This window comes from Ursus maritimus, unplaced genomic scaffold, assembly GCF_017311325.1.
Source record: "Ursus maritimus isolate PB19 unplaced genomic scaffold, ASM1731132v1 scaffold_15, whole genome shotgun sequence".
Taxonomy (NCBI): domain Eukaryota; kingdom Metazoa; phylum Chordata; class Mammalia; order Carnivora; family Ursidae; genus Ursus; species Ursus maritimus.
In genome coordinates, this window is record NW_024423897.1 from 47,090,279 (window position 1) to 47,162,367 (window position 72,089).

A 72,089-nucleotide genomic window follows, 5' to 3' on the forward strand; every position below is an offset into this window, starting at 1 on the left:
ATCCCAGGAATTTATTTTTAAATGTAACTGTGATACTTGAAATATGCAATATAATGTGCTAGTACTCCTTTTGTCCCCCTTTTTAAAGATTTTATTTATTTGAGAGACAGAAAAGAGAGAGAGAGAAAGCACAATCAGGGGCAGGGGCAGACTCCCTGCTGAGGAGGGAGCCCAATGTGGGGCTGAATCCCAGGACTTTGGGATCATGACCTGAGCCGAAGGCAGATGCTTAACTATCTGAGCCGCCAGGTTCCCCTCTCTTGTCCCTTTCCTACACTTGGCATTCAAGTCCATTTAAAACCTTTGAAATGGCTAATATTTGTGGTATCCTGAAAAAATAGCAGATGCCTAGAACTCCTCACTTGCAAATATCAATGAATCCTCCTTTTTTTTCAAAATAGAAACCACCTTTAAGTGTAACAATAAAATATTTATTATGTATAATACATGGTGGAGTTATTATGCATCAAATCAGCAGTCTTTATGTGGATAGTTAAGAAAATACTTTTGCCACAATATTAAGTAAAAGCGTTGGCATACAGTTACAGATTGGGTGTGTGTATTGATCTTGATTATAACAAAAACACTGAAAAAATTCTATCATAAGAGGTTCTTAACTCTAGGAAACAAACTGTGGGTTGCTAGAGGGGAGGTGGGTGGGGGTAAGGGGTAAGGGGTAATGGCATTAAGGAGGGCACATGATATAATGAGCACTGGGTGTTATATGCAACTGATAGATCTCTGAACTCTCTGAAACTAATAATACACTATATGTTAATTGAATTTAAATAAAATAAAATTGAAAAAAGTCTAGGGGAAATAAGCTGTTGGCATTGTATGTTTTCTTTCTTTAGTTCTTTCATGTTATTCCATGCTTTTCAAATATTTCTTACATGATCATGTTACTTTCATTCTAAAAGTTAAAATAAGCAAAAGCCAAGCCTTATTTTGACTCAATGTTATACTGATAAAAAATATTACATAGATATTACATTATTTAAAACTCAGAATTTGCAGTGATATAAAACTTTTTTTTCCCAGTGATATAAACCATATTCTCTTGATTCAATGTCCAACCCCTATAGCCTTGATCAAGCTATTTAAGACTTTTAACCACTTCTTAATTCTGAAATTGTAATATTTACTATATCAAGCCGTTGCATTGGTTAAGAAGTATGCACCTAACTTATCACTTGGAACAAAATAGTGATGTTATAGATAATAGCTAACAGCTACTTTACATTCTCTTGTGTATAGTTTCTTAATCAAATTATCATTATCTATGAGCTTAGCTTTCCTATAATGTTTTGTGTATCATTGGTACTAAACACATATTAATAAATAAAATCTCTTAAAAGCACAACTGACCCAGTAAAGTTCAATTTATTTATTCTAATTTCTAAATGGCTATCAGAGCAACTCAAATTTCATCTGGCATTAGACATTATCATATCAGTTGCATCTCTAAAGTTACTTTGACATTGATTATAAACATTTAAGTAAGTACTCCTTTACAAATCAAATATTTATTTGAGTTATTATTGAATTTTAGATCTAATGAACATTATGGGAGAACAGTGCTACCAAAAGTAAATTTCTGCCTTTGAGAATCTAGAAATCCCTCTTTCATAAGGAGACCATCAGGAGAGCTGGGCTGATGAATTTTAGAGATCCATGAATCATACATTATGTAAGAATGTAGAAATAATACTTTTCTTCTTAGTTGCCCATACTCACATTCCATATCCAGTAATTTGTTAACATGTAGGACAAAGTTAAACCAAGTACTTATGATAGATACATAGAAATAAAATCAATTCTTGCTCATTAGTATCTAATGATATCCTTAGAGTACTTATTTATGGGGTTTTTATATTTATAATATATATTCATAATATATATGAAAAACTATGAAACAAATGATAGATGATAATACCTGGAATTATCAATTCTACTTAAATTTAGAAGCTCTTGAAGTTCAGAGCACAAATGTGGCAACTGCTATTTCAAAGAGGCGTGATTTCATGGGGTAGGATTACAATATAGTAGCAGCACAGGGCGTTATTGTAAATTTCTAGAGCAATTTTGTATCTTGTGTTCCTGCATGTTACATGAATAATGCAGCCTAGTCCCTCTAAGAGTAATTTTGACTCTTACTGGATCCTTATTGAAGTCTATTTTTATCCTATTTCAAATGAAATCTTATTTCATGTGTTTGGGAGTACAAGGAATGAATACAGCCCCTGAAATGATGAGTGCACCAGGATTGTTGTCATTGGAGAGGGTTGGGGCAGTGGTAGAGTTTTAGGAAGTATGAATGACTTGGGAGAATTTCTGATATTCTTGAATAAATAAATTTCATGAGCATTTGAAAACTCACACATTAAAAAGTCAGTTTCTATTGCTTATTCTTCAGTAGAACTTGGGAAAACCTGCCCATCAGTCCTAGACTCTGTATAGTACATTATAACTAGTGAAACTGGATTTTTTTTTTTCTTTACACTTGCAAAATCTAACATGTGATCATCTCTTGGACCATCACTCCTTAGATTTTTAAACTAGTAACAGTAGTGGTCACGAAGACTATTTATAATATACATATTCTATGTACCTGGCATATTACTGCTTTCTCTGAGCTTCCCTGAAAATAAGCATATGAAGTACATACTACTATTACTCATCTTTTGTTTTGCAGCATCTTCTGCATCTTAGCAGCTTACCAAACAGTGATTTTTATGTTTTGTTCATACTACATACTGTCTGTGGCTCTATTTATCATGGGTAGGTGAAGGCAAAAGTTCGTGATCTTCATAGAGTTTCTGCTATGGAGTGCTACATGCCATTCCATTCACATTTTATTGGCCAAAGACAATTGACCTGATTAATCCTGATGTCCATGGGGTAGAGGTCTGTATTCGTTCCATGTAGAGGGGCATTGCAAGCACTGTGACCCTCGGAGGTTCTGGAGAGTCTCTTGTGGAAAAGAGAAAATAATTTGAAAGAATAATACAATTGACCACTGGAACTTTTTCTGTTTTACTGAAAGAAGGTAAATAATTTGATCAATGTCATACAGCTAGTCAGGGGCATAGCTGGAGCTCACCTCAAGCAATGTAGTTCGAAAGTCTGCTTTATTATCTCCTACTCTATTTTGTGCTGTGACAATTCTTTATTCAAATATACATAATCTTATATCCCAGAGACAAGACCCTAATTACTCACTACATTTGCATTTAACTAATGAGCAAGCAGAAAGGATCTTGCTTTCTGCTGGTTCAGATTTCCTAAGTGATTCATACTGAATGTTCAATTATGATAAGCAGAGAGTATGGCCAGGCAGATCTGTAAGAAAGTATCTGCATTTCAAAATACATACAAGTATTTTCTATTTCTGGATGTATCATTCCAAAAATCAATTACAACAGCTTCACTCCCTAGGAGCAAGTAATGGAGACTCATTTCATCCTTCCAAGAAACGTGTAGTCTAATGAGCTGAAATACAGGGACAGGCAATTCCTACAGCATAGTATATCTATAATTGCTACATTTTTGTATTAGTTTATTGCTTCAAGTCAGCAGGTTGTCTTGCAGCAACCTACTACTTAACAGAAAATATTAAATATATGCACTGATGTTCTAACTGTGGCTTTTACCAAGGGCAATGAAGTGCCATGTGTTTTAAAATATAAATAGAATGTTTCATTCTATAAGTTAATAATCTAGGTCTTAAGTGATAATCACATGATAAACCATTTACTGAATGCCTGAAAATAGAATGTAAATAAGTCTAATAGCCCAGTGAGAAAGCACCGTTATTCTAAAGAAAGCCTACATGTTTTGTACCAATAAGAATACCAGACAATAATATCATATGGGTTCTAATATGCCTTAAATGATATTTGGGAATAATGAAAAATTGATTATTGATTCTTTAATTATTTTAATGATTAAGATAAGATCATGCTTTAATAGGAAGGGGGAACTTCTGAAATCTGTGAGGTAATAATAGCAAAATTTTTATGAAATCAAATAAAATTCAACTTCTTTTTAGAAAGCTACGGTTGTAAATATGTGTAGTAGGCTGAATAATGTCCCTCAAAGATATCATGTCCTAATGCCCAGAACCTGTAAATGTCTATTTAGGAAAAAATAATGGTCTTTTTTACACATGTGGTTAAGGATCTCAAGTGATAGATTCTAAACACAATCATATTTATCTTTATAAGATGGAGGCAGAAGGAGATTTGAAATCTACACAGAGGAGAAGGCAGTGTAAAGATAAGAGTCAGAGACTGGCACAAGCCAAGGAATTCTGGTGGCCAGTAGAACCTCGAAAAGGCAAGCAACAAATTTTCCCCTAGAGCCTTTAGAGGATGTAAAGCCCTGCCAACGCCTTGATTTGGGCTTAGTGTCACTGATTTTGGACTCTGGCCTCCAGAACTATGAGACAATAAATTTGTATTCTTCTAAGCCACCAAGGGAGTAGTGGTTTGATGTACAAACCGTAGGAAATTAATATAGATTTTGATTCAGGGATATGGGATATTATGTAATAAATGCATGAAACTGGAAGGGCTTTGGAATTGAATAATGTGCAAAGGAAGGAAGAATTTTGAGGCACGTGATAGAAAATACCTAGATTTGCAGGGCACATGGGTAGCTCAGTCGGGTAACTGTCTAACTCTTGGTTTCTGCTCAGGTCATGATCTTAGGGTCATGAGATAGAGCCCCGCATTGAGGTCCACGCTGGGTGTGGAGCCTGCATGAGATTCTCTCTCTCCCTCTCCCTCAGCCCCTCTTCCACTCGCACTTATTCTAAATAAATAAACAGTATAGAATAGAATATCTAGATTTGCAGAAATACATTGTGGATAGAAATGTAAAGTAAAGGCACTTTGGCTCAGAAGGAAATAAGGAACATATCACTGGAAACTGAAAGGAAAAAAAAAAAAGACATCCAGAGGGCTAACAGACACATGAAAAGAAGCTCCACATCACTCATCATCAGGGAAATACAAATCAGAACCACAGGAAGATACTACCTCACACCTGTCAGAATGGCTAAAATGAACAACACAGGAAACAACAGATGGGCTGAGGATGATGAGAAAGGGGAACCCTCCTACACTGTTGGTGGGAATGCAAATTGGTGCAGCCACTCTGGAAAACAGTATGGAGGTTCCTTGAAAAGTTAAAAACAGAACTACCCTTTAGCCCAGCAATTGCACTATTAGGTATTTACCCAAAGGATACAAAAACAATGATTTGAAAGGGCACATGTACCTGGATGTTAATAGTAGCATTATCAACAATAGTCAAATTATGGGAAGAACCCAAATGTCCATTGACTGATGAATGGGTAAGAAGTGGTATGTGTGTGTGTGTATACACACACACACACACACACACACACACACAATGGAATATTGCTCAGCTATAAACAAAAAAGAATGAAATTTTACCTTTTGCAGTGATGAGGATGGAGGTAGAGTATATTATGCTAAATGTCAGTCAGAGAAAGACAAATACAATACGTGGAATTTAAGAAGCAAAACAGATGAACATAAGGGATGGAAAACAAAAGAGAAAGAGGAAAACCATAAGAGACTCTTAACTATAGATAACAAACTGAGGGTTGCTGGAGGGGAGGTTGGGGTGGGGGATGTACTAAATGAATGATGGGTATAAAGGAGGGCACTTGTTTTTGGGGGGTTTTGTTTGTTTGTTTGTTTTAAAGATTTTATTTACTTGACAGAGACACAGCAAGAAAGGGAACACAAGCAGGGGGAGTGGGAGAGGGAGAAGCAGGCTTCCCGCTGATCAGGGAGCCGATGCAGGGCTCAATCCCAGGACCCTGAGATCATGACCTGAGCCGAAGGCAGATGCTTAATGACTGAGCCTCCTTGGCGTCCCAAAGGAGGACATTTGTGATGAGCAGTAGTGATGAATCCCTAAATTCTACTCCGAAACCAATATACTATATGTTAACTAACTAGAATTTAAATAAAAACTAAAAAACAAACACAAAAACTGAAGGAAAGGCAATTCTTGTTATACAGCAGCAGAAAACTTGGCTAAATTGTGCCATGTAGGTGTTCGGAGAAGCAGAACTTGCAAGCAAGGGACTTGATAGTTAACTGAGTTTTCCAAATAAAGCATTGAAGGTGTAGCCTGCTTGCAGCAAAATGCAACCAGACAGAGATAAACTAAGGAAGAATCTGTGAAGTGAAAATGATCCAGGACTTGATAATTTGAGAAATTCAGCCTATTCAGATGATGACAAAAATATACTACAATTAGAGTAAATGTTAGGAAAGCATGCTTTGGAGAGAAGGCCAACCGTGTGGCTGGGCAGTCTTTTAACAGTGCTGAAGAGATTTACTCCACTATCTCAGGATAAGCCTGGAATAGAGATGGGATTATCCAGAAAAGATCTGTGGGATATGCTTTACTCAGAGGTATGAAAACCTGTGATATTCCTGGGCAACGCACAAGGTTTGCGGAATGCTATGCTCCGTAAATACCACCAGCTTGGACAGGAATGGTTAGACCCAGGATAAAATGAAGAAAGGCTGTTAACTCTAGCCTTTGAACTATAAAAACTCTACAGGCAGGAAATAGTAGGATAAAACTACTAAACAGCACACATATGTTACCCTTCAAGTTAAAGGCCAGGTGATTCTGAAGGCAGGAACTTGGGCCCAGAGACCATAGCAAACGAGCTCAGAAGGAGTATAAGCCACAAGCACAGCGATAGAAGTTGGGGCTGTGTTGCAGATGGTAGAAACTTGAATCACAGAGGATTATTTCCAAGCCTTAAAACCTAATGGAATATGCTCTGATTGATCCTGAAATTTCTTGGAATTTATGAATCCTTTTTTTTCCTTTAGTTTCTCCCTATTGGAATGGGAATGTCTACAAACACGCTATGCCTGCCCCACAATTGTATTTTGGCAACAGATACCTTTTCAAGTTTCAAAGGTATATGGGTGGGAAAAATTTTTGCCTCAGAATGGATCATACTCAGGGTCTTATACACACTTGATTTAAACGTCTGAGATGATATTTGGGATTTTTGAACCGATCATATTTAGATGACTTTTTAGACTTGTGTAGGAGACTGAACGTGTGGAGACTTTCGGGGTTGTTGGGATGGAGTAAATAAATTTTGTGTGTGTTGTGGACATGAATCTTTGAAGGCCAGGAAAAGCACTAGAGTAGGCTGAACAATGTCCCAAAGAAAAAGGGACCTAATCCCTTGCGCATATACCCATGATGTGTATGTTACCTTATTTGAGAAATAAAAGGCCTTTGTAAGGTCTTTGCAGAACTGACTAAAATAAACATGTATTGACAAGGTAATTATCCAGGATTATCTGGGTGATTCCCAAATGCGGTCACATACACCCCTATTAGAAGGAGCAGAGAAAGATTAGACACAGATGCAAAGAAGGCAGTGTGACTGTGAAGAAGTTGTGTGGCACAGACCAAGCAATGCTAGCAACATCAGAAGCTGGAAGAGGCAAGGGGCAGGTTCTACTTTGAGCCTTTCAGGGGCACCGTGACGCTGCCAACATACTTCGATTTTAGCCCCGTGATACTGATGTCAAGTTTCGGTCCCCTGAACTGAGAGAATAAATGTTTATTGTTCAAGCCACCAAGTTGGTGGTAACTTGTTATAGCGATCATGGGAAGCTCATGTAATATGAAAGTGCTATCTGAATTATATTAAGTTTTTAAAATGAATTTAAGATATTATATAAATTGCCCACATTTAATCTAATGGTGTGAATATCTGTTTTATAATTACTTATGCCTATTTCATTAGTAAAATCAAATGCCTGTCTGAACAAAAGTTTGCACAGTAGAATATGGACTTCATTATCAAATTATAAAGGAGTAAAGAAGGACAAAATAGAGTAGGTAAAGGATCTGAATGAATGTAGTTTTATAATTTGGTGCATAATGCATCTTTTTACCTGAAATCCAGTTCCTTACCAAGTCTGCTTTCCCCTGTCTACCTCAGGAGAGTTGTGAGGACCAAATGCACAGTGCAGTATTCATAGCTTATATACATTCAAGTTGGTTCAGTTCTAAAGGGACGTATAAATATGGAAGGCTGATTATTTTTCTCCATTCTATTGTCAGTTCACTAGAGTCTAGTAGACTGTCACCTGCAGACCTGCAGCTCTCACCAAATGTTCCTTACTTTTCCAGTCCTCTAGATTTCACTGAGAATTGTCCAGAATTCTGTTTTCACCCATTTTTCAAATTGAACACAACTGAAAATACTTACAGTCTGAAAGTTATGTTCTTTCTTATGGGGTAAAGTAAGTGTCTTAAAGTAAGACACTCTCAGAATTTCATCTCTGATAGTTATATTTGAGGATGATTACATGGATGATGATGATTGTGATACATGTATACATGTGTGCGAGAGTATGGAAAATGTGTAGGGTATGTAGTCTAGCTTATAGCCCTGGGATGGGATGACTATAGCATGACTATATATATTCAACTTACCCGTTGGGCTGATATAATGCAAATAATACAATATATTTTTTTTGTTTATATGGCCCCATAGTTACTTATCTAAAGACCAGCCCATATCTACTGATTTCACTCTTACCTTACTCTTAACTATAAATAAATCAAGATTTTCCATGTTAAATCTCCTTAGTGGGATATTCAAAGCTCCCAACTCCAGTGTCTCTGTGGCTTCATTTCCCACTCAAGTCACATAGAATATGCCATTTCCTGAAGTAATTGGTCTTTTACAGTTCCATGCTTTAGAAGGTTTGCTCTCTATTTCTGAAATAAATTTACTCTTATCTTTGTATAAACCTTCAATACTTCAAGTTGAAAAATTAACATTCTAAATATAATTTCCCATCCCACCAGGAAAATTTAGCTGGGCAGCATGCTGTTTGTCCACTCCCCTTTATGTATCATCATTATAGAATTTACTATGTAATAGTGTCGTATATTTCAGTGCCGCTTCAGTAGACAAAAACTGCTCGTGTAACTTTGATAAAATCCTTATGTTGCTAAAGTGTTCTAATCAAATATCTTTGGAAAATACAACTTATATACTTCTATGTACACACTTCAGAAAAGATGATATAAGGTGAAAGATAATGTATTTTGCAGAGAAAAAATTATTTTAGTCAAAAAGATAAAAACATAGACTAATGGGTCCATTAATCAAAATTTGATTTTTAAAATTATTTAGATGTTTATTTTTTCCTTCAAACAAATCCAACAAGATCGATCTATTTTTGTCCGTAGATATAATTTTAACTTGAATAACTCCAAATGAGGTTTTCTAATTCAACTCCAACACAAATTTTCATAAAATTAAAATATTCTCTAGTTAAGACACATATTTTTTTGACTTGAAGTGAAATAATATGTAATACAACCTAGTAGTATTTATATTTAGAAGACAAGGGAATAGCCAAAAGTTCTTATAATAATTAACTTGACAATACTAAGTACTTTTTACTAGTAGACAGTTTATATTATAGCAATTAACCATGCTAGAATAACAACTATACATTTATAGTATCATTAACTTGCATTGTTTTATTCTTAATTTTTAATTTTTGTTTTTATTTATTTTCTTTTATTATTGTTTTAAGATTTTATTTATTTATTTATTTATTTATTTATTTATTTATTTATTTATTTATTATTTGACAGAGAGCACAAGCAGGGAGGAGCAGCAGGCAAAAAAAGAGGGAGAAGCAAGCTCCCTGCTGAGCAGAGACTCTGATGCGGGCCTTCATCCCAGGACCCTGGGATCATGACCTGAGCCAAAGGCAGATGCTTAACTGACTGAGCCATCCAGGTGCCCCTTAGTTTTTATTTAAAAATTTTTTTAAAGTCTTTATTTAGTTCCAGTTAGTTAACATACAGTGTAATATTAGTTTCAGGAAGACACATATTTTCTTAGCATTTTCAAAAGAATATTAGTAAATGATCAAATCTCTTAATTTATAGAGCAGAAAACTGAGACATAGTAGAATGGTCAATGTATGTGCAACAGATTAATGAAGATAAGATAATAGAGGTGTACCCTGTATAGTCTCTCCTGTGATTTACTCCTTAGTGTAATTTATGTTGTCATCAAATTTCCTTCTAATCAATTTGACATGCTTTACATTTTCTTGATATTATTTAGCACATCTCTAATAGATTTTGTCTGAGAAGTGTCATTATTATATTGTAGAAAATTGGCATGGGATAGTCTTTTATTTTAACTTTGAAACTTTGACAACGGTGCCCTAAAGATTATCAGTAACAGTTGTGAGAAAGATTTTAAATAACAATGCGGATATGAATTCGGTATTTGGGATTATTTGTGAAGTATAAACCATCATCCATGTTTTCTCGATAGATGGTGAGATTTACAATATAATTTTCAGCATGGAATTTAACATATTTTTTAAACCCACATACAAAGGCAGAAATGTCAAGGTTTCTGAAGTCAGTGAGAAGAGAATGATGGTATTTGCTTCTGGTAATACATAGCACGCTGGAACAAATTAGGAGTCCTGCATGTTTCTTATTCTGCAAAGCAACTCTGGGCCTAGAGGTTCTGGTCAATTTTTTTTTTTTTTAACTACCTCTCAAGGGAAATATCAGAAAGGTCACAGTGGAAAGAAATGTTTCTCAATATCCACATTACATCCAACAGCCCAATTGATCCAGAAATTGGAGAATATATAGAGATAAAGATCACAGAACACATACAATACTGCATTTTGATGTTATCCAGGAAGGCGAAACTATCAGGAAACTGAGTGGTTGAAAAGTGTTGGAACCTTGAAATAGGATATGCTCACCTGATACCATTTCCCAACAAAGCACTGAGTCACATTTTAAACAAAAGTCAGTAGAAAGATTACACATCTTATGGAAGTCTGATTTGCAAGCAAACATGTCATAATGTACTATAGGAATGAATTATCCTCTTTTTCTCTAATTCATAATAAGATGTATACTAAAGTCACAGAAATAATGCTAAAATTCAGAATTTTTGAAAGCATGGTGAGGTGGCCCATGTTTCAAATCAAATTGAAATATTAATATATATTTGATTTTTCTACCAGGTGAGGAATAATAATTCTTACCTAACTTAATTTTATTTGGATCAAATACTAATACATAATGGGTAACTGAGAAACATTCTCTACATCTCCATTATTTAGGTCAGAGAGAATTATCCTAAGCCTCACTTCCGTTCTAGCTGTGACTACCTTACATTTAACAATTATCTACACACCCAGCAAAATTTTGTGTATCAGCTCAATTTGACATATATAAAATTAAGTTTATTTCTTATATGTCCTTACAGTAAGTCAGCAATGAATTGAAAACAAAGTTTGCTATAAACAAAATACCAAAGACAGAGAAGCTATAAACCCAATAATATGATGACATTTTATAAACTCATAAAAAAGTACAATCATATATACATCCTTCATGACACGAAGGACGCTTCATAATTTATTGATAATTCAGAATAAGCAGACTGAAATTTCATTGCATAATGTCTTCCAATTCATTTTAGAATACACAGATACTTTTTCTATATTCTATGCTGTTTCAGTGCATAGACAAAATATTAAATAAGTTATTATAGATATCTTCTTAATAGCTGGCATACATATTCTCATTACTTTCCACCTCGATAGTCCCCAGGATAAAACTGCAAGTTTTTGCTCTTGCCCCATCTTTCTCTTTTTAATCTTGGGAAATTTTGAGGGTTTTATATTGCTCTTCTGACACAGAGCCCCTGTCGTGGGATCGCTTGGGCCTGACTTGGGGTTTCTATTGTAGCTGCACTCTTCTGAACCTGGATGCTATTGTTCCATTAGAATTACTTCCTATACATTTCTCCATTTTCTGCTCTGCCGTTCTCATGATAAGGGTGCGCAGCTCTGGGCTTTCAGCAACCTCACCCCGCAGATGGTTCTGCTGCCCTTCTTTCTGACCAGTTTACAGGAAAATAAAACATTTAACTACAGAAAAAGATAATATTGCTCCACAATGAGAAACACCAATGACTAAGGTAAAGGACAGAGAAAAGGTATTTAGGCTCTTCCCCCTATATGGTAGCAACTCTGGATTCTGGATTAGTTTTTATTATATGTTTATAATTTTCCTGAACTTATTCTATGAGAAATCTCCCCTACTCTGTGAGCTACTAATATCTCTGCTCCATTTTTTAAATATTTTTTTAAAGATTTTATTTATTTATTTGAAAGAGAGAGAGAGTACAAGCAGGGGGAGGGGCAGCAAGGAGAGGGAGAAGCAGGCTCTTGCTGTGCAAGGAGCCTGATGTGGGGTTCCATCTCAGGACCCTGGGATCATGACCTAAGCCAAAGGCAGACACTTAACCGACTGAGATACTCAGGTGCCCCTCTGCTCCATTTTTCAATTAATTTTTTATTATTTCTTTGTAGCTTTTCCTCCTAGGAATTGCTCATGTATCTGCTTAGATTAGCGGTCACCCAATGATTGGGCAAAGGTTGTGTGTGAACTCGGCAAGTGTGTCAGTCTTTGGCCACTGCCAATGGATCTGAGTGTAGGTTTTATAGAATATTCAAGGGCCAGGAGGATCTAAATTGTGTTTCAAATTTAGCTTTCTGTTCACTCATTTCTTCCCTGTGCATGCCTATGATTCTCCAGTTGGTCGGAGATGTGTAGAGAGCCTTTTTAAAACTTCCATATCTCTCTTCATTTCCAGGATTTTCCATTAAATTTCTGGCTGGCCTGCTCTTCCAACCAGAACCCTAAACTGAGGCTTTTAAGGTTTTGATTTTTCTCCCTTAAATTCCAGCTAAGTTTGTTACTTTTATTGGTAGTACCACTGGACATGGGTGAGATTTTGTCCTTTTTTCTTTCTTTTTTCTTTTTTTAAAAGATTTTATTTATTTATTTCAGAGAGAGGAAATGAGAGAGAGAGAGTGGGGGGGGGGGAAGGTGCAGAGGGAGAAGGATAGGAGCCCCACTCTGCATTGTTCGATCCCATGACCCTGAGGTCATGACCCAAGCTGAAACCAAGAGTTGGATGCTCAACACACTGATCCAGTCTTTAAGAGAGAAGCGTCCAACCATCCTTTCTTAAAGAGGTCTGCCCTCTATGGAAGCAGAGCTGCTGCATTGCACTGCCAACCCTGACCTAGTAAATCAATTGCCCATGGTCAAAAAAGTAACCATGAGGCATTTTGCAAAACTTTGAAGTACATGCTAATAAAACCATACCATATCAAAATTAATGTCATGCAGCCAAGTTATGCTAAGAGAAAGGGTATAGTTCTAAATGCTTCTATTTGAAAAGGAGAATCCTTAAAATGTATAATATATATTTCCATTTTAGAAAACTAGACATGAACAAATTAGAAACAAGTAAGCACAAAGAAGGAAAGACATATTCAAGCAAAACAACAATGTAGAATTAGATATTAAGTGAAAAATACTGAAAAAAAAAGTTAAGAGCCAAAGTTACATTGTTGAATAAATTAATAAATGTGATAGTCCTCTAAAGTGATTGGAGATTTCATAATATCATTAAATCATGCAAAATTTAAGATAAGGCAATATTGAAGTAACTGAGCTTTTTCATGGCTGACTGTGGATTAGAAGTTGAGGATTAAGTGTAGAACCAAAGCTGAATTTCTGGAATAATCTATTTCTATTTTCTAGGATAATGGGAAAAAATTAACCAATGCAATTAAAATTTGGATAATAGATTATACAATGACTACTTGATTAGTGCTCCCATCAAATGGTTTTAATATAAATGTTTCATCTTATTTGCTGTGAATCTTATGATGAGTTTAGTTCATTAGACTCAAAAAAGAAGGAGGCCAAGAAATGAGTGAAAGCTAACTAGTTTAGCATAAGGGGAAATAATTGGAATTCAATGAAGCCAAATATCCTTGCATATAAAGTTAGGCCTTAAACATAAATTAAACTAATTAGCTAGAAAGAGTTAATGCAGCTTCCAAAGACACTGTTCTTAATAGCAAAGAACAGTTTATGAACTGAGTGAATCTGGGTCATAAAGCCTAAAAGCCTTAATATAGTCTAACCCACACTTCTTTTTTTACAGTTTTGAATCTTGAGGCATAGAAAATTTGTAAGACTTTCCAAAGTTTATACCAGTAGTTAGTAGCATAATTCACCCAATGCAGAATCCATTCTACTATAGCATAATATTTTAAAGCCAGTTTAATAACATGCATTTAATTTATTCAAATGTAAACATGTTTAATATATAGTTTAATATGTAATTTTCCAAAGGGTGTCTGGGTGGCTCAGTCAGTTAAGCATCTAGCTCTTGGTTTTGGCTCAAGTCATGATCTCATGGGTTGTGATATCAAGCCCCACATTGGGCTCTGAGCTAAGTGGGGTGTCTGCTTGAAGATTCTCTCCCTTTGCCCCCCTAGTCTCGTGTGCTCTCTCTCTCTCAAATAAATAAATAAATTTTTTAGATGTAATTTTCCAATATTAAAAACAGATTGGCTTTTGCAGTTACTTGTGCTCCATTTATTTATACCATGTTGCTTTCTCATCTTTGATATCTGGGAGAAAACCCATGTTTATATTGATGTTTATAATATTTACCTTTATATGAAGAAATAAGGGTAGAACAGAAATCTATTTTTCCTGAACTCTAAATGGAATTTATTAAATAATATAATATATTTTATAATATTTGGTATAATTGATTGACTTGTTTTAAAACAGGTGTTTTTAAAAAGTGAAATAGAATTTTAATATTTTCTCATCTTGGAAGCATGGCTAAATCTAAAATTTAAGTATAAATATGATGACTGCCATAATATAGACACCCTCTAATTATTGTCACCATGTATTCTTCGAAATTATTTTCTGAATGTGAGTCTCTATAAATAAAATTACAATTGCACAAAGCCTGCTGCTCTACCTATGTTCTAACTTTCCATTAATGCATAAATTAAGGTCAATCTTTTACCTATAGTTTTAGTACTATTTTAATTTTATCATGCAATTATGATATACCTAAATTTGTTTGATATTATGCTAGGTCCTGAAGATATAATGAAGGCAAATATAGCTTCATCCCTCAAGGATATATAGTCTAGTGGGAATTATTTTATTTTCTGAATTCCTATATAAGCCATGTATTTGACATCTCTTACCTATTTATTTTGTTGCTCTTGTCGTAAATCTACCAATAGTTTATATGCATTCTCAGCAGAGTAATAATGTGTATGGCCTTTATTTTGTTGAGGTGCATTTCATCTATACACACTTTGTTGAGAGTTTTTATTGTAAGTAGATACTGAGTTTCTCAAATGCTTTTTCTCCATCAGTTGAGACAATCGATTGGTTTTTATCCTTCATTTCGCTAATATGATATATCTCACTGATTGATTTGCAGATATTGAACTATCCTTTCATCCTTGGAATAAATCCCACTTGATCATGGTGAGTGATCCTTTTTGTAGAATTCGGTTTGCTAATATTTTGTTGAGGATTTTTGTATCTATGTTTGTCAGGGATATTAGCCTGTAATTTTCTTTCTTGGTGGTATCTTAATCTGGTTTTGGTATCAGGGTAATTCTGGTCCCATAAAATGGATTTGGAAGCATTCCAAACTCTTTTTCAATTTTTTTGGAAGAATTTGAGGAGGATAAGTATTAAATCTTTGAATGTTGGGTAGAATTCACCTGTGAAGGTGTCTGGTCCTGGATTTTTGTTAATTGGGGATTTTTGATTACTAATTTAATCTCCTTACTAGAAATCTGTCTATTCAATAGATTTTTTTATTTCTTCATGATTCAGTCTTGGAAGATTGTGTATTTCCAGGAATTTATCCATTTCTTCTAATAGGTTGTTCAATTTGTTGGCTTATACCTGATCGTAGTAGTCTTTTATGATCCTTTGTGTTTCTTTGATGTCAGCTATAACTACTCCTCTTTCATTTCTGATTTTATTTATTTAAGCCTTTTCTTTATATTTTTTCTTAGTCTAACTAAGGGTTTGTCAATTCTGTTTACCCTTTCAAAGAATCAGTTCTAAGTTTCTTTGATCTTTTCTGTTGTCATTTTAGTTTCTGTTTTATTTATTTTTGCTCTGATCTTTATTATTTCCTTCCTTTTACTGACTTTGGGCTTCATTTGTTCCTCTTTGTCTTGTTACTGTAAGTGTAAAGTTAGATTGTTTATTTGAGATATTTCTTGTTTCTTGAGGTAGGCTTGCATTGCTATAAATGTCCCTCTTAGAATTGCTTTTGTTGCATACCCTTGATTTGGGTCTGTTGTATTTTTACTTTCATTTGTCTCAAGGTATATTTTGATTTCTCCTTTGATTCCTTCCTTGACCCATTGTTTGTTCAGTAGCATGTTGTTTCCAGTTTTCTTCTTGTAATTGATTTCTAGTCTCATACTATTTGGTCATAAAAGATCTTTAAAATTTTTTCAATCTTTTAAAATTTATTGAGATTTGTTTTGTGACCTAACATACACACTATCCTAGAGAATGCTCTGTGTGTACTTGAGAAGAATGCATACTCTGCTGCTTTTGGATAGAATGTTTTGTATATATCTATTAAGTCCATCTAGCCTAACATGCCATTTATGACCAATGTTTCCTTATTGATTTTCAATCTGAATGATTTAGCCCTTCAAGTAAGTGCGGTTTTCCTTACTGTTATTGTATTGCTATCAATTTTTTCCTTTATGTCTGTTAATATTTGCTTTATATAGTTTAGTGCTCCTATGTTGGGTACATAAATATTATCAATGTTTTATCTTCTTATTGAATTGGCCCCATTATCATTATGTAATACTCATCTTTGTCTTTCATGATAGTCTTTGTTTTAAAGTCTATTTTGTCTGATATAATTTTAGCTACTCCAGCTCTCTTTTGGTCTTCATTTGCATAAAACATCTTTTTCTATCTCTTTATTCCAGTCTTTATGTGTTCTTAGATCTGAAGTGGGTCTCTTATAGGCAGCCAATAGATAGGTTATTATTATTTTTATATTCATTCACTTATTCTATATTTTTTGATTGGATAATTTAGTACATTTATATATAAAGCAATTATTGATACATATGTACTTATTGCCATCTGGTTGCTTTGAAATTTCACTCATTTATGGAACATAAGGAATAGGAAGATTAGTAGAGAAGGAAGGGAAGAATGAAGGGGGGGTAAATAAAAGGGGGAATGAACCATGAAAGACTGTGGACTCTGGGAAACAAACTGAGGGCTTCAGAGGAGAGGAGGGTGGGGGACTGGGATAGGCCGGTGATGGGTATTAAGGAGGACACGTATTGCATGGTGCACTGGGTGTTATATGCAAATAATGAATCATGGAACATTGCATCAAAAACTGGGGATGCACTGTATGGTGACTAATATAACAAAATAAAAATTATTAAATAAATAAATAAATAAATAAATAAATAAATAAATAAATAAATAATCTCACTGTTAATGTGGAAAAAAGAAAGAAAGAAATTTCCCCATGTTCCTTTTACCTCTCTCTGGCTTTTTTCTCTTGTGATTTGATGATTTTCTATAGTGTTACATTTAGATTTCTTTCTATCTTTAGTGTTTCTACTGTAGTTTTTGGTTTGTTTCGTTGTTTTTTTGTTTTTGTTTTTTGCTTTGTGATTACTATGAGACTCATAATGCCCTGTATGTAGAGTAGTCCATTTTAATTGATAGCAAATTAAGTTAAAGTATTCTAAATCTCTAGATTTTACTCTCCTAGTCAATGTTTTATGTTTTTGATGTCACTTTTACATCTTTTTATGTATCTTGCCTCTCAGTCAAAGCTCCGGGACAAGTAAATGTTTTTCCATAGGAGGACTGGTGTTGTGTTTTGGTTTGCTCTCTGTGTAGTGCCCTGGAGGTGATAGCTTGTTGAAAACTGTATCTCTGATTGTTTTAGACCATTGGGGTGCAGAAATACAATACCTCTTGGACACCAAAGTGTGATGCTCAATGGTTGTCCCTTAGGCCGGGTATGTGTACAGCTTTGGCAGGGCATAAAGAATGGCTTGGGGATGGGGTGCATCTCCCTTCCCCATCTCTAGCAGTTTAGAAGGAGAATGCAAAAATGGTGGTGGTCACTAGCACTGGTGCTAGCATGGTAGAGGGAGAATCCAAAAATGGTGACAATGCCTCAGCTCCTGAAGAAAGTTCATATGGGCTCCTGCCCCTCCAGCAGGTAATTTATGATTAGCAAATTAATCTCTTTTTCACATGATTTAGGCACTTTTCAAATTGTTGCTTTTGCTGTGGGTCCCAAGGTGAGCGTATCTGCACATGAGCCCTTTAAAAGTGAAATTTCTGTTCCCTATGGCCCCATGGTTATCCTTGACATAGCCCTATTGGTTAGAAAGCCAGATATTTGGGGAGCTTGTCTCTCTGATGCAGGGTCCAAAATTTGGTGTAACTGATGTGGGGCATGAACCCTTCATTCCTCATAGTAAAACTGTATTTCTGAGATCTCTCCAGATGTGGGTCACTGTATCCAGTGTTGGGGTTTTGGTGAGACTGTGTCTCTGGCTCCCCTAACTGTCTCAATGCAGCTCTTTCATCCTTCATTGTGAAAAAGGTATTCAGCTAGTTTTCAGGTTTTATTCATAGAGAATTGTTGTATGTGTAACTGTAGTTTTGTTTTGTTCATGGGTGCAGCTAAGTTCAGGATCTCCCTATGTTGCCATCTTGAAGCACCTGCAATAATTATTTTTCCTTTAAGAATGTTGTTGAATTTTAGTAAAGCTACACCAGCTTTTCCAGGTTCTATGATTGCAGTGCAATACATATAGAATTTAATATCAACGATAAAAATAGTAAATTTGTCAACTCTAAGAACAAAGTAAAAATATTTACCTAACATGCTTTGGGAAAAAAGTGGAAACTAAGGCCAAATTTGCAGAATGGTATATGAATAATTATACTATAATCCAGGTATTTATGTCTATAAAATATATAAATTAAAACTATTGTTATGTACATATGATAGTCTTAAAACAATGATCCTTAGTCCTAAACAAAAAGCAAAATAAACTATTGGAAAACTAGAAGGTCAGTCAACATCAATGTAAAATTAATAAAATATCAATAAGATATCCCCAAAAATTAAGCATGTAAATCTAATCAGTAAAATGATTGTAAATCAACATTTAAAACTTAAAAATAGAGATACAAAGGATATTAAAAGAATATTGAATGTATATGTAAAGCTCTATGTAAATTACTTGATTATACATTCCCAGGGTAGAACACATTTCTTTATTAGTATATTTTTTATGCTGTAAAAAAAAATACAAATCATGTGTTTTGTGGTTCATTACACTATATTCAGAAAATATAGTGGGGATTATTGGTACTTGTTTTAAGGGGTTTAAGGGTTTAGAACAGTTAATAATTAATTTTCAATATATGAGCACTTAAAAAGATATGTTCTCTTTTAATCATGGAATAATTTAAAATGTATGTTTTTGCTTAGCGACATTACATATATTATCCAGTTCTTTTTTTCTCCTTCCACTATTTTATTTTAGTGTTCTAGTATAGATCACTTACTGAGTCTTATATGTATTATGCCCTTTTCCTTTTATTTGAACATTTAAATTTTTTGTATGTATTTTGCTCTTATTAAAATTGTTTAGTATACAAATGTCATGTCAGTTATATCCACAGAGAATCAATTATATAACATTTGACAATTTGAATGTTTTATATTAAAATGTTTTCTCCTTAAAGCAACATAATATGAAATTAATAATCGCCATTCTCATACTTGAGTTTTCCTGGTTTACTTTTACTCATCCCATTACTTTCTTCTACATGTAGTTATGGAGTATCTAAATACCAAATTGCCTTTTCATTCTACTAAATGGATGTATCGCACTAAAAATTATTTAAGATGTATATTTAATAATATTGCTATTGTGTTATTCTTTTTTTCTTGGATTATTACTTTGGATATATCCTTTATATTCTATCTTTGGTAGAATATTTTGTATTCTCTCTTCAAGCATGCTGTTCTTCCTGTCTTTCTTATCTCACATTCCACTCATTATGGTTCACTGTGTCTCTTCCCACCAGTCCCTCATTTTTCAGGGAGTTACTGGTGTCTGTTTTTCTACTTTTCTGTGTTCTGATGGCTTTGGAAAGTAGGCTCAGCTGGGCTGATGGTAGTATAAATTGTTGGATTTGCTCTCTACATTTTTTCAGTTATTGAATTGAAAGTACTGTGCAAGGATTTATTCTATTCGATAAAAGAGTGCTGGATAATCCCTCAATTCAGGATGGACTCCTGAGTCTTTGCCAATGCTAGAGGCAATTTGATATTTATATCCTCCGGTTGCCAACATGTAACCAGAAACTGCTCTTCTCTTCTCACTCACTAAAGCAGACACAGATAGGGGGAAAAATACTATTTTTGGTTTCAGTGACAATGGAAGACAATTATCTGGATCTTTTGGGGGCAATTTTGTTTTAATGCTATATTCTCATTAGGATTGATTGCTATTTTTGTTTAGGATTGTTTTATTTTTTGTGTTTTCAATACATCTGTATAATTTTATTAGAGAAGATAGAACAGGCAATATTATAACAGACATGCTTCCAAACATCAGTGGATTAGCACAGCAAAGTATTATTTCCTATTCCTATTAAAGTCTGATGCAGGCCAGCCCTTTCATCTTTGGTGACTTGGGAACCAGGACATTCCATTCTGTAGCTGTAGATCTGGAACACCCAGACTCCAAGGTCCCTGATGAAGGGCAAAAAGAGACAGGGAAATATTGTGCAATGGGCCAATACTTATGGGCCAAACCTGGAAGTGTTTTATTTCACATATGTCTACATTCTACTAGTCAGAATTCAATCAGATGGTCTTCAATCTAACTGCAAGAAAGATTTGGAAGGTCAGATTTCTTTGTGCCCAAAAAGAGAGTGGTCTGAATACATCTTATCTTTGACAGAACATTTGGGTTACCAAAGCATTTTATTCTACTTTTGCACATAGAACATTCTCACCCCTCCCTGGGAGAGACCATATAAAGTCCCATCTGGTCACTGATTATTGTTTAGAGTGTATGTCTCTAGGTGCAATCAGATGCAGATGTGACTCCTTTTAGTCTATAGACCTACAAATTTAAAAGGCAAATTATCTTACCCCCTCCAGCACTAACACCCAATATGCAGTGATGGAACAAGGCAGAATACACACACAGTAATTGCTCCCATCTGGTGGAAAGGCAAAGAATAGGAAACATACAATATCAACTGGAAAACAACAATTTAAATCTCACTGGGAAGAGATTTTAATAAAGTTTCCTGTTGTACACACTGGGGGTGAAGGAATCACCTTGATAAAACTCTGATTCTGCTCACTGGAAGGAACGAAACTCTTGTCCACTCTTTTTTTTTTTTTTTTTTTTTTTTTTGTGTGTGAACTCTGTCTCTGACCTCTGAGAACTTCTTGTTCATTACTCTCCTTGGTCATATCTGATCTGGGGAATGGAGACCCAGGTACTCCTTGAGGGGTATGGAATGAGTCTTTCCTCACCTAAAAGAAAGTTGGGACCCAATGCTTTAAAAAGTCTTGAAGATCTAGAGTATTGGATGAACTAGTGGTTGTTTGTTTGTTTGTTTGTTTGTTTTGTTTTGTTTTTGGTAAGCCTGCAAAACCTTAATAAACTTCTGATCTTTTCTTGTCATCTAAAATTCCTTCCTGGGTGCAGACATCAAGTATATTTACTTTCCTGTTTTCTGGCCCCTTGACCCTTTCATTCTCTTGCTAGCTTCTGGAAAAACCCTAGCAGCTATTTGGGGGGAAAAATAAGGGGAGGGGCATCTTTAATTTGATTTTTTTTTCTGGGCCACATTTCTAAATCAAAATTATGCTACTGGCTTCTTTCCATAAAACTTTTATAAAATTCTATTTCAGAAATCTTCTCCCCCCACTCTTGGAAAGCCTTGAATTTCTAGAGTATCTCTTCTCAGATCTTTAAAAAATTTGCCAATGGCTACAAGCACATCTATCTTCATTAATCCTCTAAGTCTTGTATGCATAAAGTCTGCCTCCAAATTTATAGCGCGTGGCTTTTAGATTTTCAGTCTCTTACATGTGTTATATTATAGTTGTTAACTTGCTACCTGATCATGAGAAATAATGCTTTGAGATGTATTTTAAGTTTTTTTAGTAGTACAGCACCCTACCTATATGTAAATTTATATATATCAAAATTTTTACTGATTAGAATGGACTAGACTTTCCTATGGTCATAAACTGCCAAGACTCAGGGTCTTAATTCATTAAAGTTTTATTTATTGACAACCTCATTTTTTCCACAGCTTCTCTCTCTTAAATGATTATTTTGTGACTTCTCCCTTCTTGTAGCTGTGCCACCTAACCCAGTGCTTCAAGGAGCCATGGAAGGGGAAAAGGGAGCAGAAGCAGCACACACAATGTTTTTTAAAGGCCCACTGGGAAGTGGCTGTTTTCATACTTTTTATATTCCATTTCCCAAAACTTAGTTCCATGACCTCCAAACTGACTTCAAAAGAGGCTTGGGAATGTGATTTTTCTGTGTTCCTAAGAGAATGCTATGATGAATTCTCTGACGTACCTACGTATTGTTATAGTCAATTATCATTGGATGATCATAACAATTTTTGTGACCTTTTTTTGCTTTAACCTAAGTCAATGAAAACAAAATCCTGCACATTTTTAAAAATAAGACTCTATGGAGGTCACTATTCATCCATATATGAGAAGATACATTTCCTGTTATTGAAGCAAATTCCTATATTCCTGGATCGATTACCCATATGTCTTAACTCCATATTGTCTTAAAAATGCGTTTTTATAATTTCCTTCCTTCCTCTCTTTCCTTTGGTTATTTGTTCACATCCCTGTTTTGTTGTTGTTGTTGTATACCTCACATTGCCTTTGGAAGAATAGGCAGAAGCAGTACATAGATTTCATATTAGGGAGGATGCATAAGTCTATAACTTTGCAAATCCTAAATAATCATTGACCTGTGTTAGAGAATATATATGAAATATACAGTAAAACAAAACATTAAAACAAGAATCATATCACTTATGTCTCTAATCAAATCTCATCCATTTTTTTTTTCTCCTTGTGACAATTTTCAAGTATAACTGGATTATTCTGCTATTCATCCCTGAAAAAAAACCCACAGGGTTTATTCAATTTTACTTTTATCAGTTACTTTCTTTAACTATCCTCAAAAACATTGTTATGGGTGATAGGGACCAAATTCAATTATATTCTTTCTTTAAAATTTGACCCAACTGGTTTTAAACTATGCTTTCCCTAACTAATTAAGCCTGGCCAGTTCAGAAGTGTGGTCACTTAATTGGGTATCTGAGATAATGACCTCTTCTTATTGTTCGTTGTGAGATATTCCGCTGCTTGCCTGACTTGCTAGCTAATTTTAAAAACTTTCTATATCTGCAAGAATTGTCACTTTTCTTCTTGTCTTTGAGATTCTGAAGGTATTCATACAATAAAGGACAGTAAGTAAGATTCTTTGAAGGTCAATGCATATTTTCCCTAAATCTTTATTCTACCAAAAACCAAACAAACCAAACAAACAAACAAAAAACAATCTTATCATTTCTCCAACAATCTTATCACATAAGGTAACAAACACATTAAACTTTAAAACAAGATTGGTTATTGTCATATACTTAATGACAATATCTTTAGGTAAACTTTTACTATCTGTTGGGAATTAAGGTAAGAAAAAGATCACCTTTCTTTTTGAATCTAGAATATAAGTCTCTTACTTAGATAACTATATGTATTTTCAGTCAGAACATGAGAAAATTGCTTATCTTTTGGATAAAATGTAAAAGCAATAGCAAGATACCCTGGCAATGAAGCCTTAGTATACAAACAATACTCTGTATTTGTCTCTCTAATAAAGAAGATAAGAGCCACAGCTATTAATTTGATTTGAGGATCATAACAGATGTTAAATACAGGTTGCTTATTCATCTTATTTCTAATTGTTGACATATATGGAAGATTTATCTGAATAGTCAAATAATCCAGATTCAACTTGTAACTTACAAATATTCTCCCAATGCAAGTGACACATTGGAATCTCATTTGGGGAGGGGATTAATAAAATATAATTTAATTGGGCATTTTTTTGCCATTTTCAGGCATGGAAAAATTTAAAAGTAATATGTTTGTGTTTTCTAGGTAACCCTAGGGAGGGTCTATGCTTAGCTATTTTATACTTTCATAATAAAATACTGCTTTTTAGTTTGCTGAAACTGACTTCTCTCAATTAGAAGTATATGATTTTGAATCTGTACAATTTCTTTCCAGTTTTAAAATGTGACTACATGGCAATTCAGGCCCAGTATTGTAATTTGTAAGGCCCTCTGTAAAATAAAAATTTGAAGCTCCTTCAAAAAGTAGGAAAACACCAAGAAAAAAATGTCATTAAAGGTACAAAAATATATTTATTTCTTGCATTGTCTCAGCTTGTAATGGTGACTTTTACTTGCCAGTTAATGTTGTAAGTAAAGAAAAAATTGTTTAAATTCTAGCAAGAATTTTGCCATTCATCTTTTATAGTACAATATCATTTTTAAATAGAATGAGTGAACTCCATGATCAGTAGAAACACTGCACGTAACTATCTCAGCTCTTTTTAAAATTTTACTTCCTGGGAGATGAACATTCTACTAGAACTTTCTCTGTTTGAGTTACTGATGAGTTAGGAAAGAATGAAGGGAAGAGGAACCAAGCACAGAACCACTTCTATCCTGCTGCACAGTTTGCATGTCTCTGAATGGAGAAATTAAAACATCAATTGTGACAAATTATTTACATGGTATTACGAACAAGTTTGCCCTTTTATTTCTAATACAAAGACTTTCATAAGTGAGTAAGTGGTGATAGTAATAGTAGTGAGAGTAGCACTGAATTCCTCCAAGAGTTTAGAAAACAAAAGGAGGGAAGGAAAAGGTTCATAAAGATTTCCTAAGGCAAATTTTGCAAACACTTCATGCCTGAAGAATATTTCTAAAGCAGAAAGTTGACTCTTTAATGGTTTTATGAATATGTGCCTTTTACTTTGGTAATTTTTAACTAATAGTGTAGGGGGCATGAATCTCATCCACTATATTTGGTCTGTAGAAATGGATTGTGTATCTGAACTTAAATTCAATTTCAAAGACCATTTTCCACATTCTGAACCATTTAATATTAATTAATTTAGTGTCTCATAATCTTCTTTGGTTTTCTGTAGGAGTTCTGGAGAACAAATGGTTCACAGATAGAGGAACAATCTAATCTGTCTCAGACATCCTTCTTCTGGACTCATGGTTATTCACTTGTCCGTGCCCAGCACTGCTGATTTTCTGTCTTCTCTCTTTAGGCCTGTGGTCTCTCTGCCCTGTCTTTGCCACCTCTAATTGCATTGAAAGTATCCTTAGGTGTCTTTCTCTTTGGGGCTACTGGAAAATGTGTGATCATATCTCAGGCATCCCTGGACGAAGCATGTAAACATTCGTTCTGTCATGGGGCCACAAGGAACTAGTATATTCCCCAGATTTACTCTGGGGTTCAGGGAACACACACTCTGCACTTCAGATGTCTACTTACCTAGTTCTGTCACAGGATACTCTCCACACATCCACCAATACTGTAGATTCTTGCCTCTTCCCTGTATAGTTTTCTAGTTGTATCTAAAGTTGGGCAGAAAATAACTTACATAATCATGCCTTTTCTATATCTTTTACCTTAAGTGAAAATTTAGGATTATGAAAGTCAGAAGCCCCAAACTAACTATTTCTATGGACTTTCTTGTGTTGACCCTCATTACCTCCTTTCCTAGATCCATGGATGTGACATACAGAGAGAAAAATGCATAGCCTACAAAGTAGTGTATACAAAGAAAGAAAACCATTGCTATCTAGAAATATTTATATACAAATAATTGCTTTTGGGCATAGCTCTCAGAAATCAATGGAATGGAAAAAAAAATCCTCTGTTTTCTTTCATTTTTGTAAAGTAATCAGATAGAAGTGAGAGAAATTCAGCCAAAAAAAGTCACCAGATCATTTTCTTTGTGTGAAGAAAAATAATGTATGAAAGGTCTTCAAAGATAATACCATTTCCCTAAATTCAAAAAGTAAACATGGTATAGTTCATTATGTGAAATCTAACTTGCAGAAAGTAATGTGCACAATAAAGGCATAATTCTAAAGACACAGATTTTTGTCACCTAACTTTAGTTTTATTTTTCAATTTTTTTATATCTATTACAGAATTATTCAAAAACAATGCAACAATTCTAGCATAAAATTACCTATAATAACCTTGCTGTTAATACACATTAACGCATACACCTTGAAATAGTGATAAAAGTCCACAGTGCCTTAACCTCCAGGTGGGTGCCTGAAATGCATCTTTGGCCCCCTCTAAGTATGAATGATCTCTGTCTCTCTCTCCCCAGTGGCTTCTCTCTCTCTCACTGGGAATTAGATCAAGGAAGAGTCTCCAGCAGAGATTCAGCCATCAGCTCTTTAGAGAGTACAAAGACATCAGGCATCTCAGCAACATAGCAGTGTGCCTTGCGGTTATTTTAATGGTTTCTTCCCTACACCTTCTTTAAGTCCAATGTATCCTTCGTGTCCCTAAAAGTGTTTGGATGGGCCCTTATTTTCATGTTTTTGAACTACAGGCATCAAATTTAACCGATTTCTTTGTTGCTATTCTTTTCTCTCTTCAATCTGATTTTAGTATAGTGAGTAGGCTATCTTCCAAGAACTCTTCATTCCTCAAGATAACAGCCTACTCACAAAAATACTGGTGACTCCTTGTTGCTTATTGAATAGACTACATAAAACAGAGACCTCATGAAACAGAATTACTCTGGGAAAATTGATCCTAGGTGTACAAAAATGTTGGAGTTTATTAATTGATTCATCATGGGTCTCCACAAAGAGGAATACATGAAAAATGGAATAAGCTACAGATGTGGTGGGCTTAGGCTTTGGTGTGGAATGTTCACTGTGATATTTATTTCCTGTCCCATTGGTACTGGGAAATGGGGATCCAATCTATGAATCCACATGGTTGTAAACAGCATCCAGGGTGAGAGATTCCAAAGGTAAAATTGTTGGATTGCTCCATGGTTGGTTTTGTGCAGGTTCACATATTAAAATACTAAGGAGAGTTATAGGGAAATGTGGAAAGTTATTTCAAGGAAAGACTTGAAGCCATAGTTACACTATCTAAATTGGAAACAGAAATTTACATGGAAGTGACAAGTAACACATAGTTGAAGGAATTATGTCCACATTACAACATGATTGGAAACATGACTTTTCTCCAACAAAAACTGCAAATCTCTATCCCTATCTGCTGGCATGAATTTTTTCTATGGATGCAAACCAAACAAAAAACAAACAGAAACATTGGCTTATATAAGAAATATAGTTCTTCTTTTGGAGGAATAAAAAATAATTGGTTTATGATCTATAGGAGATTTTATATAAATTCTACCATCACATAACAACTCTGAATTTTATGCAATTATAAATACAATCCAAGTATTATTTTCACCTAATTTATTTAACTTATTTTCACCTTATTTCTCAGGTCCTTACTCAATCCTAGAACTTTTCTGAGGGTGCAATTTTCTTGCAGAGTACCTCCCTGTAAATGACACAGTCCACCATATGTCATGCTCAAGATGTCCATTGAACAGCTGTGACTGTTTATCACTCCTGTTTTCAGAATGTTACTAATTTAGCCCTCTCTTTGTTTGCTTTGATTTGTTTTTCCTCCTTTTGTGCATAAAGCCTTTTTTTTTTTTTTTTAATTCTTGGCCCTGGTTAAAACATTATTTTGATATCCTTGTTGCTTCATACAAACTCTCCTTTTTTTTTTCCCCACTCCAAATATTTCAATAATCCTTAGAGGTTTCAGTATCAGCTGAAGACATTTCCAAAATTAGGTGGATTAATTTAGATTATTCTTCACTTGAACGATTTCATCTCTACTCCCTTTTTAGTTACTTTTATAATAGTCCCCAAAAGGATCTTCTAAGCACCCAAAGCTCTTCTACCTCAAAAATGTTCATTGTAAACACTCCACTCTCTCAGCCCAGACACTGTGTTTCATGGTGTCTCACATTCTCAATAACAATATAGCTTGCCTAATTATCTTCTGAAGTTTTAGTTATTTATGAACTTTGGGATGTCAAACCTGGGCGTGCTGTTTCTCAATCTGTATTTTCCACCAATTGGAAAAGTAGATCTTTATCAATCATCATGAAAGTCTGTAATTATTAATTTAACTTCAAGGATATTTTCATACAGTGACATAAGGAGCAATGCAATATTCTAGGTAGTTATTTTGAACTAATTTGATAAGGTTTCAAGAGGACTAGTTTCATTCCACTACAAAATAAAACTACTATACCTTTCTCTCTGTAATCTTGCTAAATAGGTAACTTTCAGCCAAACACTTACCAACCTCCCATGAGAGAAACTTTCCATTTTTGTAAGGCTTCTGAAGAAACAAACTAAGGTTTATGAGTACAGATTCATTTCAAATATATTCTTGGTATTCTGATTCAGTAGCTTCCATTCTAATTGGATCAGATCCTACAAACTCAACTCTACTTAAGATAATGGGGTTGATAATTATTGTATTTTTTAAAGTTTTACTGTTTCCCAAGCCAACTAAACATGAACATATTTAGAATTATCAAAAAATAAATACATAATGACTAATCACAGTCACAATTGTGAACTATTTCTTATAGACCCTTCCAATATGAGCATTGGAAATTCTTTCATTTTAGGTGTAGCTTACCCACATTAGGTCATGAAGAAACCTGTGGTTTCTGAGTCCAGGGTCATGGCATCATATTAAGGCACATTATATGGGGCCATTGTTTCATTAATGGTATTGTGAATATTGATCTGGCAGGTGGATGGGTGAGTTTTCAGGAGGATTATTTGGTGATCCCAGTTGTAGAAAACCTGGGAAAACAGAATCAGAGATAATAATGCTGGATTCTAGTGTGAGAATTCAGGATATCCGCAGTAGCCTTTGGTATTAGGTGCAGGCATATATATAGTGTATGTGAGTGTTTCTGCTTTATTCTGCATCTCAGTCTCACATACAAGGAAGAAGCAGTAAAGTTAATGTATGAATGAACTGAATGAAACATAATAGAGAACTATATGGCCTGTAGCGAATCAGAGAACTGATGCTTTTTTAATGACATTCATATTTATTGTTTCTATCAAAGCTGTGTAGATTGGATTCAGTCCACAGTGTGTCAGGTTGCAAACTCTGTTACAGTGCTATAATGAGAAATGAAAAAAATGTCTAATTCTGTCACAAATATATAATGCATTAAGTAAACAGTGCCTTCTCGTATATCCCCACAAGTAATTGTAGTGAGCAACTGTATTTCTATGGCCTGATTTTGTCCCTAGTCAGTGCAAAGAGTTATTGTTTTTAAATTAATATATTCACTTGTCTTAATTTTGAATTTCGGTCATCTGTTATCTATCAAAAAATAACTGTGATAAGATAGACGACCAAAGGAAGTTTAATAATTTCTTTTGTAATTGTGCATCAACTCTTTCTTTCCTTCGTCCTCCCTTTTCTCCTTCCCTGAAGACCTCCTCCCATTTCTTTCAGTCCAGCCATTAATCTGGAGGCAAGGATGGGTTTGCTCTTGATCCTTTGGCCACTTTTTAAAAAATTACATTTTGTACTGTGGTTCTTCTAACCCTTCTCTGACCTCTGTGTTTTGTCTCTTGAAATGTTGAGGGTACCAGAAACCTGGTGCTATTCTGTGTCTCATTTTGGAGGATGAAAGGGGGGCTAGCTGCAGGTGAAGAACTAAGTTGTTAGTTTAGAAATCGAGCAACAGTGTACATTCCTTACAGAGGTCATAATTGATCTTTTGATGCCGTTCCTGTTAAATTTCACAATTAATCTTGGTTCTGAAAGTGCAAATGAATATATTAACAACCACCACCACAACAAAAACAAATTAAAAAAAAAAAACACATGAGCTGCATCAATTTCAAATAAGCAATACAGTATTATTAGCCATAGGCACAAGTTGTACAGCAGATCTCTAGAACTTATTCATCATGTGTAACAAAAAACGTTATACTCATCAAATAGTAACTCCTTATTTCCCCTACCCTAGCCCCTGGCAACACCATTCTATTCTCTGGTTCTGTGAGTTTGACTATTTTAAATACCTCATGGAGGGGAATCATGCATTACTTGTCCCTCTGTGACCAGTGCATTTCACTTAGCATAATGTCACCAGGTTAATTTATGTTGCTGCATATGGCAGAATTTCCTTATTTTTATGGCAATAAAATTAATAATGAAAATATAATAAAATTCCATTATATGCATATACCAAATGTTCTTTATCCATCCATGAAATTTAGGTTGTTTCCATACCTTTGTTATTGTGAATAAAGCTTCAATGAGCACAGGATATAAATATTCCTTAGAGCTTCTGATTTCAAATTTTGGATATATTCCTAGAAGTGGAATTATTAGATTATATAATCATTCTATTTGTAATTTTTGAGGCTTCTCCACACTGCTTTCCATAATGACTGCGCCAATTGACAATTGACGATTCCTAACAACAGTATACAAGGTTTTCCTTCCTTCACATTTTTGTCAACTCTTGTTACCTTATGTTTCCTTGGTAATGGCCATGCTGACAGGTGTGAGGTGATACCTCTTTGTGATTTGGTTTATATTTCCCTGATGATGAGTGATATGGAACATCTTATATCTATTGGCCATTTGTGTGTCTTCTTTGGATAAATGTCTTTTCAAGTCCTTTACACATTTTTAAATAAATTTATTTGTATTTTTGCTATTGAGTTGTAGGAGTTCCTTATATAATATGGGCTTTAAACTCTTTAACCAGGTACACGGTTTGCAAATACTTTCTCTAATTTTTTAGTTTGCCTTTTAACTCCGCTTTGCTGTGGAGAAGTACTTTTAGTTTCTTATAGCCCACTTTTTTTCTGATGTAGTTTTTTTTGTTTTTTTAAAATGTAGTTCCACTTTCTTTTTTTCTTTTGTTTTCTGTGATTTTGATGTCCTATATGAGAAATTATTGCCCAGATCAATATCAGAAGTTTTTCCCCCTGTTTCTTATATGAGTTTCAGGGTTTCTGTCTTACATTCATAAATATTTAATTCATTTTAAGTTGATTTTTTTTAAAGAAAAGAAATGCCTTTATTTTCTTCACCTGTGAAATGAAAATACCATCCTAGAGAAAAGAACCATCTACATATGGCTTATCAACCTCATGGATTCACCACAGAATAATTGTATCAAATAAATGATCTCTTAGTGCTTCCCCCAGTTTATAGCCTCAATAAAACATTATGAACCGTATCATACACTATGTGCCTTTGGGTTTTCCCATTCTTTAGGATAACGCATCCTATACTATGTGACTTTGGGATTTTCCACTTTCTTTTTTTTTTAATGTTTTTTTTATTATATTATGTTAGTCACCATACAGTACATCCCTGGTTTTTGCTGTAAAATTCAATGATTCATTAGTTGCATATAACACCCAGTGCACCATGCAATACGTGCCCTCCTTACTACCCATCACCAGCCTATCCCATTCCCCCACTCCTCTCCCCTCTGAAGTCCTCAGTTTGTTTCTCAGAGTCCATAGTCTCTCATGCTTCATTTTAAGTTGATTTTTATGTATGGTGTGAGATAAGGGTCCACTCTTATTCTTCAGCATGTGGATATGTAGTTTCCCCAATACCATTTGTTGAAGAGACTATAATTTCCCCCATGTGTATTATTGATACCCTTGTTGAAGATATATATATATATATATATACACAATGGTTATTTCTGGGCTCACTGTTCTGTTCCATTGGTCTGTATGTCTGTTTTAATGCCAATATTGTTGGTTTGATTACAGTGGCTTTGTAATATGTTTTGAAATGAAGAAGCATGAATGCTTCCAACTTTTATTCTTTCTCAAGTTTGTCTTACCTATTTTAGGTGTTTTCTAGTTCTATATGAATTTTAGAATTAAAAAAATTTTTTAAAACTCTGGGTAAAGGACTTGAAGTGATTTTTCTCCATAGAAGACATACAAAAGTCCAACACATACATGAAAATATGCTCTGAAACTTTATTTATTAGGGACATGCAGATCTAAACTGCAATGAGACATCACCTCACACCTGTGAGGATGGCTATTGTAAAAAAGAAGTATTGGAGAGGATTAGAAGTTAGAAGTGTTGGAGAAATTAAACCCTTGGTGACTATTGCTGAGAATTGAAAATGGTGCAGCAGCTATGGAAAATATCATCGTGATTACTCAAAAAAAAAAAAAATAAGAATGGAACTACGACATGATCCAGCAGTCCCACTTCTGGATATATATCCAAAAGAATTGAAATCCAGATCTTGAAGAGTGATCAGCACTCCCATGTGCATTGCAGCATTCTTCATAATAGGCTGGATATGGAAACAACCCAAGACGTGTGGATAAAGATGTGGTAGATAAATGCAATGGACTATTATTCAACCTTGGAAATAATAATAAATAATATTATTTAAACTTGGAAATAAAGGAAATTCTGCCGTTTGCAACAACATAGGTTAAGGTGGAGGACATATCCTAAGCTGGTCACAGAACACACGCCGCATGATTCTAGTTATATGTGGCATCTAAAATAATCAAATTCACAGAATCAAGAGAATGCAGTTATATTTGCCAGGACTGAAGGGTGGAGGAAATGCGGATTTTTTTCAATATAGTTTCTGTTACGCTAGAGGAGTAATTTCTAGATAGCTACTGTACAACATAGTGTTTAGGATTAAAATATAGTATTCACTTCTGAATTCATTAAGGGGGTAAATTCCATTTATGTATTCTTACCACAAAAACAAAACAAAGTAAAATCAGAGATTCAAGGGAACTTTGGGGCTGTTGAATATGTCTATTACCTTGATGCTGGTGATGATACCATGGGTGTTTGCATATATCCAAACTCATCAAACTGTACATATTAAATATGTGCAGTTCTTTGTTTGTTAATTATACCTAGTAAAGCTCTTAAAAATAATTATCTAGGAAGGTTTATTTATCATATTTTAATAACATATATGTAAACAAAAGAGCCTGATATAATCCAGGATATAGAAACATTTTAATGTACTAAATACAGTTTTACTTTTCTTCTTTATACATATTGCTTTTGAGAAAATGGAAATTTGAATTATAATCAGCAGCCTCCAATTATATTTGACTTCCACCTTCTAAAAGCAACTAAACTTTGTTTTAGGACAAATATATCTCTGTTTCTCAGAAGTATGTGGTTATCTTATTTTTAGCTCTAATAAAGTGCTTTGTTTAATTGCCTTGAGTCTTATAAATTTCAAGAAAAATATTGTCATTCATGCTGTGCTCTTTCTCTTAAAATAATTCAAAACTGACTATTTTGGCAATCTATTCATTATATTGGACAATAAAGCACATGGGTTAACATTTTCAAATGTCAAACACTTTTGCTTAATTGAACTGGTTTCTTCCAAGATGTTAGTATGCAATATTAATAAATGAGAAATACAATTTTGACCTTCCAAATGGTCAAATTAACATTTAAAATAAATCTATACATATTGAGACACAACGTACTTTTTTGGAAACATTACATTACTTATCAACTCATGGAAGATTAAAAAATCATATTGAGAGGACAAAATAAAAATAAAACAGATCACTCATTTTGTAATTCAACATTGAAGTACCAATCTTTAAATTACTTTTCAACATATAATCATATTCCTTAGCTGCCATAAAAGAATGTTTAATCGATATGTCATTTAAAAATAGTCCCTGATTTGTTAATAATAAAGTCATATAGCATTCATTATTGTCAGTCACTGTTTTAAGTACTTCAGTAATACTAATTCATTCTTTCATCTTACTACAACTCTTTGAGGGAGTTACTCCTTATGATTGTCACATTTTAGATGTGTAACCTGATCACACAGAGTTTAATATCTTATCTAACATACACAGGTAGAAAACGACAGAACTGAGTTACACACACACAGCATGTGTAGAATCATAGATATGTGTACACACATATATGAATCAATTAATTATTTGTGTATTTCTTGCTTTTACTACTACACAACAAATAGACTTTAATTTTATAATTGTTCACCATGTTGTCTCTCTGGCATCTCTTCTCAATTTCCAAAATATCTCAGGTGTAGAGGTGAGAAATAAATAAAAATGAGGTTGTGGTCATTCTACTTCAGCCAATAGCTTGTTTAATTCCAAACCCACTTCTGGATTTTCAAACCAGATAAAGATACAAATTCTTTTTTATATTTTAACACAATTATAATTGGATATTCTGTTATTTATAGCAAATATTTGCTTGCAGATACATTGTCCTTCTTCATTAATGTGAGGTGTCCATTACAGTGCAAACTGTATTGTAAGAATATTCTTATCATCCTTGCCTATAACAATTCATGACCAATTGCAGTGCTTATGCATATTTAGTTAAATAGATACAATTTATCAATAGAAGTATGAAAATCTTATTTTATAAAATACCTTTTGATAACCCACAGTAATTAGTAATCTAAAAAGAGTGAAAACTTAATCCCAAAACTTCTAAAATCTCATGCTTTGTTAATTCACGCCAATAAGTTTGAGCTGAATACAAATAAGGTGTTTGTTTTTCCTCTTTTTTTTAAAAATTTCAAAAGTGAATTATAGTTAAAAGTTAAAATTCTTTGAAATACAATTTACTTTCTGTCTCTAAGGATTTGCATGTAGCTTTTGTGGTGGGAAGAGTATGGAAGAACACTGGAATGTCTAATGTCTGAGTCAGAGAGAAAATGAATACTCCTCACCCTCCAAATGTTCTGTTATCTCTTGGATAGAATTTCCTTTCTCTTTCCACTTGAGATGCTGTTTTTTTCTGTTGAAAGAGTGTTATTGCCCTGTCACTTTTTAATACCACATATATCTCAAGCAAATATGCACATATTAGATCCAAACATAAAAGCGTTTCAGCTATAAATACCTGAGAGCCTCTCTCTGTTCAGCAATATAAACAGCAGATAATCACGGCCTTTAGTCATACAGACGAATTGTAATTTAGACAAAGAAATGCAGAAAGTACTTGTACAGTATTAATCATATAATAAAATTAGTCATTAATAGAATATTTTCACTAAGAAACAAAAAATTCAAGGAAATAGTCTCACTAAATATAATTTGTTTGATTTTAATGAGAAATGTGCATTTACTTATATGTTAGTTCCCAATTAAATTTGTCATGGAGTGGGGATAATTTAGACTTATGTAGAAACTGAAGACAATCTCAAAAATTATATATTTTACTGATTTGGGTTCATGGCATTTTCTTAAATTATTAATATGTATTCTTTCACTATATAGTAATCAAATGCCCTTTAAATGCTCCTCAATTAATACATTACATGTATAACTAAATTTTAGTTTTTACAAAGACATAATTGAATAAATATTAAAAAACAACCAGATTCTCAGTAAGGACACATTTGAATATAACTTCTAAAATTTGTAGACCTATTTTCTTAGAAACAGTTCATATTTTCAAGTGAAATGGGCATATTAAATTATATGACTCTAGTCATTATTTAGTTTTTGCATACCTGAGGTTTGATTCCAAAAATTAACAGAGGTACCGATTTCTTGGATCTCTTGTTTGGATATTTAATTCCTGTGGACTATATTGTACAAGAACTAGTTAACTAAAAGTATCTGTGTATCACAAAGTATGCTATCTATTCTGAGCTCTAAACAATGACACAAATACTGAGAATGGTGCTAGAAAGTCTGCTACTGAAGAAATTACAAGCAAGAATCTGAGAAGTAGTTTCTTATCTTCCATAGAGTGATATAACATTTAAGTAGATTTGTGTGAGTCATGATGATGAGATTCCAGAGAGAATAAATGTCATTTCGAGTGTTGAAAAAATGTAATAGATTATAATTTATAGTATTTGAAGTACGATATTCTATATGGCATATTTTATAAGCAAAATATTTATGTCTTGGTAAATTTTTATATAATTTGACTTTATTGTCTTTAATTCTGCTGGGAAAAGAAAAGTGTTTGACAAAGCACAGGACTCATCCTTAAGAGGAAAATTTCCCCTGCTTATCTTCCATTCTGTGTGTTTTCCAGACAGATAAGAAAAAGCAATAACTTACCTGGATTGGATGAGTTAGCAAATGTTAATTACTTTATAAATATGTTCAGAGAACTATTTTAGAATGTCAAAATTGTGTATTTTATAATCTCGGAATTTTAGTTGAAAGTGAGGACAATAAGAGAAGATTATACCCAGTTTCTAATGACTAAATAGTACTTTTTTTATAGATGGCAAATCTCTCCAGTATTCTTAACCCTTTAATATGTCTACATAACATAAAAAAAGAAATTTCAAAGATATATTTATTAAAGAAGGAATGTGTAGCAGTAACATGTACCTTCCAAAATGGATAATTCTCCTTTCCATTAAACTAAATGAGGTGGGGAAGAGAATTACTAACAGAAATTGGGGTGGTTTTCTTTTTTTGCTCATGAGCTGCCTTGACTGCCATATTGGACGATACAGAAAAACAACAACAACGTTTGTTTGGAATGGCTCTAATGTGTTAACCATAAAAGGCATCCTTGTAAGGAAGTCTTTTAAGACTAAGAACAAAGCCATTTGACTTCTTTGAATTAGACTACTAAATAAGTATGTCTTTTGAGGTTCCATCTTAAATCTGGTTAGGATGGGAAATTTTGAGATTTTAATATTTGATGGACTCTTCCTTGCTACACTAATTAAGGATAGCCTAAGATCAATACTCTTTCTAAGATAAATTAGTCTTGTTACACATGCTGTGAATGGAATGCAGGACTGTATTATCCTATGGAGATTAATTATTCAATTTTTGTATTGACTAATACAAGTTATTGAAAGTAATTTGAAATTGATTATATGCAGTTGTATTAGTCAATAGAAGGTATAAAAGCAGAAGGAACCCTCAAGTTGCTGGCTTCCCAGAGCTGAGGTGATCCACCTTTGACCATACACATAGCATGGAGGCTCATGTCTCCCACCAGGTTACCATTATACATACATCATCCCTATTTCTGTACTTTTTAGCTAAACAAACTTGTTGCTCAGTAAATCCTATTTTGTCTCATGAGTTTGATCACGAATTGATGTCCAAAAACACTGCTGAGTTGGTAAAACTTCTACTCATACCTCTAGTTCTACCTTGACAGCTTTCTTGGTCTTCCCAATACAACACTTCAACTGATCCTTTTAAAACATATTGCCATGCCACTCCTTAGCTCCAAATTCTCTAATTATTTCCTATTCCACAAAAATCAAAAAGTAACACTTTCATACTGGCCAGAAAGGTATTTAAACCATCTGACCTCCTTTCACTCACCTCTTTCCAACTGCTCTCTGTTTCACCCCTTGTGAGTCGCATGGGCCTCAGCCCTGATCATAAAGCACGCTCACTCATTCCTACCCCAGGGCCTTTGTTCTTGCTTATTCTTTTGCTTGGAATATCCTTGATCCAGAGAACCATAGTTTTCTTCTTCATATCTTTCAAATGTCTGCATGAAAATCACCTTTTAGCAAAGACATTCTTATCCTTCCCATTAAAAATTGAATCACCTCCACCAGAATTTACTTGTCTTTTATTTTATTCTCCATAACGCTTTCCACCTTACCATATGTGTTATTATTTTATTAACTGCCTTCATCACTTGCTAATGGGTAACCTCCTTGTGGGCTGGTATTGTGGAAATACACACTGTTACTAAAGAAAAAAAAGGCGGGCAGCAGATATTAATAAATATTATATCAGAATTTCTTTTTATATGTAAAATATTTAAGCTACATTATTTTTTTTAAAGTATCAATTTTTTAGAGAGAAAGAGTGNAAGCAGGGGGAGGGGCAGAGGGAGAGGGAGAGAGAATCTTCAGCAGACTCCCTGCTGAGCACAGAACCCCATGTGGGGCTCAATCTCAGTGAGAAACTAAGATCATGCCCTGAGCCAGAATCACGAGTCAGATGCTTAACTGACTGAGTCACCAAGTTACCCCATTTCAGCTACATTATTGAGTAGTTTGGCCAGATTTATGTTTGGTTCTCTTCCCAATATATCACCTTATTACATATGCAAAAATGGCTCATTATAGGAAATTTCTGTAAACTTTCTTTTCTTAAAATATCGGTGGAAAAAATATAGTTTACTTGAATGGATGTTGCTTATACCAATGATTGGTTAAAAACTGAAATTATAATCATAATTCTATTAAGATAGTATTATATTCAATTGAGGACAATGAAACAGGAGGTAAAAACTCTGAGTTGAGAAAAATGACCAGAGAAAGAATGTGAAAATATCAATAAATTGGAAAAAAAATCTTAAAATTTTAAATGTATGCTTGGAGATAATTTCACACAAGGATTGATCTGGTCAAACTGGGTTTTGCTGATGACATTCATACCAAGCAGTAGAATCCAAAGTGTTCAGTGATGTAGAAAAATCTTATAAAGACACACATTTCATCTTTCTTACATTTGTATCTGAGAATGATTATTGATTTTTTCTTTTATTTTTCATCTTTATCAAATAGTAAGAGTGAAGTTGACAGGGACAGAGACAAAGAATTATGTAAATGCTAACAGAAAGACAGCAAGAACTCAGCACACAAACCTTTTATTGCAATACTGGTTAGTTGTTCAAAAAAACAACTAAACAGAGCACTTGATGATTCTATTCCAGACTTTGCTATGAGTTAGAAGCATAAGTCTTCCAAGTAAGATTATACACACACACACACACACACACACACACATATTATATATATTTCATATGGATAAATATGTATGAAATTACATGGTAGTAGTGAAAGAATACGGAAAAATGGCATCCATATGGAAATACCTGAATCAATAGATAACATAACCTCAATCTGTTCCAAAGGAAATAAGTAAAACAAAGCACCTAGGAACCAGATCATAGTATCATCTTAAATCGTTAACCAGTTTAGCACCAAACAGCAACATCGTGACCCAGGATTACTATGTAGTTACATAAGTCTGTCCCCAGATGCCTTCTTAGGGAGATAAAAGAGAAGATTTTGCCTCAACAGACAATTTGAACTCTGATTAACTAAATATTCACCACCCTCCCAACACAAACACAAATGGAGGTCATTTTAGACCAGAACAATTATTATTCTATACATATGCTTTAGGTTTCTCCTGCCTTCAGAGGAGTGGGGTCTATGAACAAGAGGAAATCAGTTACAGACAAGTAAAAATGTTGTTTTGGCTTCTGATTGTCTACATTTCAACAATTTAATGATTATTTTTTCCTATTACATATAGTCTATTTACCCTTACAGAAATTTATTTTTATTAGATAATCACTTTTTTTGGTACCCCATACCTGTTTTCATTCGGACTTGCTCCCAAGCCCTAAATCGCGCACTGCATGGCGCACCGCATTAGCACCCATTGCCTAAAATGTCTTCCCTTTTATTCCTTTTATGTTTTTTGCTTCTTCCTCTTTGTTTGGTTTGGTTTTGCTCTTTGCCTATGCCCTGCCATGCTTTGATCCTTCTGAATCTAACAATATTAAAGGTTCTAAGGAAGAATCGTCTTTTTCCAGATAATTTCTGGTTTTAAATTGGCCCCAAAACCTTGCCTTTCAGTAATATCACTCTTTATCCTGAAACCATCTCCTCCAATATTTTGTGTTAAGTACAAGTCTGTGCACAACCTAATTATATGCCGCTCTAGTGAGAGTTAAGTTACATAGAGGCTCCAGTCTAGATCACTTGCTCACACTCATAACAGTAGGTAGCAAAGCAAAAAATGCCATCTGGCTTATGCCTGAAAACCAGTCCAGTGACTTTTCCATTAGGCAACCTCGAATTTTTTTTTTTTTTACAAGAACATTATGCATAACACATATGCATTTTAATTTATTACTTTCTTAAATAATTTTCTAACTTGAAGGAGATGAGAGCTCCTAGTATATTCCACAATTTTTAATTTTGTATTTTAATATACACAGATGAAAACATAATTTTTATGTATTGATACTGGTAATTATTTTGTTGTCATCAATATCTCAAGTTCCTTTTTATTTTTAGATAAAGACATAATTTGATGTTAGATGTCCAATATATCTAAGAATGTGATATGCGTCTAAGTGTCTTTCTGTAACATTATAGTAAGTGGTGCATGAAATAGCACTTTGTTTCTCAAATAAAATGTTTTCTGAAATTAATTTATTGTTGTAGTCGGATTTCTCTCCATAACAAACTGTTTGATTTACTTATTCTTTTTTTTTGATACTGGATGGCAGTATTTCTCAAAATGTACTCAGTGAACATTTATGACATTGTTGGGCTCTAAGCAGAGATTCTGGTTACATAGGTTTTAGATGACGCCAGAGAATTGCATTTCAAACAAATTGTCTGGTACAAGGTATACTACTAATTCAGGGTCTGTTAACTAAAACAGGCTCTATTAACTGTAAGGGTAGCCATAAATCACATGATTACTCCTCTAAATAAAAAACTAATAGTGGAGATTTCCTTTGTTGAATTGTCTAAAGAATAATTTCTATAGTGATTCATGTGTTTGTAGGGAAATACTAATTTGACTTGCCCATATTTTATTATCAAATCAATATTTCTGTAGATGAACCTATCACAAAAAGTATATAGATATGGAAGTATAATTTTTATGTGTACATAGGTACACACAATGTCAGATACAAAAAAAACCCGTACATGTGTCTCAGTGTGCATACATCATTTTAAAATGTATTATAGACTCTTTCAAGGAATATTTTCCAATGCAATGATATAACCTAAGGCAAAGCATATGAATTAAAGGAAAATACATAGATATTACACAAAGAATTAGCTTGATTGTGAGCTCCTTGATATCAGGAGCTCTGTCACTACTTTTGTCTAGAATATATTTCAAGGGTATAATTCTGCTATTTTTACTGGAAAAAGTTCTAATGCTCCTATGGTACCAGCATCTTCTATTTTTCTTTGGAATCATATTGTCCCTCATTATATACTAACATATTGGAAAAATTAATTACATTTCTCTACTCCCCAGATCAGGTGGAAGAGAAAAGAACTTTTATTTTTTAATTTTATAAGTTGACTTTATTTTTTTAGGACAGGTTTGTGTTCACAGAAAAAATGAGGGGATGGTACAGAGATTTCCTGTCTACGCCTTCTTCCCACACATTCTCTCCATTATCCATCTCCCCTACCAGTGATACATGTGTTACATATGATGAACCTATATTGACACACCATAATCACCCCAAATCCAGGTTTACATTACAGTTCACTCTTGGTGTTGTACATGCTATGAGTTTGAACAAAGGTATAATATGTATCTATAATTATGGTATCATACAGAGTATTTCTACTGCCTTAAAAATCGCCTTTTTTTAGAAGATTTTATTTATTTATTTGACAGAGAGAGAGGCAGTGAGAGAGGGAACACAAACAAGGGAAGTGAGAGAGGGAGAAGCAGGCTTCCGGCTGAGGGGCTCGATTCCAGGACCCTGGGATCATGACCTGAGCCGAAGGCAGACATTTAACGACTGAGCCACCCATGCACCCCTAAAAATTGCCTATTTTCTGCCTATTTATCCTTTACACCACTGAGCCCCTGGCAACCACTGATCTTTTTACTGTCTCCATAGTTTAGCCTTTTCCGCAATGTCATATAGTTGGAATTATACAGTTGTAGCCTTTTAGAACTGGTTTCTTTACTTAATAATATTGAGTTTCCTTTATGTCTTTTCATAGCCTGATAGTTCATTTCTTAGTGCTGAATAATATTTTGTTGCCTGAATGTACCACAGTTTATTAATCCATTCATCTACTAAAGCATATCTTGGTTGTGCCAAGTCTGGGCAATTATAAATAAAGCTGCTTTAAACATCCATTTGTAGGTTTTTGTATAGACATCAGCTTCCACCTGTGTTGGGTCAATACCTAGGAAAGTGATTGCTGGGTTATATGCTAAGAATATGTTTTGTTTTGTGAGAAACCTGCCAAATGTCTTCCAGAATATACCATTTTGCATTCCATCAGCAATGAGTGTGTATTGTTCAACGACCTTGCCAGCATTTGTTGTTGTCAGTATTCCAGATTTTGGCTGTTTTGATAGGTGTGTAGTGGTAAAGATATATTTTTATTTATTTATTTTTATTGTGGTAGAATGTACACAATATTAAATTTATTATGTTAACCATTTTAAGTGTACAGTGCATTCACACTCTTGTATAATCATCACCACTATCCATTTCCAGAAATTTCCATTATCCCAAACTAAAACTATGTACTCATCAAACAATAATTATCTAATCCTCTCTTTCCCAATCCCTGGCAGCCATTACTCCACTTTCTTTCTCTATAAATTTAACATTTTCAGGTATCTCATACAAATGGAATCATTCAGTATTTGTCCTTTTACATCCGTTATTTCACTTAGCATAATATCTTCAAGACTCACCCACATTGCATCACGTGTCAGAATTTTGCAATATTCCATTGTGTATGTGTGTGTGTATATATACACACACACACACTGCTGGATATTTGGGCTCTTTCCACATTTTGGCTATTGTAAATAATGCCATTACAAACGTTACTGAGCAAATATCTGTTTGAGTTCCTGCTTTCAGTTATTTTTGGTGTATACCTAGAAGTGGGATTTATTTTGTAAATATTCTTTTTTTTTTTTAAAGATGTATTTATTTATGTTAGAGAGAGAGGGAGAGCAGGGAGAGGGCAAAGGGAAAGGGAGAGAGAGAATCCAAGCAGACTCCCTGCTGACCATGGAGCCAACCCCTAATGCAGGCTCCATCCCAGGACCCTGAGATCATGACCTGAGCAAAAATCAAGAGTCAGATGCTTAATCGATTGAGCCACTCAGGTGCACCTATCTTGTAAATTTTCTAATTCTCATATGTTCACTTCAAGCCACAAAACTCATGAAGTAAATAATCAGAACAAATTGATCTTGAGTTATCTTTTCATTTTTTCTGTTTAGTTTATTTAGAAATATCAAATAAATAATATTTCTGAAGCTTATTTTGCTACTACGTTCAGAGAACTTCCAAAGAAGAGGTAGAATTCCATTATATTTTATTTTCCCCCCTCAAACTGATTAAGACTGAATAAGACATTTAGTTAAGCTGATTTAAGTATTGAAGTTCTTTTTTAAAGACTTTGGTGTTAACATATTTTCTTTATAAAAAGTCATGACATTTAATGCATGTTAATGGACTATATTTGTCCACATAAAATAATGATAATGTCAAAAGATTCTAAAACACTGGCTACATATGATATTTTAACTTGCCTTTTTTCATGCAATTTATCTATTGCACATTAAACACTATATTGGCTATTGTTCAGGAAATAAAATGGTTCAATTATAGCTAAACTTTTGAGAAATTGTAAGAAAAGCAGACTCTCAATAAAAGTTTCCTCTTCAAGTTACTTTTATCAAACTTCTTTTATGTTCTTTGCCCTATTATTGCAATGAGTCAAATGGCAGATTTTTTTTTCATCCATAAAGAATAGGTAAGATTTCTACATCTGGTAATGATGGATGAGGTCATTGAGACCATTTTTTCTTAATAAAAGCAATTAAGAAAACTGGACGATATAGATATTTAAAAAATCTGCTTGTGGGCATTAGAGAGCTAACAAAATTGCCAAGAATTTCTGGGCTAACTTCCCAGGGAAGAAGACAAAACATATTCTGAGGTCTGAGTCTAGCATTTGGAAGTATTTTTTCCCCCTAGTGCACATTTGCCTTTTATGAAAGAGGCAGCAGACAACTTGAGGTGATGTGCTTTTGAGAGGTTCATATGGATATGAAAAGAGAATTTGGAGACTAAACTTGCACATGCAGGGGAGTTCTGCTTACCAGAATCTTTTTTTGTGTGATCTTTAAAGAGCCAGTCACACATTTTCTGGCACTTAACCAAAAGCTAACTTTGAATCATGTTAACCCTTGAAATTAAAATATCAACGTGGGTATACTAATGGTCTGAGATGTCTGGGCAAAAAACACATTAAGTCAGGGAATAAATCCTCTTATTCATAGTCAATATTTGGAAACATTTTTTTTAAAGATTTTATTTATTTGACAGAGAGAGAAGGAGTGAGAGAGGGAACACAAGCAGAGGGAGTGGGAGAGGAAGAAGCAGGTTCCCACTGAGCAGGAAGCCCTATGCGGGCTCCATCCCAAAACACTGGGATCATGACCTGAGCTGAAGGCAGACACTTACTTAATGACTGAGCCACCCAGGCTCCCCTGGAAACATGTTTTAAATGTAGTTTCCACACTTGATCAAGGTCGACCAGGACTGTAAGGAGAAAAGACAATATAAATAACAACCACTAAATCAATAGACACTAGAAATAGACCTAAAGGAGTTTCAGATGCTGGAGTTATTAAGGAGATAAAATATGAGATAAAGATTTCATAGATGACTGAAATGTACAAGAGTGTATGAATATCTTAAAAGAAGCATTCTTTTAATAATAAAATAAAAATTCTTATGTTGAAATAATGATGTTATAGAAACAAAAACTGAGTGAAAAGTTGAGGGTACACCAGTTCCAGTAGGAATACTAAAGGTGGAGGAATAGGAGGAAAGAGAGAAGGTCATTGAGACAGTGTAAGGGAAAAAAAGCAAAAAACAAAAAACACAGAATCAAATTAATAACAATGGAAATGGTAACTATGTCAGTAAACTTAAGTTAATTATGACTGCACAATATCCTGTGGAAATTAAATAAAATATTTAGTATTGAAATACAGAATGACAGTACCATATAATTTAATAGAGTGGGCTAGACATACAATTTTTATGGTCCTTGCATTGTCCGGCAAAAAAGTGAATGCACCAGCAAGCATTGGGTTTGACAAATTCTTATTACAATTAAATAAGAAAAAAATAACTCTCAAAAAATATGTAAGTTACAAGCCATTAAGAGGACATGATATAACAGGAAATACTAATAACTTATAGTCGGTGTAAACTATAGAAACAAGAGACATATTTGCTCTATTGACTTATACATATTCTTATTCATTACAAAATTAAAAAGATTAAAAATTATAGTTATATAATATCTAATATGTATATATATTTCCATACAATAAGGTATATTTAATATCATATACATATTTTCTATAATCAATATCAATTATATATATAAAATATCTATATTAATATTCTCTCTTGAGAAAAGCTGGCTTGCCAAAATAACTGCAGGACACACAGAAATCAAGTCAAATTTCTGTTTCTGTTAATTTTGCTGGACACCGGAATAAAAAATATCCAGGAATCAATATGCTGTTTGATATAATAAAAATCAAAACTGCTTTCTGTATTTGTACAACATAAAGGTTGACACACTGATTAATATCAGAGCCTTCATCAATTGTTATGAAGAGGAGCTGAACCTGAATCACTTGAGTGATAGAGCAATTGCTAAAAATCATTTCAGGGCATACTGGAGACTAGGACACCTTTTCCTAAGCTGGAGTTAGTGCCATTTTCTCTTGCATTTGAGGCCAACATTTTTTTAAATCTTTGCTCTATGTAATTGGTTGCATATTATTTAATTTCCATGCCAAAAGTCCATACTCCATACATTCGAATATCATATGTATCAAGAAGTTGAGAAAAACAACAGGATTTTTTCATCATGTTTCACTGTAAGCCTAGTGCCTCCACTTCCTTGCCTCCACTTCCTTGACTAGATATTCTAATCTTTAAAGGGGTAATTTAACAAAGCATCCTATGTATGAGTTTATCTGCCAGTATAAAATCTTCCAATCTTGGACAATCACAGTGTAGACTCTACCTCTATTTCTTTGTGGATATTGCTCTGGTCAAGGTCAACAGTGTCTTCTATGCTTTTAAATCAATAATACTTTTGAGTTCTCATATTGCTTGAGTTTTCAGCACCAATCAGCAATTCTGACAACTTCTACCTCAAAACATTCTCTTTCCCGTGTCTCTGACAATCTAAATATCATTTTTTTTCTCTTTAGATGACAAAAACATTTCTCTCTGGATCAATACTTTCTCTAATTCCAATGCTTAGGACAGTGTCCAGACACACAATGTTCTAAATACATACATACATACATATAGTAGTTTCTGAATGAATGAACGAATGAATGAATGAATGAATGAATGAATGAATGAAAGAAAGTAACTCTTTGACATCTACTTTTGGATAAATGGCAGATATCTTCAATACAAAGTCCAAAAATATATAGTAATCATACTTTGTAAGCCATGACTTGCCTTTTCTAGGCAATACAAATGCCACAATACATTCAAATTCTTAATTAAAAAAATGAGTCATATCTATTCCTTTTTGTCTATCATGCCTCCACATTTACCCTCACATGAAATATTACATATTCAACTTAATGTACATTATTTTTCAATGTTTATTTTAGTAAATTTACTAAATATTTTCTTTTTTTATAATCATATTTTTTTTGTATTATGTTTGTCACCATACAGTACACCCCTAGTTTTTTATGTAAAGTTCCATGATTCATTACTTGCATATAACACCCAGCATGCCATGCAATATGTGCCCTCCTTAATACCCATCACCAGCCTATCCCATTCCCCCACGCCCCTCCCCTCTGAATGGAACATAAGAAGTAGGAAGATCAGTACTAAATATTTTTCTATTACAGTAAGAACATTTAACATGAGATCTACCCTTTTAACAAAGTTTTGATTGTACAAAATGGTATTATGAAATATAGCCCTAATGTCGTATAGCAGATCTCTAGGATATATTCATCTTGTACAACTGAGACTTTATATTGGTTGGATAGCAACTCATTTCCTTCTCCTCTCAAGCCTTGGCAGCCACCATTCCACTCTCTGCAACTATAAGTTTGACTATTTTAAACATCTCCTCTAAGTGTAATCATATTGTATCTGTCCTTGTGTGACTGGCTTATTTCACTTAGCATAATGCCCTCAAGGTTTATTCATGTTAATAAAGCTCCAGGTTTATCCATATTTCATTTTTGATGGCTCAATAATATTTTAATGTATGTATTTACTACATTTCCTTTATCCATCCGTCAGTGGACACTTGAGTTTTTCCATATCTTGACTACTGTGAATAATCCTGCAGTAAACATAGGAGTGCAGATAGCTCAACATTCTGGTTTCAGTTATTTTGGATACTTGAAAGTGGGATTGCTAGATCATACTGTGGTTCTATTTTTATTTTTTTGAGAAAACTCCATACTGTTCTCTATAGTGGCTGTACTGTTTTACGTTCCTTTCAACAATGCACAAGGATTCTAATGGCCATCCTAACAGGTGTGATGTGGTATCTCACTTTGGTTTCAGTCTGCATCCACTGATGATTAGTAATTCTGAGCATTTATTAATCTGTTGGCAATTTAGATGTTTTCTCAGAAAAACATCTAGTCCATTGCTCATTTTTAAATCAGGTTATTTTATATAAATACATAAATATACAAATACATGCATATGTTTATGCATGCTATTGAGTTGTAGGAGTTCCTTTTGTATTTTGAGTATTAGCCCATTACCAAATATGTACTGTGCAAATATATTCTCCTGTTTTGTAGGTTGTTTTTTGACTGTTTATTTTCTCTTTGTTGTGCAGAAGCTTTTTAGTTTGATGTAATACTCCTTGTTTATTTTTTCTTTGCTTGCCTGCCATTACTTAACATGTTTTTAACATGTATATGTTTTGTTTCACCTGCGTACTGTATTGCAAGATCTATGTTCTTTAGAGTAAAATAACTTGCTTCTTTTTGATTTTACAAGGAGAATTTCAACTTAGACAATTTTACAGTTTCAAGTAAAAGCTAGAGCAAAGTAGAGATATGAACAGTAGTGCTTATAATATGATCTTTATTTTATAATTAATCATCTATATCTTACCTACTTCCAATATGTACACAGGCACATCAAGACTTTTTTTTTTCTTTTAATAGGGCATGGTAGGTTGACCTAGTAATTCATTCAGTAGTACTTTTCATGCATCAGATACTCTTGTCAAACAGTAGGGACCCCACACTGAACTAGAAAAGGTGTCGTCTCTGTCATTAAAGTACTTCTTTTCTACACTCGTTGAGCAATAAGATACATGAGGAATACTGCTATCCAGTTTTCACCAAAAATTCCCATTGGATAACCTTAGCTGTCATGCTATCCTTAAAACAGACTTGAAATAATGTAGTGCAATAGTGACAACTCAGATATGGTTCCAATTCACAATTTCATTATGTGATCCAAAGCCATCGCTGCCACAGGACTTTGTATGGAACCCCAGAAGTCATTTTGTAAAGGACTCAATTATCTCTGCATGATGTGGTCCCAAATAATTAACATACCCTCTAACCAAAGAATTTTGATCCTTTTCCATGAAAAAATAAGATGCTCTTGGCAGGGTATGCTGCTTACAATGTGCTTTATATATATATATATATTTTTTTTTTTCAGTTTATGGCTAACTTCCACATTGTCAGGCAAGACATCTAGCCAATATTTTCAAGTTAAAAATTCCCTAATCAGCTTCATACAATGAAGCCAACATTTTCACAACTTTTCTGGAATAACAATGTGTTGCTCCACAAAAACAACCCCTTTTAGGAAAACTCTGACTATTGGTGATATGTGAATATCTTAAATATATCAGACAGTTTTTCTCTTGATCATAGACCTGAACATCCAGTTTGAGACCGAGTGTTTATTATCTTCACTTAGTCATGGAAGTTAATAATTTTGAGAAATGGATTAAATGATTGTTGAAGCATTATTTTCAGTGTATTAGCACCAATATAAAATTTTGTAATTTTTTTGAAATTTTGATAAAAGCTAACAATGTCACAAATCATAAGAAAATATGTTGTCCCTTTAACATCTCTAGAGGTTGGTTACATTGTTGTTTTGACTACTCAACAATGACATGGCACAATCACATCTATGTCATTCTTGTGAATGTTCTTCAAAGAAAAACTGGTTTTTCTTCACTTTAGTGTATATAATTGTAAGAAAAGGCAGAGTATAAAGTTGACCACCTTAAGACTTTGCCTTGGGAAATATTTTTTCAACAGATAATAAAGATTCTACAGCTGATTTTTCCTCATGACTAGCACTAAATTATAAGTATGCTTTATACTAAGCACTATAAAAGTGGAGTGAGATTATTACTATTTTCAACTAATCACGATTCATCACTTGGGACCCTGGCAGGTCATTATCTTCTTTGAGATCTAGATATTTCGTGTATTTTTTTAATAAAATGGAATACTACTGCCTGGTAAAAACTAAAGGGAGGGCAAAATGAGGATAATAGATATTGAACAGTATTTTCCACAAGCATAAAATATAGGACTGGCTAAAGCTTTGGCATTTCTCCTCCAAGTTAAAGAAAAATGAAAGCGATTATAACCTCCAGGACTATTTAGGATGTGATATAATTAAGAGCATAACTTTTTTTTTCTGTAAAGATAGTTGTGGCAATTTGTAATTTTTTTTTTAAGATTTTATTCATTTATTTGACACACAGAGAGAGAGAGCACAAGCAGGGGGAGTGGTAGGCAGAGGCAGAAGCAGGCTCCACGAGGATCAGGGAGCCTAGTGCAGGCTCCATCCCAGGACCATGGGATCATGACCTGAACCGAAGGCAGACGCTTAACTGACTGAGCTACCCAGGCACCCCTGGAAATTTATAATTCTTAAGATTAGTGAATAATATTCCCCAGTTTGGCAAATGTTTGTTTATAGATTTTATATATATATATATGGAAGAAGCAGGCTCATAGCGGAGGAGCCTGATGTGGGGCTCGATCCCATAATGCCGGGATCACGCCCTGAGCCGAAGGCAAACGCTTAACCACTGTGCCACCCAGGCGCCCCTATAGATTATATATTTTTGAAGTATTAAACAGTAGGCTTCTACTTTAAGCCTCAGCACAGCTATAAAAATGAGGTATTGTCTTTACAGAACAGTGTTGTATGTTTATTTGGATCTACTTATGATTTTTGAATTTTACTTGCTCTACTGGCCCAAGAGTAGACAGTGTAATGTTTGTAACTATAGTTATTCGCTATTCATTAAATTTTTATACTTTTTTCTTTATGCAAGTTAAAATTTCCCATAAACTAGAAAAGAGTGTACAAAATGTAAGAATGCTTACCATTTCCATTGATGAGTCTGATAAATGCCATTTTTTCTAGTAGTAATAAAAGTGATGAATCACTTTTGAAGAAATACTAAATAAGAACGGTTATTTTATGAAATCTTAACACAATTGCTTGTTTTAAAATAACTATGCATTTTCATTGAATATGCATCATTGTTTTATGATAGTCTCTTCCATCTCATATTTTAATGCACAAAAGTAATTGGGATGGTTTTTAGAAATGTGAAATCTGGGCCACCGCTAGCAGAGTTTATGATTCAGTAGATCTAGGATGGTAATATGGAATTTGACCTTTTTAATTAGTCTTTCTATGAAAAACCATTTCAGTCAACCCGTTATTTTATATTCTTGGTCAACTGCTGCATCAAAGCTATGTAAGATTTCCTGAAGCCTTTCAAGGATATATCCTGTTATTCCTACTTCTTGTGTATCATTGAAATACAACACTAATTACCCCCCATCCCACATATCCACCTCTCATCAACAGAACCCACGTAAGAAGGAAAGATTTTTGTTTTTTATATTAGAGGGTATGTGTTTGCTGGTATGTTTTAAGACACCAGATAATCAAAGCAGCGCATGCTATTTCATAGGGAACAAGGTAGGTTACAAGAATGAGTCTAGAATCTCATTTTTAAAAATGAGGAAAATTCCAATGGGATTCGGAAACAAATTTCTTCAATTTTTTAAGGAGAACAATAGGAAGTAATAGCTGGACCATATCACCTTCAGCCCTGGGTAAGCAGTACGCACTAATTGAGGGCAGAGGCTTTGAGATCACAGGGGGTGGGGGTAGAGCTAGAAATCAGATCTAAGCAAAACTGATCACCACCATAGCTGCAGTTTTTCAATTGCATAAGCTAATAAATTCTCTTACTGTTTGTCATTTTGAATTGTACTTTATATTATATGTGGTTAAAACTGATTGACTATCTAGAGGATTCTATGCCCTGTATTCTGTGATAGTTCTCACAAGTCCAGTCTTATATATTTAGCTTGTTGTATAATATATAGATGCTGAATGGCTCATAGGTGCCTCAAAAACATGTCCAAAGCCATTCTTAATTCCCAGTCTGCTCTTCCTTTTATAGCCCATGATAGCACATGCCATGTGAATCCCTTAGGAATTAAAGCCAGAAATCTGCAAGTCATTTTCAACGCATTTAGATTTTATTCTCTATACCCTGTGGCATTCTAGTAAATGTTTAACAACTAGTTCTACAGATAAAGGAAAGTTTTGATTTGAATCTTTTGCAAATTTGTAGGATGTAAATACTCCCACAGCGGCTGATTTCAATCTACCAACATTGTCAATTTTCTCTTTTGCCAACTGTAACCAAAACATTTGAAGATAGCGTAGCGATTCTCAGAGGTGGTCCCTGGATCAACAATATCAGAATCTTCTGTGAACTCATTATAAATGCAAATTTTTCAGCCCTGACCCGACTCACTGAAGAAAAAACAAAAACAAAAAACCTCTCTGGTATCTCGTAACCTGCGCTTTAAAAAGTTCATCTGATGATTCTTCTTTGTGATCCCATCACCCACTGAAAGATTTGTTACAGTAGTAGATCAGCAAGAGTTCTCCAGAGAAACAGAACCAGTAAGGGGTGTGTGTGTGTGTGTGTGTGTGTGTGTGTGTGAGAGAGAGAGAGAGAGAGAGAGATTTTTTTTTTTAAGATTTCATTTTTTTATTTGGCGAGGGAGGGGCAGAGGGGAAGGGAGAAGGAGAGGGATCTCAGGCAGACTCTGTGCTAAGCATGGAGCCTGATGGGGGCGGCTCGATCTCATGACCCTGAGATCATGACCTCAGCCTAAATCAGTCAGATGCTTAACCGACTGAGCCACCCAGGTGCCCCAAAAGAGATTTATTTTAATGAATTGGCTCATATGATTGTGGGAGTTGGCAAGTCCTAAACATGAAGGACAGGCCAGTAGGCTGGACTCTCAGGAAAGATTGTGATGCAGTCTTGAAGCTGAATTTCTTCCTTTCTGGGAAAATTCAGCGGTTGCTTATGAGATTTCAACCAATTGGATGAAGCCCACTAACATACGAAGAGTAATCTCTTCTACTTAAAGTCAATTGACTAGAGATGTTGACCATATCTACAAAGTACCTTCTTGTCAACATGTAGATCTGTTTTTGATTAAATAACTGCGTCCTATAGCCTAGCCAAGTTGGCACCTAAGATTAACCATCACAACCAGCTAGCGTTAAGTAATAGAATCATTTTACTCTTGTGCTCCTCATGAGATATATATGTATGTATTTTGGTTCTTAGAATGTGTTAAGCTTTTTTGTGTGTTAAGACGTTATATATGGTTCACTTGTAATAGTTTCCTTCTTAATTCTTTACCTAATTCCCATTCAACTCCTATTTCTTCTTAAGTGTTATTTGCTCAGAGCAGTTTTCCTAACTCTCCATTTAATTAGACACTTCATTTTATTTTTATAAGAATACTTTAATTATGTAGTTATATATATGTTTATGCATTAAATGTTTAATTTTACAACTACTCTGGAGGCTGAATGAGAGCAGGAAACACATCTCTTTATATGACTTACATTTATTATCACCTTTAATTGTTGTACTTAATGGGCAGATATCATCCTTTTATTTTCTGAGTGAGGGGATTAGCTCTTCTGGGGTTACATAGCACAATTAGCTGAGGTGTTTGCTCTGGGGATTGGGAATACACAATGGGTAGTGGATGAAATGGCAACTATAACCACATGACCAGTTACAGAAATGAAGACTGCAATTGTCATGAGTATTTCTTATTTATTTTATTATGAATACATTTGTGTGCATATATTAAGCAAATACCTTTGTTTTCTTCCCTCTCTTTTTCTGTCATCATGTAACATATGATGTACTGACTTTATATGATCATATTTAGGTATGTTGGTATGGTTTTGGCTGTGTACAGGATAGTTGTAGCATGTTAGATGAAATATGATAAGGTATAACCTTATTGTCTTTATCTGGAGTTTAAATATGTTTGAAGAAAATGCATATGGATAATAACTGGACAAAGGATGGGCTTAATGGTGGTTAATTTTATTTGACAACTTTGCTGGGCCCAGATAATTGGTCAGTCATCATACTGTTGTTGTTGTTGTTGTTGTTGTTGTTGTTTTTAAAGATTTATTTATTTAAGAGAGAGAAAGAGAACACACAAGCACAGGGAGGGACAAAGGAGAGGGAGAGAATCTCAAGCACAGTTCCAACTCCTGCTGAGCACAGAGCCTGATGTTGGCTAGATCTCACCACCCTGAGATCATGACCTGAGCCAAAATCAAGAGTTAGCCACTTAACTGACTGAGCCACACAGGCACCCTAATTCTGGATGCTTCTTGAAACTGTTTTTGGATGTGATTAACATTTAAATTAGTGAGCTCAAGTAAAGTAGATTGTCCTCCATGATATGGGGGCCTCATTCAATCAGTCGAATGCCTGAATATAACAAAAATACCTCCACCAGGCAGGAAGGAATTCTGCACCAGGTGGCCTTCAGATAAGAACTGCAACATTAGCTCTCCCAGATCTCTGGCCTGCTGGCCATCTTGATAATTTTGAACTCCCCAAGTACCAAAATCATATGCTCAAACCCTTGGAATAGATCTCATGATATTTTCTATTTCTCTGGAGACCCTAATAGAAATTTTGTAATGCAGAGTTTTGCAAAACACCTGAAATTACATATATGAGCAGATGTGTAAATAACTAGGAAGATGGCAATAGTTTCTTTAGTTACTCAACGTGGTTTGTGATCTAATGAAGTTTAAGAACCTCAGCTAGGATTCCTCTCTATTTAGCAACCTATTATGTCAGTAAACCTCGAAGGCAAGTTGCTATGGGCTGAACTGATCCAAAATGTACAGTCTCCAGTGTATGATTTATTTAATTGAAACAATGGCTATAACTGGGTAGTAATTTTTTAAGACCAATATAGCCTTTCTTCATTGTGATTTTAAAAGGACGTGGGGCCTGCACATCCTTCAGTCACAGAACACTTTTGACCTCAGTATCCTGAGTGGAAACACTTGGGAAAGAATTGATTCACCTACTCACATAGATCCATTGACTTTTCAAGTATGAAAAATAATTTTTATGTATGGGACATGTGAAAGCCATAATTAGGGGAAAAAACCTCTAAATCTGTAAAATGAGTGTGTAGGTGTATAGAACACACCTTAAGGTAAAATTATAATATTTATCTATGAAAGATAAGCATGCTGGTGAATCTCCAATATTATTTTTTATGGTTCCAAATATTCAAAACACAAACTTTGTAGGCATCCATTAAGGACAAGATGAAAGGAAGAAATGAAAGAAGAGAAACAGGTAAATTTGTATATATCTAGTACAACTATTTTACATATCTAGTACCTAAAATAACTATGAAAAGTAACACAGCATCCAAAAAAGGCTCAGATCTCTATCATTCTGATAGCTAGAATATGGTTCTCCTATCAAGTCCACAGAGTTCTTTCAGAATATTTCCCAAGGCAATACCTCAAGGGTACTGTGGACTAAGCCCTGTGCATTAGGTTCTTTCAGTCCAACTTCATCATACCTCCTCTTGTATGAACCACTTCACTCCCATCACATGCTAAAAATAAATTGTCATCTGTGATCTAGTAGAAACAAGTATGTGTGGTTTGACTCTCCCATGGAGACAATTTAGAGTTGACAGACAGAAATGTGATGATGAGTTTTGTATAAAATTTGCTCTCAAATTTTATTTTTTGAAGAACTTCTGAAGTGTATGTTGTCTTTTCGTGTTGGAAATAGCGCATCTATGTGGAGAATAACATCTCTTTCTTGCCTATTCAAACCACAAGTTAAAGAAATTGTCCCATATTTTGTTCTATGTGTTATAAATAAACCATTTATAAGAAATTCATTTTTCCTTTTTTATAGAAATAAATCAAATGAAAACACAACTTTACAAGTATCTTCATTTCCCTTGTTCATTTTGACAGGCTATCATTCACCAGCACTTGTGTTTTCTTTTCCTTTATTTGTCACAGGAATCCAAAGGGGGGGGCTTTAATATGATATTGTTTAGTATTTCTTTGAATATAGTCTTTCATAATCAGTCAAAGGTTCATATTCCTTCCAGAGTCAAAAGTCAAAATTTGTATTAAGTTGAAAGAATAGAAGAAAAGAAGTCAACTACGGGATTACAAAAGTGAATCTGATAATTTATTGAAATGTTTAAAACTTTTGCACCCATGCATAGGCTTTCTGCTTGTTCAGTATAAACACGACTTCAGTCAGAAATTATTCTTTGAATACATTTATTAGTCTTGGGCCAATTAAAAACATTCATAAGAAAAATGATGTTATGGTTGAAAATGTGTCTTTCTCTTATTCACCTTATTCTTATTTATAAACATTTCCCAGAGATTCTAAATAAAGATCACATCTTTCAGAATAAACCTGAAAATTTTTGAGACAATTTTTATGTATCTCTAATTTATTTGGATAACAACATGACTGTGATATAAATGTTGATTCTAGGAAACATTTCGAAGGGAGGGTTTTTTCATGACTTACTTCAAATTTCTGAAATGTAACTGTAACGAAAATAAATTTGCAGTGGAAATTATCAGATCACAAATAAACACAAAAAACCAACTTGAACTAGTAGATGTAGTATGTAAAATCTAATTAAAGGAAATAACTGTGAATTATCAGCTTTCAATCAAAGTGAGTGAATACCGGACAATATAGAAAAGAGCTTAATGATTTTCTGGTTCAATGGTCAGAATTTCCTTAAAGTGATGATAATAATTTTGATATGGTTTATTATAAACTATACTTATATTTCTATTTTACTCTCAATTTTTCCTTCTCTCAAATTTAAATCTAACTATTTCATAATCAAGACTTCAATACGATACTTAAATACCCACTTTTAGAATATACCTGTTATAAACATTGTCCCATCACATTTGAATGTTATATATACTGGCCTACAAAAATTTTTAAAGACTTTCATCTTCCTTTCTTACTCACTTTATCTTTTATTTGGGGGAAATATTACATTGGATAAATGGTCTGTTGTCTTGTATGGAGTGGTTTTCTTGAGCCTATATTTATTTAGTGTTTTACGTGTAGCATTTATTTACTTCTTTGTTGTTCTTCATGTTGAGTGAAACATTTTTGAGTTTGATGATGTATTATAATTCTACATACCTAGGAAATCACTGTGTTTCTCAGGATACATCCATTTCCCTAAGAAAAGATTCTTTTATATTCCTTTTTAGTTAAACTTCCCTAGAAATTTGTCATCAGAGATTCGTTTTCTTTTGAAGTTGACATAAATTATATCATGCTATATGTGTCTCATTTTTGTTACTCAAAAGTTTTAGTAATACTGAAAAAGAGTTTTCCAAAATATTTGTAGACATTTTTACTCTCACCAGGAATGTATAAGACAAGTTGGCCTACATCTTTCATAGTAGTATTTTCAGCCTTTTTAATTTCAGACAATTTGATGTGGGGGGAGGGTACAGTAGAATTATATTGTGTTTGTAGTTTTGTTATCCTTGATGGATAATGATGTCAAAAAATTCCACTGATTTGGCATCTAAATATTTTGGGGGTTTTTTGGTTTATTTTTTACTAATGCTTCTTAAATTATTTATTAGGTTGATTATATTTTTTTATTGGTTTGCATGAATGGCTTACCTATCAGGGGTGCAATATTTCAGATATAAGTATTGGAAAATTTTCCACCAATCTGTGGCTTGTCTTACACACTCACCACTTTAATTCTGTTTTTTGGGAAGTAGGAATTCTTAAATTTAGTGTAGTTTAATTTTTTTTTATTTAGAGACTTTTTAACAGCTCTTTTTAGGTCTAATTTAGACAAAATAAATTAATCCATTTAAAATTTATAGCTTGCTGGTCTTTTTTTAAGTTTTTATTTAAATCCAATTAGTTAACATACAGAGTAATATTTATAGCTCGTTGAATCTTAGCCAGTTAGCCATATAACCCAAATCACTAAGATCTATCATATTTTTGTCACTCACAGTGTTCCCTCATACTCCAGGGCAGTCAATTCATTACAAACACTTACAGTCTAGGCAAAGACTAATCTGTTTTCTATAAATGTAGTTGTATTTTGTTTAGAAAGCAAATAAAATTTTGCTTGGGGTAATTACAAATAATGCTATCAGAATACATTCATCAAAAGTCTTTTGTGATGTATAATTTCATTTATTCTAGAAGGATGTAAAAAGTTGCAAGGATTTTCTAATCATATTATAATGAATGCTTAGCTTTATAAAGAACTTCCAAACTCATTTCAGAGTAGTTGCACCATTTTGCATTCTCAGCAAAAATGCACAGAATTTCCACATCCTTGCCATTAATATTGTCAGTCGTTTTAATTTTAACCATTATTCTGAAATGCAGTGGTATCACAATGAAATTTTAATTTCTGTTTCCCTGAATACTAATGATATTGAATATCTTTCCACGTGCTTTTTCTCTATTAGCATAGTTTCTTTGTGAAGACTTATTAAAGCATTTGCCATTCTTTTAATTGGGCTTTTATCTTCTTTTATCAAGATAAAAATATTGTTTTATTACTTTTTATTTTTGTACTTTCTTGACTGGTTATTTAAAAATTTTAACTAACATTGTTATGATTTTTTTTACTTCAACATTATATATATTATAAAAAACTATATTTATATTATATATATATATAAAATTTTAACCAACTTTGTTATCTTTTTTTTACTCAACATTGCATATATATATATGTGTGATATGTGTGTACACACACACATTTATTTATTTATTTATTTAGGGGCAGAACAAGATTATGATGAGAGGAAATACTTGGCATCGACTTTTTTTTTCAGTAAAAGTATTGATTTTGAATTAAAAAAAGTAAAAAGGAATGGACAATTATTTTAATTTTCTGAATTGTTCAAAAAACCATATTTGACTGTAAGTTGTGTACTAGAAAGCTTTTATCTAAGATAACACGTTTCTAAGATAACATTCTATTTGTCATGATGTATAATTATTTTTACAACTGCTAGGTATGATGTGCTCAGATAACTGTAAGGACTTCTGTAGCTATGTTTATAAGTGGTCTTGCACAGTAGTTTCCTTTTCCTGTAATATATCTCCTGGGTTTTGATTGTAATGTAACATCTACTATATAAAATAAAGTGAGTGACTCTCAGAGGGGAGGGGTGGTGGGGGACTGGGATAGGCCAGCGTTGGGTATTAAGGAGGGCACATATTGCATGGTGCACTAGGTGTTATATGCAAATAATGACTCATGGAACATTGCATCAAAAACTGGGATGTACTGTATGGTGACTAATATAACAAAATAAAAATTTAAAAGAATAAAATAGAGTGAGTGAATGCTTCCACTTTCTCTGTTCTCTGATAGTTTATGTAAATTTAGTATTATTTATTCTTTATAGTTTGATAGAATTCATCTGTGAAAACCTGGAAGGCCTAGAGATTTTATCTTGAGAAGGAATATAATTATTTACTTATTTAATTGATTTAGGGCAATTCAAGTTTTCTATTTCTTCTTGAGTCCATTTTAGCACATTGTCACTTTCATTGCCTTTTGTGACTTTATAGAGGATTGCACCCCATAGAGCAGTTTGCTTCACCCAGAACATGAGAGGATGGGGTGGGGTGCGGTGGGGAGAGGGATGGGAAATGTAATTCATCTAGTGAGAAGTTGATCTGGGTTTTGATTTTGTTATTGCTATCATTGAATTCAATACAACACAACCCTCAAATTACTCTAGCATTACTTTGTGCCTGTAGTAGGGACTAGTTTAGTTTAGTTTTGTTTTGTTTTATTTTTCATATTGAGGGTGTTTTCTCAATTTTCTTCATCCATCCTTAGCATTAGGCCTTCTATGCATTCCCGTATCTTGGGGACTCTCTCAGTGTTCTTGCCTTTGCCCAGGTGCAGACTGTGCTGGCTTGTTCCTTAGTGGTTACTAGCCTGGTGATGGTGGGCAGTATGCTTGGTCTCTTCTCTACTGGTGCAGCCTGTCTTAAGTAGACTGTGTCTCTGTGTCTCAAGAGGGGAAATTTTCCCATCCTCAAGTGACAGGAAATCTCTAAGCGATCTAAGCTCAATGATTTTTCTTTCTTCTTCCAAGACATACAAAAGGTTTTGTTTTTGTTTTCTTTCCTTACTTATACCTGTAGTAAATCTTCAATGCTGCTCTGGGATCTGCAGTGTTCACTGTTCTTTTTTACTTTAGATTTTAAATATCATGTTTTTTGGGCTTCTTTGTGCTCATTTTTTTTTTCATATACCCTGCCACAGACAGTGATTTATGTGCCTGTGTGTCTTAGAAGTATTTGTATATCCTTGGATTTTAGGACTGTTGGGTGCCCTTCAAACTCAACCCTAATATTTTCAAGGAAAGACATTATATTGTGAATCTCACCCCAAATTTTCTTGCTGACAGAATAAGTGTGATGCTTTTCCCAGCTTTCTACTTCCAAGGGGAAGGAGGAGTCTTTATATTTTAAATGTATTTCCTCATAAAGTATATCAATGAGTCTTGATTTTGTTATTTGTTTTATAGCTGTCTTACCTCATATTTTAATTCTGTTACTTCTCCTTTTCTGCCTTATTTTTATTATATAAATATCTTACTATATCATTTTAACTCCATTGACTTTTATCCATTTTTTTGCATTAATTTTGTTGTTGATCTAGGGACTGCAACATGCATCTTTATATTATTATAATTCAACTGATTTTAATATAGAACTACTTTTGGTAAGATATAAGAACTTTGCAGTAACATATTTCAATTAACACCCTCTTTCTATGCTATTTATGGTGCATATATATTTCATTTCTGTATGATACAAACATATGGTGTTATAATTTTTGCTTTACATTATGTCCTTTATAATATTTAACAGGATTATATATTTGTAATAAATAGATTTTTATGTAATATTTAACTCAAAATTATATAATTATTTGTGTGTATATGTAATCTACCATATATTTATCATATTTACTGTTATTCATACATTCCTGTATATCAAATTTACTATCTGGTGTAATTTCCCTTTGGCCTCAAAAATTTTACCTCTTTTTAAAGTATAGCTCAGTAACAATAAATTATGAAAATGTCATTATTTCAATTTCTCTTTTGAAGAATAAGTTTACTGAATATAGAAATCTTTGTTGGAAGTAATTCTTGTTTCAGCATTTTAAGTACACATTTTTTTGGCTTCCTTCATTTCTGAAGAGAAGTAAACTTTTATCTGTCCCTTGTTTCCTTGTGTACATGTGTCATTTTCGATCAGTGAGAGTCCTCTTTACTTGCTAACTTCTCTGTGGCTCTGAATTCCATCATTTGCCGCATCAAGTTGATAACATTGCTTTTGTTTGCCATCTGAGCTGTAGATTAATAGCTGAACACAGCAGAGGGAGGTTAAATGAACTATCAACTTTCAATTCTAACTAGATGTAGTAGCACTCCTTTCAGAATAAAATTTTCTCATTTCTGTCTTACATTGGCCCTTTTAATGTGTTTTTCAGATATTTTTAATATTTTTGTCCAGTATTTAATGTATGTTTTCTGAGAGAGAAATTGCACAATATGTCATACCACTATTAGTGGAATGCCCCAAACTTGATTGTATTTTAATTTGGTTCTTTTTTTTTTTTTTTGGTCTCATCCAGCATTAGATAATGATGGTAAACAAAAATAGAAAAGAAAGTTCCCTCAAAAAAGATAGGTTTCTATGAATTATAGTTTATCAAAATTTCTGATAAATTATATTGGAGTAATGCATTTTCATTTATCAGGATCCTCCAGAGAAACAGAACCAACCAATTAGCAAAATAAATGTATATGATGTATATTGGCTTATATGATTATAGAGATAGGCGAGTCCAAATCTGCACAGCGGGCAAGCAAGCTCAAGACCCAGAGAGTCAATGGTGCAAATGAAGACTGAAGGCAATCTGTTGGAATTCTCTCTGGCTCAGGGAGAGGAGTCTTTTTGTTTTATTCAGGCCTTCAACTAATTGGATAAGGCCCACTGACATTATCAAGGGCAATCTGCTTACTCAGTTTGCCAGTTTAAATGTGGATTTCATCAAAAAACACCCTCCAAGTTAACACATAAAATTAACCATCATGCCATCCTGGTATATTTCATCTAAGATTTATTATTATAATTGAGAGAAACAGGAAGGTTAAAAGCAAGGGAATGGCCAGTTCTGTTGCAAGAAGATTTTACTCTTCCATTCTACTTTGATAAAAATGATCTCCACTCTGTTCACAGATAGTCCACGATCTTTAGCTTACAATTCTGTAAACTTTTGTTACTTCTGGTGAAAGTACTACTTTAGAATTTTCAAAGGGCTCATAAAATGTCATGAGTCATATGAGTAACATTTAGCAACTCACCTTTTCAGTGGAATGAATGACTTGGGTAACAAAGTTTTTTATTTTTTATTTGTACTAGGTGCCATTATTTAATTAACTTTTTATAAGATATTGATAAACTACAGTAAAGATTTGACAAATAAAATATTCGGTTAATGTTAATTCATTTTTGTTGAAGTCAAGAATCTCAAACTCAAAAATTTCTTCTAAATTTGTTTATATACTTTTAGACTATTAAAATCACTTCTGGTCAGTAATTTTTAGCCATAAGTGATTTCTAATCTGTCAGAGAATAAGTCCAATAATTGAACTAGGAATAGCTTAGAATGAATATAATAATAAATTTTCAGTTATAATGCTATGGAAAATATATATTGAATTTACATAAATTGAAAACATGTTTTATATTAGATACAGTGCTAGGAAGAATAGTGAATTGCATGTTTAAGAATTAGCTAAGTGAAAAAAAAAAAAAAGAATTAGCTAAGTGAATACACACACACACACACACACACACACACACACAATCTAGACATATACCATTCTGAGATCATTAGAAATGCCCTCCTTTTTGATCTAACCTATGTAAGCATATTGTTTTATTTTGAGCAATGGGATTCGAACATTCGAACATAAATACATTTTTTTCTCTCAATCTGAAAATTTGCACACAACATTAAATGCATATTCCTATAAATTAGTTTTTCTGCTGCTGAAGTTTGTTGCTCCAAGTGTCCATGGAGGTTATACCACTTCATTTTAAATGATTCTTCCATGCACTTGCTCAGTTTTCCTGGCCTAGATACCCTCAAGGGAAACAATTTTGTATCTCATCCTTTATGTCTTTATTGGAAATAGAGAATACTGACAGTAATTTTATGGTTATGATTTCAACATCTTTGAATGTTAATTGAATGAAATCAATAAGAGATGGTTGATTAGCCAGAACTAGCAGTGGGGAATGATAAAAAAACTTATCATATCATTTCCAAGGAGGCAAAGGAGGAGAGCTGTTAATGGAACCTAAAGAGAAAGGTAGCATTCTGGGAAATGGCACCCCGAAAGGAGCTGGGGATATTCTGCTAGTACCTACCTTTATAGGGAGAAAGAAAGAAGAACATGGATCTAAAATGTCTCTCCTACCAAGCCTACTGAAGAAGGAAGGCAAGGGCATTTAGATGATGCAGTTCGTTGAGGTCAGCGTCTTGGACTGATTGCAGGGACAGGGTAAGAAATGCAGTGATAAATACACTAGACAGTCATTAAAATATTTAAGGTTTTATAAAATATTATATAATACCATTTTACTATCTTGTTGGAAATGTGTAACTTACCTCTTCCAAAAAGACCAACAGAACTTTATAGCATCAAGCTAGCAAATTGTTACATTTTATTACACATATTTTTTCAGATGAAAAGGAAAATTATTAATAAGGTCAATATCTAAAATCCTCTTGACCTGCAAGTAGTTACGAAAGTGATTTTAGAAGAAAACTCATAATAATTCCAGAGGCATCCTGACTTTCTGGAAATCTAAAGTCATATCATTACATTATTTCTAATATTTTCTGACAATGTCCATGTTAAATTTGGAGGCTATATAAGATACAACATATATACATATACACACTCTCCAGCAATTATAAGGTATTTTCTTTCTTTTGAGGAATTCATAGCAAAACAGTACAATATAATCATAAGCCAAAATACAGTGTCAAAGTCTGCAACTTTCCCTTTGAAACCTAAGGTATGATATTATTAAGACACAATTATAAAGAATGAGAACATTTGAAGGTAAGCCCAAGCAATATAGCAAAGAAAGGTCTCATTTGCATAAACAGAGTTGTATTGGGGAATAGATCTAACAGAATGAGTTGCAATAAACAGGATTCAAAAGTACTGTGATAAAATGATGGATCAGATGAGTTTACTAAAATGAAGTAATAAAAGTGATTGCATAGGGTCTAGTGACAGAAAAAAATAGATATGCCACTTATGGCTGTCATTTTTTTGTTCATACTTTATTCATTCTTTTCCAACTTCCAGAAATCTCTTTCTGCCTTTCTTTCCACTTTCTCTTTCTCTCATTGTATGTATGTATGTGCACTCATGCACACGTGCATGCATGTGTGTGTGTGTGTGTGTGTCTGTGTTATGGGGTGAATGTTTGTATTCCCCTAAATTTATATGCTGAACCATTACCCCCTGTGATGTTATTAGGAGGTGGGCCTATGAGATGTGACTAGAATTAGATGAGGTCAGGAGGCTCTGCCCTCACCAATGGGGTTAATGTCCTGATAAAAGTCACTACAGAGCTTGCTGCTCTCTGCTCTCCACCACATGAGGATAAAACCGGTAGTCAGTAGTCTGCAACTTGGAAGAGGGCTCTCCACAGAATCCAACCATGCTGGCCCCCTGATTTTGGACTTCTGGCTTTCAGCACTGTGAGAATTAAGTTCCCGTGGTTTATAAGACACTCAGTCTATGCTATTTTGTTACAGCCGCCCAAACAGACTAAGACAAAATATACAATGCATTTACAACTTAAACAATATATAGAAGGGTAGAAAATTTACCAGTATCTAATTGTTTTTATAGGTCTCTATTTCTTAATCATCTATTTCCAGACTCCTTTTGTCTACCTAGAATGGACCGAGTAATTAAAAACAAGTTTTAATTAGCAAAAGTGACAGCAACATTGGACATCTTGCCACAGAAATTAATTTAAACCAACCACAGAAAGATACTGTTTTATCCTCACTGATTTTGAGAAGAAATTGTATATATTAAAAAACACATCTGTGACCAAAAATAATAAAGTGATCAGCTCTTCTATAAGACTTTGAAAACTTGGGAAAAAATAGACACTAAGAAATAAAATCAAGCAAGCATGTCATAAAGCAGGGATAGTAAAGATGGGACCAAACTCCCGTTCAGACACTGAGTGTGGAAAGAGTGTTTTCACATTGTGAAATCAGTGAATTTTAAGTAGACCTCTACATCCGACCAAACCATAAATATGAAGGTGGAATAAAGACAAAATACTATTTTAAGATACGCAAACATTAGAAAATATATCTCTAACACCTTGTTTGTGGCAGGTTAATTGAGATGGGGTCTTAGTCTGAGCAGCTATAAAAAATTACCATAAACTGGGTGTCTTATGAATAACGAGCATCTGTTTCTCACAGTACTGGAGCTTGGGAAGTCTGAGATCAAGGCACTGGCAAATCTGGTGTTTGATGAGAACGAAGTTTTTTATGGACAGTCACCTTCTCACTATAACTTTACATGGTGTGCAGGATCAAGACTATGTCTGGGGTCTGTTTTATAAGGACAGTATCCTATTTGTGAGGGCCCCACCCTTATAACCTAATCACCCACAGAGGCCCCACGTCTTATTAAAATCACTATGAGGGTTGGATTTCAGCATGTAAATGTGGGGGATGTGTAAATTTGGGGTGGCATGTAGATCTTGGGTGGGGGCAAGAAGCAAAAAGCAGGGACATATGAGGCCCAGGAAAAAAAAAAAAAAACATTCAAATGACCTGAGAATTTTATATCCATGTGGAGAGAAGTTCCTAAGTGGCCTGGAAAACTGGGTGAGAAAGCTAGCATTTCCTACTTAGAATAGAGAGAAATTCAGAAAGAATACATTAAAAACAAGGAATTACAGAGGTCATGATCTGGTTGCCACCACAAATTACCTGAGCAAAATTTTAAAGATATATTTACCTTTGACTGTGACAGACAGAAGGACTGGACCATAAACAGCCAGAACACCCCTCAGGGGGTACAGAGAGGGTTAAAGCAGGTGTAGGCTGCACACCATGTGAACATACTTAGGGAAAGCAGAAGAGTTCAAATGCCGGGAGATGTTTTCAAATGTGCACAGAATGTAGTCTGGGTCTAAGGGGTGATGTTTACATACTAATATGTGAAAATTAGTACTGAGGAGTTAAATTGCCTTCACTGATTAAGGGAGGGAATTTATTTTCTGAACAAGGCACTATTTCAACACCCTGAAGAAACTCATAATAAAAGAGATAAATACTATTTAGAAATTCTATTCCAGTGTAGACTGTGTGAAAAATATATAGGCAATTTTATAGTTCATTGCAATGTGTTATCTTGGTATTTTCTTGAAGAATTATTTGAGAGAGAGAGTATGAGTGAGCATGCCCACAAGTAGGGGAGAGGCAGAGGGAGAGAGAGAATCTCAAGCAGACCCCCACTGAGCGCAGAGCCTGGCCTGGGGTTCGATCCCACAACCGATGAGATCATGACCTGAGCTGAAATCATGAGTTGGGCTCTTAACAGACTGAGCCAACCAGGTGACCCTCTGGGGTTTTTTGTTTGTTTGTTTTTTTTTCTTTTTACAGCAATTATAGGTACAGTAGCTAAATTTACTTCTACATTTAAAACTGTTACTGGACAGAACAGATGCAGCTTCAGTCTTGCTTCATACTCTTTGGGATGGTCCTTCAGGTATGTGATATCACTCTATACCACCTCCTCCAGAAAGTTCAATCATCACAGCGTATTTCTCTTTCTTTCTCTGTACGGGTCGCCTGATTTTTGCCATCTTGACACAGACTGATTTTTTTGATGTTAAAACTTCCATCATTCCTCCTGACGTTTTCCTGTCTTCTAATACCAGAACTGCCAAATATGATTAGCAATGTTCATGAAAATATGATTTGTTCGAGTTTTCTAACCCCAGCTGGACCTTCACTGCTGCTCAACAGCACTAATTAATCCCTATCATATATCCTGGAGCAGTGTTATTCTCTAGTTAAATCAAGTAGCTTCCCCTTATTCCGTTATGATTCAGGATGACTAAAAGGATGTTCCTTTATCTTAACCTTTCCACTGTCTCTTTCCCACTCCAGAGGAAGAGAGAAAATCTTCTTTTCCAGTTTTAAATCCGTATAATCTGAGCCAATCCAAAACTATCTGCTCTGATAGCCTAGTCTATCAATTATTTTCTTCTTCTTATAAAGCCTCTCATTATTTTTGCAACAAGGGTCACAGGTGTACTCAATTGCTATTAAATAAAAAAAATAGAGACTATAATGTTTCTCCATTGTAACTTCTGTTTTTCCTTCCAGTTTTTTTTAATTTTTTTATTATAATATGTTAATCACCATACAGTACATCCCTGGTTTCCGATGTAAAGTTCGATGATTCACTAGTTGCGTATAACACCCAGTGCACCATGGAATACGTGCCCTCCTTACTACCCATCACCAGTCTATCCCATTCCCCCACCCCCTCCCCTCTGAAGCCCTCAGTTTGTTTCTCAGAGTCCATAGTCTCTCATGCTTCATTCCCCCTTTTGATTTTTTTTTTCGAAGTTCAATTTCTTTTATAATTCAGTATTTTCAAAGCTTCCAAATACATTTTTTAAAAGTAGTTATGGGGATGCGATTCTATATTTTCCATCAATTTTTTTCATGTTTTTTTATTATATTAGTCACCATACAGTACATCCCTGGTTTCTGATGTAAAGTTAAATGATTCGTTAGTTGCGTAAAACACCCAGTGCACCATGCAATACGTGCCCTCCTTACTACCCATCACCAGTCTATCCTATTCCCCCACCCGCCTCCCCTCTGAAGCCCTCAGTTTGTTTCTCAGAGTCCATAGTCTCTTATGCTTCATTCCCACTTCTGGTTACCCCCCCTTTCTTTATCCCTTTCTTCCCCTACTGATCTTCCTAGTTCTTATGTTCCATAGATGAGAGAAATCATATGATAATTGTCTTTCTCTGCTTGACTTATTTCAGTTTTTAATAAATAGCTAATGGGCTAATTTGCCTAAAATACCTAACGTTCTTTAATCCAGTCCCATCTAAACTTTTTCTGGACCTTAGGTTAGTTTCTTGACACTCCTTCACCAAGACACTGATTCTTCTCTACCTATAATTACTTATGACTATCATTTTCTTTTTTCAAATTCAAGGGCCTATTTTGTCACTTTTCATTCTTCTCAAACTCTTCCAAATATTTAATTTCAAGTATCTCCTTCTTGAAATATCTTTTCAAAATATCACTATTTGTTTATTCTTCACTGTCTTTCTAAACTCAGATTTTAAAAAAGATATCTGCTACACTTCTGCTTTTATCTGTATTAATCATCTTTCATAATTTAGGTTTAATATGGTTAACTATTTACTGGACTCCTACTTTTATTCATTAATGTATTTATTGGGCACATACTGTGCTTTAGACATTGGCCTATGCAAAATAATTAAAGAAATAAACAAAACAAAAACAATCCTTGCCATAGCAGTTTACATTTTTGTTCTGCGCTGTCCAAGATAATAGACACTGGCCATATGCCATACATGGCTATTTAAATTGCAATTTAAAGTAAGCAAGTTAAATAAAATTAAAGCCTATTTTCTCAGTCACTCTATCTATATTTCATGTTATCAAAATCCATACACGGTAGCAGCTGCCAGATTGGAAAGGCTGGATATAGAGTGTTTCTACATGCAGAAAGTTCCATTGGATAGTACTGCTCTAGCCAGAGGGGACGGATAAGTAAATAAAGTAGTAAAAAATAAACTGTACGTTGCATGGTATACTACCATGGGGAGAAATAATCATTCCAAATTTATAGAAAGTGTGGAAGTGAGGCATAATGTTTTTTATAACAGTGTTCAGGGAGGATTTTGTTAAAAATATATCCGTGCAGAGACTTAAAGAAGAGAAAGCAAGCTTTGTGGATATGATGGGTAAGGGTATTCCAAGAGGAGAGAGAAGCAAATGTAAAGGTTCTAAGTATGAGCATGCTTAGTTTATACCAAAAAAACACATGGTAGACTGCATGTCTGAAGAAGAGCAATAATAGGAGAAATAAGGAAAAGGTTTTGTAGCAGGAGCAACAAAGAGAAATGGTCAGATGATGAAATGGATGTTAGGTGCAACTCACAACTTCAAGATCATGGCCTGAAGAACAAGAAGGGGGGAGGTTCTCATGAGTTTAAGACTGAAAGACTGCAAGATTAGCAGGTTCTTACTGGGAGACTCCATGTAGGAGCTGGAGTCATGTTAATTTTGAGAAATCTATTTGATTTTCAATCAAAGAAGTCAAATGGTTTTAAACACATATTTTGTTAGAGTTCAGGATTGAGATACTAATGTAGGACTTGCTAGCCTACAGGTATTGCATCAAGCTATTTAATAGAAAATAGCACCCAGGAATTTAGTAAAATGGAGAAATTCAAGAACTGAGCCCTGGATTTCTGCAAAATTTTGCCAAGAAATCAGAAAAGGTCTAGCATCCCTTTGGACAAATTCAGGAGAGTGTTTCCTAAAGCCAGATGGAGTAAGGATTTTAAGAACTGAAAACTCATACTAAATGCTGCTAACAGTTCCAAGCCAAGTGAAGTTAGAAAACTGGTCATTGGACTTAGCAATGTGGAAGTCATTGGTGAACTTTATAAGAACAAATTTGCTGAAGTGAAGGTGATGATAAAATTCTAATTGCAGTTACTCAACATATCTGTGAGGTAATACCCATCATCCCTATGAATCATTTCATCATCTACTCTCGGACACCAAGGATTGTATTCTTGACATTTCCTTTTAATTGCCACAAGTCTCTCCAATTTCTGGGTAAAAACATCTACCAGTGGCAATCGATGCTATCTTTTCATCAGTTCCCTTATTTTTCTATTGTCTCTTTGCCATCAATACACATCAACTTTGAAAGTCCACAGGTGCACACGAGTGCATCAGCCCTTTTTTCTTTTGCCTCTTTCAAGAGGGGCTTAGCTTCAGGTCATCATTTTACTTTGGGTATATTAATTTTCAAAGGAGACTTTGTCATTTTTGTTAGGAAGAATTAATGGTTTATACTATGCCCCAAATGGAATGATCCTATTTCGCTTCAACTCCATTTTCCCATTGCATATACTCAATAGTCCAATTTTTAAAAATCCTCCGATTTAATTATATGTTTCTCCAATTATGGACTTGTCACCGCCTATGTAGACCAATCCTTGAATTAGGTACCTATAAACACTAGCTTCATTTCCTTGTCTGCCTCTTTCTCCTTAACCTACAAAAATCTCTCTTCTATACTGTAATATCCCTGAAGTGGCATTTCTAACATCTTCATTGATTTCTCAACCTGGAAAGCTAGTGGTCAATATTCTTTTACTTGCTGTCTCAGCATTTACTGCTCTTGTTGTGTCTTGAAACAGTACTGTGACATCACACTCTTGGCTTTCTCTTATCACTCATTTATCCTTTTCTGATCTCCTTTCAGCTTTTTCCCATTCTACTTGGTCAGCATTTTGGGGTACATTTTTACATTTTGATTGCTCCCTAGCAGTGTTCATTTACTTCTTCAACACCAATAATTACCTGGGTAAAGATCATGCACTGACTTCTATATCCAATCTAGACTCACTCTTTGAAATTGCAAATCTTCATCTTTGCTTAGGTGCCTATTTCAAAGGAACTTCATAGCTACTTGAAGTTGAGTTTATGGACTTCCTCCTTTAAAGGATTTTATTTTTCAGTTTCATCAGGATTCTCTATCACAATGAATATAACCATCATTCAACCAAAAATATTACAATCCAGTGCAAAGAATAACTTTAGATAACCATGTTTCTCTAATTTCTAATTTTCCACATACTTTCCATTTTCAATCCAAATGTTTCTTAAATAGTATACATGTATCTATCTCCAAACCACTTATATGGTGCAATCATTATGTCTCAAGTGGTCACTGTGATGACATTTTCATTTCCCTTCCTCCAAACCCCTTGTCTCTTCCAACTCTTCTTCACTCAATAGTTAGTGTTATGTTTTTAAAATGAAGTTTTGATAATACAAATCTTCCTCTTATTATTCATTTAAATAATTCCTTATTACTTTTAGAATAAAGAACAAATAAAAGATCCTACAGCATCTGGGAATAGCTTATCTTTCCCACCTCCCATATAACAGGACAACACTTACCTATCTGTGATCCAGCTGCACTTGTGTTTTATTGTACACATATATCCTCACATGCATGTAATACTCTATTGTCCTCCTCCTACCTCTGTCCTTCTGAACTCACATCTTTTTCTTTGGTTAATTCTTCTTTGGTCCATCTGAAGAGGTCAGATACACCATATATCCTCAAATACTGGGCACCTCTCTGCCATAGCATTCTGGGAATCACATAATTGTAGTTTCGGTATATTCTTGTAATTATGACATCTGTTTCTGTTTTCCTCCAAGACAGCATATTCCTGAGGCCTGGTGTTTCTTGTAATGTGAAGTATGTGTTCCTAATGTGATACGGTCTCTGAAATTGCAGTCCAAAATAAATTATTTATTTAGTTAATCAATAAGTTTCTGGTAATTAAATTAGTCTACAAATGATTCTATTTTTCCATTTTTATACACTATTATTCCTGTACATGGGTTCACTCTAGAATACTACTTTCTGACTTGCTCTGTCTGGGCATGTTTCTTACTTTTGCCATTTCCCCCTAACTTGCCTGCTGTTTCTCTGACTGCAGTGCCCTTTGACCCACTCTTCATTTCTGTCTTTTGATTCTAGAGGAATTTGAAAGTCAACCTTGAACGCTATCTCATCACTATTAAATTTACTTCCTTTTTAGTTTTCTAATTTTAAACAATCTCTTCAAAGGCCTTTACAGCCTATGTTGTATTATGATAACTTCCATAGTTTCTTACTTTCATCTATACCCCAAAGGAGTTGTAAGCTCCTTAAGTGCAAAGACAGTGTTTCCTTTGGCCTTCTATCCCTGCAACATCTGACACAATGCTTTGATGGTTAAAATTGATTTTTTTAATTAAGTTGAAATGCTCAAAGTCACAAAGGAAAGACAAGTATCAGAATCCGTGTCACCTCACATCAGTATATGAAGCAGTTAAATCTTGCATGAAAATTTGTTGGTGATATAAGGAACAGATGCTATTATTTAAAACCAAACTTCAAGCAATATGCAGTATTGCATGGAGCACTGGGTATTACATGCAAATAATGAATCATGGAACACTACATCAAAAACTAAGGATGTACTGTATGGTGATTAACGTAACATAATAAAAAATTATAAAAAAAAACCAAAAAACCAAAAAGCAAACTTCGAGTGGATATGAAAATAAAAGGGGCATTATGATTATAATTTGTTGATTATTAAAATTTATTTTTC